Below are 60,948 nucleotides of genomic sequence, written 5' to 3' on the forward strand. Positions count from 1 at the left end.
GCTTTGGGAAGCTTTCTAGTTTGCTGAACAGAGCTTGTTCGACGGCTTCTGGGGAGCCATATAGTTCGTCGAGGCGCCCCCATGCTGAGCACAGTCCAATACTTGGATTCCTGATGTTGACCGTTTTTATTCTTCTTACCTGCTCTGTTGACTCCTTTCCCAGGTGTCTGGTTAGGAGGTCGAGTTCTTCTGCAGCAGACAGGTCTAGATTGGCAATGGCGTTCTGGAATGATGTTTTCCAGGCCCAATAGTTTATTGGCTGGTCGTCATATGCGGTGAGACCTGAAGTCACCAAGTGGTTACGAGCGAGATATTTGATGAGGTCAGTGGTTGTAGAATGGTCGTAATCACCTCCGTAGAGTGTCCCGTGGACGGGCTGATGCGTGGGAAACGTAGAATCTCGTTTGGGGTTCTGCTGTAGGAGTGGAGTTGGAGGGGGGTAGAAGGGTGACTTGGAGCTCTGTCGTGTTGGTGCGTCGCTTGTCCAAGGGCCCTGAAGAGCTTGGTGTGGCGTAATAGCAGCAGGAGCGGCAGCTTGGGTCTGAGCCGCGTTATGCGGGTGAGTGACTGGCTGAGAAGGGGGAAGGTTATTTTCTGTAGCCGATAGACCCTTGGCGCTCAGGCTGGCCTGTTCGGAGACAAAGGCGGCTACGCGCTGGTCTTTGACAGACTGGCGGACCAGGCTGTTAACTTCGCTGCGTACTTCGAGACCCATATCCTGCAGACCAGCTACTAGGGAGTTCGCCTCAGCAACGGCGGCATCCCTTTCTTTTTCATCGATTAGTGCGTTGAGGCTGGCTTGAATACGTGCTTGCTCCACTTTAAGCTCGATTTCCTTCTTTGAATGTGCCGCTCTAGCTTGCGCGGCTTCAGCCTTTGCTTTTGCCATGGCGATGGCTATGCTAATTTTTGAGCCAGACGACGTGCCGGATGAGCGACTGCTCCCTGAGCGCGCACATTCTGACTGGCTGTCTCCAATTCCTTTGTCAGCATTGCTACGTTGTGACATTGCGTGCCGTTGGGTCTCCGGTATCGGGAGATGTGGGCTGCGGCGAAGTTTTCCGAGGCTATATTGGAGGCTGCTTATCTCTCGATAATGAGTAGCTCCGTACAGCGGCGATCCTCGTATCCCTATTAGCTGCGTTGCAGTCTTTTCACTGTAATGGGCTAAGTTTCCATTCAGCTTAAACACTCCCAAGAAAATCTCCAGGACTCAGACGATTGGATTCCAGAAGTTTTTACTGGGCACTTTTTTGTGAAACTGTAAACACAATACAATGAAATATACTGTAAACACAATACAATGAAATATATGAAATGTATTATAGATGCAATAAGCTCAAAGCATCTGGCTAATTATCACAGCTTGACAGCCTAGCCGCATAGCTTATATGAGACACAATAAGCTAACCGAATAACAGACAACGGTTCAAAACGCTTCACCGCTTAATTGTACAAAATGAATTATACTCACAGACTATGCCTTAGCGAAGAGAAAAGGATTAATCCTGTAACGGCGGAGCTGGCGGTTGAATGAGCCCACACGCTAATATCCCGAGTCACACAGTAGATTCACTTCCTGACTCTCAGCGTAAACTGCTCTCGTGTTGTCATGGTTACGAAAATACACACACCGCTCTAAGCTACGATAGCGAGATAAAGAGAACACAAAGAACACATTTCTGGGGGCATAACAAACTTATTTTCTGCACATTCCAGCACATAATTTTTGTGTGTGTGTATGTGTGTTTACACTCACTCTTTCAAATAGATGCAAGTAAAACACAGCAGAAAATAAATAACATCAAAGACTAGCGGTCCTGTTGCTCTATTTTCACCTGTAAAGCAGGAGTGGCGTAGGCGGAGGTTTGCCCTGGTGCAGGTGTGCCGCAGCGGTCAGTGGTAGAATCCGCGAGTTTCTCTGTGAGTTTCCCATTACGTGGTAGCGCACTCCCAGTGCTTGCTTGGAAGTTTAGGGGTTTTTTTCACTTTAAAGAGAAGTTTTCTTCCCACGCACAACGGACGCTAATGTTTTTGTCACTTTTTATGCAATCAAACTCAAAATAAGGTCAGTACTTCCAAGCTTTAAACGCTGCACGCTCATACTCTCTCCCGCACTTGATATATGATCCATTGTTGATCTGCGCACAGCTGTTGTCACGAACGTTGCACTCACTTACGTCATTGTCATGAGACATTCTCGCAAAAAAATCACGGTTTTAGTAACGCAGTAACGCAGCGTTCCTACGGGAAAGTAACGGTAAGCAAACACATTGCATTTTCAGTAATTACTTCACAACAGAGGGGATTTCATGTTTGGGTAGTTAATACCTTGTACAGCCTTCACTAATATGATTCACACTAGAGCTGGGCCATATTATACCGTTCACGGTAATACTGGTACAATGTTAGGCAACGATAAGAAAATTAAATATCGCGATAGAATATGGGTAAAACGCACATGCGCAGTGCCTTTGTTTTCATACGCACATGGCCGAAAAAGCATGGCGGCAACGGAGCATGAGAGGGGAGAAAGTGGATTGTTGAGTGAAACGGATGAACCAGAATTGGTTTGTAAAAATGGTGCAACTTCCGTGATGTGGAACTGGTTTGGTGTTTGTCCATCAGATACCCACCAAAGCACTTTTTTTTTGTAGAACATGCAAGCGGGCTGTCGTTATTACTGTATTTGTCGGACTAAGGTGCTGGTAAATCTGAAAGTAATCTGGGTCCTCAACTCCGTCCCTTTAGGTCCCAAAGTCAAACGAACACTGCAGCATGACTGAGAGTTAAAAACTGTCTAAATTCTTTCACCTTTAATAAAACGATCAGCATTGCTGCTTTACCAGGTGTAACTATGAAGTTTAACATCCAGGCATCCATGAAAACAGAATTTATTACATTTAGTTAGAAGAGTTAGAAGTTAGCAGGAAGTTAGTGGAAGTTAGCTCGCTAGTTTTGTTAGTTACCTAAGCATGATGTAGCATGTTCTGAGAGATTTCTGAAAAAATTCAAACGTACAGCTCTGCTATCACTTCCAACATAAATGAAGATAGAAAACTAAACAGCAGTGACGTTTGTAAGGTTATTGAAGTTGGGCTAGGTGGTATATAATGATGTGCAACATGATCGCTAGCGACACAGCTATGTTAGCATAACATAAACAGGGAAGCTGGAGGATGAACGTTAAGTTTTTTCCACTCGATAAAAGTTAACGTGAGGGTTCCTGATGGTTAGAGACAAATGCAATCGCATAGCAGGATGCTGTAAACGGACCAAACTTCAGTCAGGAGAACAACTGAGATAATCCATCCACAATACGAGGTTAGTCATTTATATACTACAACAACATGGGAATAGAACAGCTGTGATAGAATACAGCATTAATGAATCAATGGTACAGAAGTGGAGGAAGCAAGAAGAATGAGTTGAATAAAGTTTGATTTATCTGACTGCTTTGTTTCGCTTAATGTGCCTTGTAATCTTGTGCACCTTATGGTCCGAAAAATATGTATTGGACTTTTTTTTATTTGGCACACTGCAGTTTAATGTTGCAAAGCACCTCTTTTTAACTTCAGTGGATATTATACATGGTTATGCTCAGGATATGTCAGCCCATTTCTACTGGAAATGTTTTTTGGTTAAACCTTCAGCAAGAAATTTACATTTGCACTGTTAACTTTTTATATAGCTTTAATGCACATAAAAAACAGCTGCTTGTTTAAGTGAAAATAAATGGATGCTCTGGTACTGCTTTGAGAGCAGTGCCAGAGCTTTGGGTTCATCCTCTGGGTTGTTACTGAGTCCTGAATGTTGAATGTTAATTTAATATGACAGAATTAAACATAGAGCATTGGAGGTGAATGGAGCAAGTTGTAGCTGTTCAGAATATTAGTCTTGTTTTTGCATAGATGAGTCCCGCAGTCAAAAATGCAGAGTGCACCAAATCCTCAGTGTGTACGTGTTTTTCACAGAAAAACACACACAAAGCTTCCCAACATCACAAATCAACTTACATTATTTTTTTCTCACATATTGAACATAATATGTTGAAATACAGCTATTATTGTGCACGGATAGATCTGAAGAGTGTCAGATTAAAGTCCAAATCTGGCAATATTGCTATTCAGGTGTTGCTGGATGTAATTTCAGATTTTACAGAAACATAAGTAGTTTTACTGATATCCTATTTGTTGCCTGCAGCTGGCTGTTTATAAATTTTTTCTTCCCTTTGACTTTAATAAATGTGTGGAGAATCACACCACATGCAGGAAAAATTATGTTAAGTGGGTATCTGCACATGTGGCACAGCACTACCAACTTTATTCAACATCAGACCTGGTGTTAATAATATTCCGTGTTCATCTACACATCCAACAGATCATCTGTTAGAAGCAAATTTCAGCCTTATACAGTTTGAAATGAAGCAGCTTTCCTCTGGATAAATTTTGTGCTTCATCTAAGCTCACGATTCATGCAGAAAACAGCTCACCCCTCACTTTCTAGCACAGAATTTGAAGCATATAGATCCTTTTTCTGTTGTCTCTCCTTGGACTGCGTGTCATGTTGTGGTGTAGACCTGTGATTACTCTGTATTATGTTTGTCACATTGCTAGTAACAAGCTGCGCGTAGCTCCCTATTCAGGTCTGCAGTGGCGGTCCTAGCCTGTTTGGCGCCCCGAGCGAACACTCCCTCTGGCGTGTGCCCCCACCCCCACACATATTAAACATATTAAGGATTATACATTACTTAATCACTTAATCACTGTCTCCTGACAGACGGTAAGTGACGGAAGTGACGAGTAAGGTAAGCGACACATGTTGTAGGTGACGACAGACGCCGGAGAATTGGCGGAAAAAAAAGCAAATGGTAGCATAGAGTTTAACAAAGGTTTTTCAAGCTTCAGTATTACCAAATATACTAATCAATTGTCATATAACTAACAACATCTGTTCTATCATCTCTAACACCCTGGAGGACAACGGGGAGAGTTTAGACGCTCTCCAAAATTACATCGACCGCTGTTTTCACGATTTAGTAATGAAGAAGGCCCAGAGTGCATCCTCCCCGGCCAAAATTGAGACGCCGTCATCGAAGAGATGTCGCCCGGCAGACTCCCCCGGTACAACATCGCCTGCCGGCAAAGACATCGCAGACATCCTGGAGTCAATCGACAAGCGATTGTCCAGTTTCGATGCAAGGCTGTCCCTGGTGGAGATTTTACACCGGGAATTTAAATCTCTGAGAGAATCCCTGGAATTCAGCCAGCAGCAGGTGGAAACGCTTGCCGCTGAAAATACCACGCTACGGGTAGGGCTGCTCGATTATGGCAAAAATGATAATCACGATTATTTTCACTGAAATTGAGATCACGATTATTTGACGATATTTATTTAACCCTTTAAGACCTACTATAGAACCAAGTCCACCAGAGCTTATATTATTTTTTTTACATGCTGTAGTGCCATTTGTGGGAGCATTTCAAGTTGCTATACATCAATACAACTGTTATAGCCCATATTTTAATAATATGTATGCATTAAGTCCATAGTAATTACATAAATTGCAAAAAAGTGCAATAAACTACAAAAAAAATTGAAAATCGCTTTTGTTTTGTTTACATATATTTCTACTTGGAGAAATTTAAAAGGTTTGTCCCTCAAAACTTTAAATACAATAAAGTTGCAAAAAATAGTTTCCCACCACAGGAAATTTATTTTGAGTGTCTTCATAGTTTTATTTTGGAGATACAGCAATTTTTATATACTGCAGGAAAAACAAAAAACAATCCTATGATGCAAATTTGCAAAGAAAACAGCATGTGCATCATTTCACTGTGGGAAGTGTTACGAACAGCTGATAGGAACGGCAAAGCGTGTTTCTGGAATATTATGTTTTTGTTCCTGCAAGCGCTTTTTATGCAATTTTTGCAAAGCTATATGTGGAACGAAACCGTGACCGAGGACAAGCTGATGGCATAAGATGTAAGTACAACTCCTCCGGTTTCATATGCAAAACAAATTATTGCGCTAGCTTACGCGGTTCAGGTTCTACAGGGATTTAAAAATAGTTACGCAAAACGGAGCGTGCTGCTCTGACCGGCTTTAAAGGGTTAACAATGACTTTAAAAAAATAATACAAAATGGTGTGCAACACCACTGAAGTTTTTTTTTTTAAACTCTCTTTTCAACCAACGGCAGTCACTCTCCAAATAACTTCTGCTTAGCTTTCCGAGCTTCCCTCGGGTCCTCTTAATCAGCGGTCTCCAACCTTTTTTGCGCCATGGGCATAAAATATTGTTTATGTCCGACAATATTTTCACGGACCGGCCTTTAAGGTGTCGCGGATAAATGAGGGAGGGGCTAATAATCGGCTCAGTCATTTTTAATGATCGTTGAAAGCCCAGATCGTAATCGTGATTAAAATTCGATTCATTGAGCAGCCCTAGCTACGGGAGTCGGTCAAATCTCTCACCGATAACGTGACCCAGCTAAACATTGAAAATAAAAAAATAAAAGAGTCCGTTATCAATCTACAAGCCCGTAGCATGAGAGATAATCTTGTGTTTTCTGGTATTCCAGAATCTGCTGGAGAGGACGCGGAGGCAACGGTGAAAAGCTTCATTAAAATCCACCTGAAGCTGCCGGAGGACACCGTAAAGAACATCGACTTCGATAGAGTGTATCGCTTGGGGGGCGTGAGGTCACGGACCGGGAGACCACGGCCTATTGTGGCCAAATTCGGTCAATTCAAACAGAAGGAACAGGTGAAGAGTCGCGGCAGAGAGCTGAAAGGAACGGACTTCAGCGTGAACGACCAGTTCCCCAAAGAGATCCTGGAACGACGCAAGGTCCTGTTCCCAGTTCGACGTAGCTTCATCCAGAAAGGCTCCCGTGCTGTCATCGCCGTGGACCGGCTCTACGTGGATGGACAGCTCTACCGCGACCCCGGCACCACACCGTGGTTACATTGACTGCACTCCAGATAAGAACCCGCTACACTCTTTTCTTATTCATTCACACTTTCTCCTTTAACATGGGTTTAACCTAGTAATATCAATATGATGTTATAGCAGATATAACACCGTCACCCTCCGTCATTACTTTAATTGGAATGTTTCCGTTTCGTTTCTTTTTTTTTGTTGTTGCTCACAGTTCATGTGGGTTCTTTCTTTCTCTTGTCTTTCACTGCTGTGATCACCTACTTCCCCACTCACCTACAAACAACACCCTCTATTTCTCCATATTTTCACACCACGATCACGCAAACACATCCGCTCAACGGCAGCACATTCACAACAGCCTCACAGCACGCACAGACTTGCAGGACACATAACACAAGCCACGCTTGTTCATATTAGTGAATATTCACACACATAGTCAGACTTATGGAGCCTCTCGCTACACTTTTTTTTTCCTTTCTCTCTCTCTCTTTCTATTTACAAACAAGGGATGTTTCCACATTCTCTCCACCTGTCTAAACGAAACACCCAGCGTACATCATTAGACATACACACACAATTATGGGCATGCTGAGGTTTGTCACATGGAATGTAAATGGAGCTGGCACCAGAGGAAAGAGGTTAAAGATATTTAACCAGCTTAAAAAACTACAGGCAGATGTTGTTTTATTACAAGAAACTCACAAACCTGTCACAGGATTAAACGAACTTAAAACACCTGAGTTTCCTAACGTATTTGCAGCCTGTTATAATTCTAGACAACGGGGAGTAGCAATTTTAATACATAAAAATGTTAATTTTACAGTACTCGATACAGTTATAGATCCAGAGGGTAGATTTCTAATTATTAAACTATCAATATTGAACAAAAAACTATGTATTGTAAGTATATATGGTCCAAATGTTGATGAACCCTCATTCTTCCACGGATTTTTTAGTGCACTCTCTGAACACCTCGATTGCACACTCATTCTTGGCGGTGACCTCAACCTTGGACTAAATGAAGAAATGGATAGGCTCAACACAACAGGAACTCAGCGCAATTGGCAATCCACAAATATAATCAAACAGTATATGAGCGACTTTGGCCTTCGCGATGCATGGCGCTCCCTTCACCCCAACAGTAAAGAATATACTTTTTTCTCACATGTTCATCACTCTTACTCTCGTCTGGATTATTTTCTGGTCAGCAGCTCACTGCTGAGTGACATTTCAGACACTGAGATTCATCCTATAGCCGTCAGCGATCATGCTCCTGTATCTTTAACATTAATACACAAGAATAATACTACGCCAAGTAAAAACTGGAGATTTAATACATCATTGCTTAAAGATAAAGACTTTATTAAATATTTTAAAAAGGAATGGACTTCATATTTAGACTTTAATGACACTCCCGGAATATCTGCTTCTGTTCTATGGGAAGCAGGGAAAGCTGTGATGAGAGGTAAAATAATTTCTTTCTCATCACACAAAAAAAAAGAAGAAAACAAAAATATTCAGGAATTAGAAAAAACCATCAAATCACTAGAAGAAACCTACGCGTGCGACCCAGATCAGGAAACATTGAACAAAATACGCAAGACAAAACTAGAATTAAATGAAACTATTAATAAAAAAACACAATTCCTTATACAAAGACTTCGCTTGCAGAATTTTGAACACAGTAACAAATCAGGTCGATTTCTAGCTAACCAGTTAAAAATAAATAAAGAAAAAACAACTATATGTGCTGCTAAAGATTTATCGGGGAACACAATATATGACCCTGGAAGAATAAACAACATTTTTAGGGATTTCTATGAAACTTTATACTCACCACAAATAAACCCATCTAAAAATGAAATTGATCTGTTTCTTGACAACGTAACTCTTCCAAAATTACTAGACAGTCAAGCAATGGAACTGGATTCGCCACTGACGCCAAGTGAACTCCAGGAAGCCCTGATAAGTATGCCCAATAATAAGGCTCCAGGTCCAGACGGCTTCCCTGCAGAATTCTACAAAGAATTCTGGACAATTCTGGCACCAGTATTCCACGGAATGTTGCAGGAAATCGAGGAAAATGGCAGACTACCACCAAATATGAATTCTGCCAACATTAGTCTCCTGCTAAAACCAGGCAAAGACCCTTTATTTCCCTCAAGCTATCGTCCAATTTCTCTTTTAAATGTAGACCTTAAAATAATCTGCAAAGCTCTCTCAAAGAGATTAGAGAAAATAACCCCCCTCTTAATTCATCCTGACCAAACTGGTTTCATAAAAGGTCGGCACTCCTCAACAAACACTTGTAGATTACTTAATTTAATAGACTACTCATACAATAAAAACATCGAAACCGTAATATTATCTCTAGATGCAGAAAAAGCATTTGACAGAGTTAACTGGAAATTTTTATTCGCAACTTTACACAAATTTGGTTTTGGAAACTCTTTCATAAACTGGATAAGAATATTATACAATTCCCCAACAGCTCGTATCAGAACAAATGACCAGACATCCTCCAGCTTCTGTCTCCTGAGGGGCACCAGACAGGGATGCCCACTCTCCCCTTCACTTTTTGCAATTTTTATCGAACCTCTAGCAGCAGCATTTAGACAGGCTACAACAATTAAGAGCATAAAATGTAAGAACATAGAATATAAAATCAGTCTCTATGCGGATGATGTGTTGCTTTTTCTGCAAAACACACAAACCAACCTCTCTGAGGTAATTACTCTAATAAACTGGTTTTCAAGAGTTTCAGATTATTCAATTAACTGGCCAAAATCTACAGTTCTCCCCATTAACTGCTCCTTCCATAATTCTTCCTCTGCCCCACTGCAATCCGGAAATATTAAATATTTAGGTATTAATGTTTCTCCTAAGCTTTCAGACTTAACTAAATTAAACCACATCCCACTTCTAAAGAAAGTAGAAGGTGGTCTGACTAGATGGAAATCTTTACCCATATCACTCATGGGAAGGGTCGCCACTATAAAAATGATGATCTTGCCAAAAATAAATTACTTATTTTTGATGATCCCTAACAAACCATCACAAGATTGGTTCAGATCTCTGGATTCATATATTTCCAAATTCCTTTGGAAAGGTAAACCCCCGTATCAGCTTAAAAACGCTACAAAGAACCAAGGATAGAGGAGGATTAGATCTGCCTAATTTTCAGCAATACTTCTTAGCCAACAGGCTTCAGTTCATCTCAGAATGGTTAAAACATACCTTCTTAGATGAGCCCTCGCTAGATGTTGAACAGGCACTATGCAAGGATCTAGAGATTTCAGACCTACCATTTATTAGCTCCAACATCAAAAGACATGAATGCTTTAAAAGTATCAACATCAGCTTTTCTCTGACAGCATGGTGGGAGTTTCTAAAAATAACGGAGTCTTCATTAATCCCATGCAAACGTACACCTATCTGGAATAACCCTGACATATTACAAAACAATAATATGATTAATTTCCCAGAATGGAGTTGTAAAGGAATTAAATACTTAGAACATACATTAGAGGGAACAGAATTTATTCCATTTGACAGACTAGTTGCACAATATGGGATCAACAAGAAAAGATTTTTAGAATATCAACAAATTAAATCCATAGTAAAAAAAGAAATTTAACCTCAGTCAAGTTGAATTACAAACACCACCAAGTGCGGCATATTTCCTTACTCTTAAATCCCCCAAATTATTATCTAAAATATACAGAACACTTTCTAAATTAGATGAATCAATATCCCTTCCTATTGCAAAGTGGGAAGCAGATTTATCAGTCAGCTTAGACCAAAACTTCTGGTCTCAGGTATGCTTAAAAACCTTTAAATTGATTAAAAATCCCAGTCTGCAATTAATACAATACAAAATACTACATAGAGTGCACTATACAGGTCATCGGATGTTCAAGATGAGCTTTACATCTTCCAACAACTGCTCACACTGTCAAGGCAATACACCAGACAATTACATTCACGCTCTTTGGTTCTGTCCACCAGTGCAGAAGTTTTGGCGCGAGATATTCCAACATTCCAACTTCCCCCTTAGTGTGTTTGTTGGGCAGCTTAGATAATGTCACTTCAGAAAAGAATATAGCCCATATGGTTTTCACTGCCCTATGCATAGCCAAGAAAACTGTCCTCATGAACTGGAAAAATAAAAACAATCTTAATTCTAACCAATATAAAAATTATCTATTAGATTACATTAGTCTTGATACAGCCTCTGCCACCACATCAGATCAATTGCTCTGGGCTCCTTTGATCAGCTCCATCACTTAGTGGGGGATCATAGTTTGGTCCCGCCTTCACTGTTGTGATTGGTGTGGGGGTAGGGACAGGCTTAGGGCGTCGGGGGGTTCCCCGGAGGCATCTTCCTTGGGGGGCTCAACCCGGGGTAGCGATCATGTCCGGTTGGGGGCTCTTTTGGCTCTCGGGTGACTGTTTCCTCGTGGCTGCGTGCAGCGGGGCTAGTGGAGGGTCTGTGCTGACGGACGTGGGTTACTGACCTGGTAGCCTGTCTGCCCCTGGGTGGGTCCGGGATGGGCGTGAGGTTCTGGGGGCGCTCCCTCTCTGGGCTGGGGCCCTGGCTGGGCCTCAGGGGCCTTGGGTCCTGGTTTGTGCGTTGCCGGGGTTGTGGGCGGGTGGGTGCATGGGGCCCATCCCTGGCGAGGGTGCCGCCAGTGCGTCGAGCCACCTGGGGGGCTCTTCAACTGGTGGTGGAGATTGTCACACCTTGCAGGAGCTTTCCTCTCCACAGGAACTCTCTGCAGGAGGGAGAGATACAGGAGAGATGGAGGAAGATCTCAGCCTGGGCGTTTATTGTCTTATGTAGTCTGGAAGATGAGTGGATGGTGGGGTGGGTGCAGTTTTCTCTGTGGTGGGGTTGAATGGACTGTCCCGGGCTCTGTGGGGCCGGGGGGCGCTGCTGCGCTGGGCCCCGGTCTGGAAGGGTCACCTGCCCCTCCCTTCATTTCCTCCCCATCTCCAGCTGCCTCCCACCACAACCACCCACACATGCAGGGCCTTGGAGTAGGGGTATGTCACCAGGGTGCAGAGGAGGCTACCCCCCCCCCCCCCCTCTGTCCCCTTCTGGCTGCCTCTGCCTCAATTTTATCCCACAACTTAGACATTCACATTACTCACACTCTCATTACACATACATATAGGATCTTGGGGGTGGGCACGATACACGGAGTCCAAATTACCATCAGGGTGTACACCTCACCCCTGGCGTCGTTGCCCACCTCTCAATTTTAAATACACGTAGACACTGAGGGCTAGCAGGAGGGACTATGCGCTTACCTGCTGCTCTCTGGCAGGTAGCTCCATGCCCTCCTGGGTTTTAATTGCACCTTAGAACACACATGCATCAACACTACAATGAGCGGGTGGAGGGAGGTTTGGAGTCTTCTCTCACCCCCATTCTCTGCGGCCTGCTGGAGCGGGGGGGCTAGGAGGAGTTGGCCGTCCGACTGCGGTCCGGAGTGTGGGGCCTCCCTGCTGCTGCGGAGTCGGGGCGGTCTGCCTCTCCCCACCGCAGGGAAAAGGGTAACACCACCGGGGTCTGGGTGCAGTTCTCCCCTCCAGGGGCAAGGGTACCTAGACCCGGTTCGTAGAGTACGCTTGGGGAGTGTGATCGTGTGTACAGCGTCTCTTTATGTCTGTCTCCACGTTGGTTGAGTGTGGAGTAAGTGCATATGAGAGCATGAGGGTGGGAATGGATGTTTGTGTCTGTGTGTGCCTGTATGTCTGTGTCTATATGTCAGGTTGGGTATCAGACGCCACCTCTCTGGGGACATCTCAGGCCCTCCAAGGTTAGGAGGCCTATCTCCACCCACCACCACTTCCCCTGCCAGTGGCGGAATCCCTCAGGTGTCGGTGCGTTGGTGGTTCTTTGTGTCTGGGGGTGGGCGTCCGGGTACACACCGGCTCACTCCTTGGCGGCCGCTTATCGGGGGCCTGGAGCCTGGGGCTCGCTCGGGCCACTTCTGAGGTGGGGTGCCCCCGGCCTCTCGGCCTGGGGCTCGGTCACTCAGGCACAGCTGGCTGCCGGCGGAGCTCACGGGCGCGTCACTGCAACTCCCCCTGGCTTCTGCTCCGTGGCTGCTGAGTGAGCCCTCATCTGGGACTCTCCTCAGCTCTTACTGGGACAGTGGCGCGGCTGCCCCTCTGTTGGTCTTCCTTGGTCTCTTGTGTTCTGGAGGCCTCTGGATGTCTGGAGTTTTGATCTCCTCCATACCTGCTTCATACCCTGGAGGACGGGGCTGTGGCTCCCCACACTCCCTAGCAGATCGTTACATGGAGAAACCTTTGGAATGCAAGCATGCTGATCCACACAGGTATGCACACAGGTGTACACATGGGTATTCACAGACGCGGACTACAGCTTTCTTGGCTGCTGCCTCAAAGCACATTGTGCGCTGTCTATCTTGCGTGCTGCACAATATCGTTTATTATTTAGTATCTACTGATATCTACTGCTAGCTAGTTTATTGTGATGGTGCTGTTTTTTTTATTATGTTGCTCTTTGTTGTTTGCTTTCTCTTCTTTTTTTTTTCTCCATACAGGTGCTTGGCTTGTTAGTAGTACTGAAAGAAAGTATTTAACATTCAATAAAACATATTATTATTAGTAGTAGTAGTATTTAAATGGTATGCCAGTCTCAACTATCCAACAGCTGCCAACTTCAGTTTATTAAATGTAATGTGGCAAAATAAATTGTGAACCCATCTTGTACTTCTCATTGGATGAGGGGAAAATGCCCTCTGATGGGATGGGATGTATTTTTTTTTTTTTGTTAATCCCTACTACCATCTACTTTACTGCTACACAACCACCATCTACACCTATCCCACCACAAGTCTTGTTAATGCAAACCACAGCATAAAAAGGGGTATTTCTGTGTCTCGAGATAATAACAAAGACCAGATCATGATCACAGCAATATGCCTGTCAATCAGACAGTATGGTGTTTGGCCCAGATTGGGTTTATAAAGCCTAAAGACCCCTGTAAGTAATGGGATACGACTCCACACAAGCATCTGTTAAGGATTATCGGGCTTTGGTCCAAGTGTATATTGAGTTAGGGACTTTGTTGGGACACATTTTTGGCAAAAAGATGCATTATATGTCATGGGCCTGGGTCTGTGACCCGGGGATCATGTGTTATTTTTTCAGTTTAATGAATATTATGAGTTTTATTTGTCTTTCTTAATCATTTATGGTTGTGGTGTGATCTGCTCCTCGTTCCTCGTTTCCCTGTGTGTTGTTGTGTCAGTTTTGCTGCCCCACCAGGTCTGGAGAGTCCCTGCCTTGGAGCCAGCCACACCTGTGATAATTACTCACCTGTTGCTGATCTGCCTAATCAAGGGGCTCTACTTAAGAGAGCAGTGGAGCAGCAGTTGGCGTGGGATCGCTAAACTAGAAATACAGTTAGTGCGGAGCTTGTGTTTTCCATACTTTCTTGTTGGAATGGTTAACGTGTTTAGTCGGCCAGTGGATGGGGCAGTACTCATTGTGGCATCTCTTGTTTCCAGGGTGATTATGGAAACGTGTGGAGGGAGCAGTACACAGTTGAACACAGGCAGCGAGGAGGACGAAGCACAACCACGCATCATGGAGAGGATTCACGGCACGGGGAATTGGGAAAGCACACACTGTGGAGTGTTTTTTTTTCTGTGTAAATAAACTCACTTTCTCCATTCTAAAAATCCAGCATTTGGGTTCTCCTTCCGCCAACCCTGATATTATAATTGCCAAAACATCCCTGGTTTGTTGATAAGAGCAATAGAAAAGCAGAGTACAGAACTCTATCTAATCTAATTATTTATCAAGACAAGTATCCATTTGATCACTAGTGATTATAACTAGAGTAGCATGTATAAAAAGTAGGTATTGTTCTTTTTTGTTTTGTTTTTCAACAATAAGATCATTATTACTTAAAATCATAAATCCTAAGCTTATTGCTGATTGCTGCTAGCTCTTACTATCACTATGCATTGTGGTTTGCAGTGGAATGATAAATGCTAAAGACAATTTTATAATGAGATTACAGCAGTCTCAATGCTTGTAAACATGCTGAGGTTCAGGTCCATGAGTCCTTCATGGCTGTTATAATATTACAAAAGTAGTCAGTAGATATACAGTATGGTGGACCACACCCATCTTTGAACTTGGCCTTGATTTTTAACTCAGCTACTACAGGTATTTTAAAAACAATGAGTATTAAGAAGCCGTGTCAACACACATGTATATTCTATTTTTGGGGCTGGTGGAAATACTCCTTTTCATTTAATATTATTTTGGTTTAAGGTTTGGTTTAAGGCTTGCTTAGCTCTAAGCAACAAAATTATTTGAATATGTTTTTTAAAAAAAACAAATGAAAAAGGAAAGGAAAAAATATACCAGTTCTACATCATTAACTACAGCTTAAGAATACCAGTCTAGCAGAAAGTTTAGAGGCACATTTTACCATCTGCAACCTTGTCATATCTTATCAGCAGATCATTAAATTAAACAAATTTAAACTGGCATTTACATTTAATGCCACATTTGGTTAGTAAGTAAAAGTCTGAAACAAACATTCTACAGTCCAATAAGACATGCAGTAGTGTAGGGTTTAAGCATTTTGTTGGAATTATAGTCAGTGGTCTTTAATACTGACAATCAAGTTTTGTGTCCTTATTGTCAGCATAAATGTTTTTTCCTCAGAAAAAAGCTTACTCGGCACATATACATGCTCTATCTCTTTTAGAATTCCCAGGAGCACTACCATCTACAGCACTGCTACACTTCTGCTTCCAGGGAGCCTTCTCACAATGAATTGAACACATGCATATTACATGTAAACACCAAAAAGGCAAAGAAGAGTGAGATAAAAGACATCTGTAGTGCAAATGCACCTCTTTTCTATAACCACATGTTAACCACATTGATAAGAACTCTCTCTTTCCCTTCTGTCATGTAAAATAAATTTACATTTGAAAGCATACTTTCATATTCACCCTATTAATAAAGTGGCAAGACTCCCATCTGTAGATAAAGAGACAGTAGTTTGTTGGCCAACTAGTCATTAAATCACTAAAACTTTGCTGTCAAAAGTCATGCAAGAGCTGCTTCCTTTAGCAACTATACAAGTAAATACGTTGTATAATGTAAAATACTGACAAACCCCAGGTCCAAGTAAAAAAGAAAAAGTCTGCAAGAGGGATGCCAAAAAAATTATGGCAACTCTCTAAAGACATATCTCAATTGTTGTGCTTGCAATTTCATGAGTAAGAAATAATATATTGATAAATTCCACAGGGATTTATAGGCAGGTCTAGACCCTTCTCTCTACAGGACACTGCTATCATTTATCAAAGCTGAATACATACATATATACATATGTATGTATGTATGTATGTATGTATGTATGTATGTATGTATGTATATATATGTATATATATGTGTGTATGTATGTATGTATATATATGTATATATATATATGTGTGTATATATATATATATATATATATATATATATATATATATATATATATATATATATATATATATATATATGTATATACTGACTGGTTAAACCAAGGGATAACAAAGATAAATTATAATCAAGAACTATGAAGAAAAAAATACAAAATAGAAAGTAACGGCTGTAAAACATGGATGAGGCAATGGCACGGTACAGGCATGATCGCAGCAAAAACTTTCTGGCACACCTTCACCTACTTCCAAGGTGCATGGAGAGGATAAGAAACTAACAAACCAGGAAATCCAGCAACACTTAAAAGTAAAGAGGAACAACTTTATTAACTGACCAACGCGTTTAGGCTTCTGACCCTCACCAGGGTCATGTGTTACTATGACCCTGGTGAGAGTCATGTTTTACTATTATACATCACTTCAAAGCAATTTGTGCTTAAATAAAGGACCAGAAATAGAGAAAAAATTCAAATTAACCAATCACATCTTCATAGACAAACCAGCTGACGTAAAACAGGTTGGTATGGGCATGTGCCAGTGAAACTGGGCCACTAATGTATATTTATGATATGACTGTTGACAAAGTATCGGGAAGAATTCACACGTGTACAGAGCTACACGCTCTGCTGAGAATCAGCCAAATGCTGAAAAAGTGTGATTCACAATATAAGTGGACAGTGTGAATAGTGTACACAGACAAAGTTACAAAAACAGAAAAAAAATATGGCCAAAGACAGATGTAACTGTGCAATAGTAGCTATTATACTATTATACTATATTGTACTTTGGTGGAAAAAAGGTGTCCTAGTCCAACTACCTCATTTTGTCATGAGTGTGTAATGTAATTTTTTTTTTTTTTTTTTTTTTTTTTTTTATGCCTGTCCCGTTTGGCTCTTTTGCCATCAGAACTGTTGTCTAAAGGCAAAGAAAGATGCCCAACGGATTTACTTTACCAAATTGACCATCCCAGCCTTGCCGTAATGGTCCATTTGATTCACCTTTTATTGTTTATTTTATTTTCACTTACTGAATACGGGACACACTTGACTGGGGGAAAGAAGGGGAGAAAGAAAGAGGGAAAGAGAAACAGCTGAGAAGAGGGATGGGGGAGAAGGGCAAAAAACAAAAACCAACAGAATGAGCAGAAAAAAAAAAGAAATAAAAAATGCATATATCGATCACCTGGATCACCTGCTGAGAAAGAAAAAAAAGAAAACAAGCAGAAGAGAACAAGAGTAATAGAATAAACAACATCACAATGATATATGGGAATATGACAGTAAATACTAAATATTAAACATTATTGTGCAGCACATAAGATCAACAGAACACAGTGTGCTTTGAGGTAGGAGCCAAAAAGGGTGTAGTTTGTGGGTGTGTTCACCCATGTGTACACCTGTGAGCATGGACGCGCTTGTTTTTTTTTTTTTTAAAGGTTCCTTCATGTAATGATCTGCTAGAGGGTGTGGGGGGGCCACTGCCCCGTCCAGGGTATGAAGCAGGTATGGAGGAGATCAAAATTCCAGACATCCAGAGGCCCCCAGAACACAAGAGACCAAGGAAGACCAACAGAGGGGCAGCCGCGCCACTGTCCCAGAAAGAGCTGAGGAGAGTCCCAGATGAGGGCTCACTCAGCAGCCGCGGAGCAGAAGCCAGGGGGAGTTGCAGTGACGTGCCCGTGAGCTCCGCCGGCAGTCAGCCGTGCCTGAGTGACCGAGCCCCAGGCCGAGAGGCCGGGGGCACCCCACCTCCAAAGTGGCCCGAGCGAGCCCCAGGCTCCAGGCGCCGATAAGCGGCCGCCAAGGAGTGAGCCGGTGTGTACCTGGACGCCCATCCCCGGACACAAAGAACCACCAACGCACCGATGTCTGAGGGAGTCCGCCACTGGCAGGGGAAGTGGTGGTACGGGGAGATAGGCCTCCAAACCTTGGAGGGCCTAAGATGTCCCCAGAGAGGTGGCGCCTGACACCCAACCTGACATATAGACACAGACATACAGGCACACACAGATACAAACATCCATTCCCACCCTCATGCTCTCATATGCACTTACTCCACACTCAACCAACGTGGAGACAGACATAAAGAGACGCTGTACACACGATCACACTCCCCAAGCGTACTCTAAGCCCCGGGTCTAGGTACCCTTGCCCCTGGAGGGGAGAACTGCACCCAGACCCAGGTGGTGTTACCCTTTTCCCTGCAGTGGGGGGAGGTAGACCGCCCCGACTCCGCGGCAGCGGGGAGGCCCCACACTCCAGACCGCAGTCGGACGGCCAACTCCTCCTCCTAGCCCCCCCGCTCCAGCAGGCCGCAGAGAATGGGGGTGAGAGAAGACTCCAAACCTCCCTCCACCCGCTCATTGTAGTGTTGATGCATGTGTGTTCTAAGGTGCAATTAAAACCCAGGAGGGCATGGAGCTACCTGCCAGAGAGCAGCAGGTAAGCGCATGGTCCCTCCTGCTAGCCCTCAGCGTCTACGTGTATTTAAAATTGAGAGGTGGACAACGACGCCAGGGGTGAGGTGTACACCCTGATGGTAATTTGGACTCCGTGTATCGTGCCCACCCCCAAGATCCTATATGTATGTGTAATGAGAGTGTGAGTAATGTGAATGTCTAAGTTGTGGGATAAAATTGAGGCAGAGGCAGCCAGAAGGGGATGGGGGGGTAGCCTCCTCTGCACCCGGGTGACATACCCCTACTCCAAGGTCCTGCATGTGTGGGTGGTTGTGGTGGAGCGGGAAGAGGGAGGCAGCTGGAGATGGGGAGGGAAGGAAGGGAGGGGCAAGTGACCCCTCCCTGGGGCCAGCTTCCCCGCTGACCCCAGTAGGCACCCCCATACTCCGCGACCCACCATGGAAAGGGGGCCCAGGCCCATCCAGACCGGGGCCCAGTGCAGCAGCGCCTCCCGGCCCCACAGAGCCCGGGACAGTCCACCCAACCCCACCACAGAGAAAACTGCACCCACCCCACCATCCACTCATCTTCCAGACTACATAAGACAATAAACACCCAGGCTGAGATCTTCCTCCACCTCTCCTGTATCTCCCCCTCCTGCAGAGAGAGCTCCCGAGGAGAGGAAAGCTCCTGCAAGATGTGACAATCTCCCCCACCAGTTGAAGAGCCCCCCAGGTGGCTCGATGCACCGGCGGCACCCTGCTCCAGGGCTGGGCCCCCATGCACCCACCCGCCCACAACCCCGGCAACACACCAACCAGGACCCAAGCCCCTGAGGCCCGGCCCGGGCCCCAGCCCAGAGACGGAGCGCCCCCAGAACCTCACGCCCATCACGGACTCACCCAGGGGCAGCCAGGCTACCAGGTCAGTAACCCACGTCCGTCAGCACAGACCCTCCCCTAGCCCCGCTGCACGCAGCCGCGAGGAAACAGTCACCTGAGAGCCAACAGAGCCCCTAACCGGACATGACCGCTACCCCGGGTATTAAGATGCAACCCTAGTTTAGCCCGTTTCAGAGGCTCGCAGCCTGTGAAGTGTCTAACAAAATAAATCCCACAGCACGTCTTTCAAGGAAGACATATAAACATATTCCAAATGGAGAAAGTGGATTGCTGATGATTGCCTGATGGGATGTTAACATCAGGTAGACAAGCAATTTATTGCGCCATGGAGATTTCATTGTGGACTTCACAAGACAGGAGATATACTGTTTGTTATTGCTTTAAGCTACAAAGCAAAGCTGCCAATGTCATTTTCTGCAACTGTACTTTGGAAAGACACAATGAATCAGTCATCGCTGTCCCTTAGCTCAATCCAAGCTGTCACAGTCTATGAAAGAGTAAATGAGTTATGGGAACATAAGTAAGAGGAAGTATTGTGAAAGCAATCATTACTGGCCAAAGAATCATCTCTTGAAAAGAGCTTTAAAAGGCAGAACTGTGACGTGTTGCTTTGTTGTCTCAAATTTATAGAGATTAAAAATAAAGATTATATAACGCCCAAACACTTTCTAGTTCAATTCATCTGCAAAATCTTATGGGAGTGAACAGGAAGGAGAGAGAGTTGTGGGGTTTTGCAGTGTTATTTAAATGGATAGAAAATGATTCCACAAAACAACTTAATCAGCCGTGAGCTCCTGCAACGTCATAAATGTCATATAAAATAAATAAATACATTTATGCAATTGTTTGTAAGCTTACCAAGCTGATCATAATGAACATGTACGACATTTGGAAATTCGCAGATTTGCTGTGCACTGTATTCAACACTCTTGGTGGTTCTGTATGTAAGGTGCTGATACGAAACCTCAAGCACTTGTATCCTAACCTGCTAATCACAGGAATCGTGGTTAAAGAGAAGAATGGGCAATGAGCCGCAGGGAAAATTCCTCACCCCCTGGCAGTGCCTCATGGAAACGCCGCAAATGCTGTACGGATTCAAACGTATCAGGGATTATTAAGAGACCTGAGAACAAGGTCAAAGACTTGCAGAAGAACACAGAGCAAGTTAAACTTAACTTCCACTTCATCCCTGAGGCTCTGAAAATACTTAGGAGATAGTTGAGGCAGGCTCTGTTGAAAGCTCCCCCGCCGGCACGCAAAGCTTTACTTTTGATGTTAATTCCTTGAAAGCTGTTTCTTTAGCTGGGGATTAGTGCATGAAGAGCCAGGCTTACCATGCTCTGGCTAATAAAGATGAAACATCTAACACAGGTACTCGTACATACACTCGCTTGGGAACAGTGCCTATAAAGTTGCCTTAATTATAGAGAACTCACTTCGCTTCAGTAACTGTAAGAATAGGACGACATTTGTAGTTTGAAAATACTGTGGTATTAAATGCTGAAAAGCCGATGTATTCTTTGGACACAAGTCTTGAAGTAAAATAATGAGTATATAGGCACATCGCTTTCTCAGCTCATACGATCAAAGCTGCCTTCGTAGTATGCGCTCAGTCTCCCCAGATTAGGTCTCGTTACCAAAAGACTGACAATTATGAAGTGTGTCCATTACCGCTGCTGATTAGCCTCCGTGTCTGTTCGGGCTTGAGCGAATGTTGTAGCTAATGATTCTGTGGCAGCGTGCATAGAAAAGCGACACCACAATTCATCTGCCTGGCCAAAATCTCCATGATTAATAGATGTTTCACAAGAACATTCACCCCTTTGAATATTTGAAATGGTTCTCCCCATCACCGAGTCCTCTGCTTTGACAGTTTAAGAAGTAAATTAATCAGTCCCATCACTGCATCTATCCTGCTTTCAAGCACAATGAATGGGTTTTCTTTCATCGTTTACTTGGCTATTTTCCAATAATTAATACCAGGATGATTAATTCCAGTGGCCTTTATTTAGTAAATTGATAAGTATTATTTAACACCAGTGTCTACATATTAACAAAAGGACAATATAAGCTAATTACCTCAGTAAGTCACTAATACAAAACCGATGGTAACCTTAAATCAAATCCTATTATCATAGCTCAGCTTAGTGGAATTTCATTAGACCACATTGTTTTCCGACAGTCTAACTATATTTGCATTTTCTTCTTTTTTCTCATTCTCTGGTCATGGTCATCTCTGACATTTTTGTAATATTAAAAAAACCTTGTACAAGGTGTATTTTGATTATGGATGAATCTGTGACCCAGTTTGCTCAATGCATTAATATACTGTGGTCACGCTTGTCAGCTTGCATACAGTTATATCATACAGCAGGAAGGCACAATTATGTTAAAGCCAAAGAGGGCTGTAAGCGGGTGGTAAATCTTATCTATTTCATCTATAATGATATGACTGGAAAACATATTTGCCCCACTTATAATTTGCATAGCTAAAAAAAAATGAAAACATCTGCATAAAATAATCCACGAAAAAATGCTCTCTGAAATTCCTTCCAAGTTGTAAAGCCATTAATAAAATAATGCATTTTTTTTTGTTTCATGATACCTAATTGCCCATCTGGCAAACATTTACTTAGAGTTTGAGTTGTATTACTGGTTGTTACCTATATCCTTCTTGCATATTGACCTGAACTTTGTCTCTAAGAGAAACAAATCCTTTACAAGAATAATGAAGCACAGTAAGGAAAGGGTGATTCACATAAATAAATTACATTACAGTCTATTTTCTGAGGACTCTAAAGAAAACATAAATCATTACCCTTCTGTCACCATAAGCGGTTTCTGCAGTGCAGTTCCACAGTGGAAGTCAGGTGCATTTTGCTGATTCCCATAATGCCCTGAATGAAATTTAATACTCAGCAACAGTTCATTTTGTGGCATCCTGCCTTTATGAGTAAAAACAAATAATTGTCTTAAAGCCTTACATTATATATGTGTTGCACCAAATATACTGTAGAAGGAGTAGGTTTATTGGAGAAGGGGATAAAAAAAAAAGTCAAATTGTTAATGTAAGTGTGTATTTTTACCTATAGCACCTAAAGGGTGACATTTTGTCTGACATCTCAGAGCTTAGACCCAAATGTCATGCACTTGGGTATCAAGTACATATAAATACAAAAACTGAAACAGGAAAAGGGGCAAAAAGCTGTAGATTAAGTTCATAAGGAGGTTAAGGCAGTGTTTGGATACTGGATACTTTAAAATATTGCAAGTTATGTGGTGTGTGACTGGGTAAATTAAAACGTCTTTCTATTTCAGTTTACCCTAAGGTCTGTCAAGGGCCTCAATTTTTCCAGCTTCTCTCACATTCCAAGTAATATATTTGTGTGTTATTCTTACATTGAGACCCAGAATACAGTATTTTTAAATGCTTTGGTTCTTTTTCTTACAGAAGTAGTTTACAGCTGATATAATTTTGGGGATTTTGTAATCATTTTATTTTTCAATAGTTTAAAAGTCATTGCTATGAATTGCATCACATGAGAATTCAGTTGTTACACTCAAACAAAAAAAAGGAGAGAATTGCATTACCCAGTGATGTCATCAGATAGGTTGGCAGAGAGAGGCGCTATTCAAAGAGGTGGAATGAGCGTAGCTTGTGTTACTGAGACATGTCATCAGCACACAGGTAGCATGGATTCTCCGTTTTTTTTTATCTTATGTCCAGTAAAATGTGCATCTATAAAAAGTTAAGCAAACTGTACCCCAGTACAGTGCTCTGTTTAATCTAAAATAAATAGGTAAAATAAATACAAATAAAGACAGGTTCTTGTAAGTGGTTACTTGATTCAACTGACTGCTGAAATGTAAACAAACAATTTCAATGAAACAAAATATGAACATTTTAATATCAACAATTTTGTAGCTACAATTTTATCCCACCTGCTTCCCAAGCAAGTGTAATAAACTAGATTAAAGAAAAATAGCTTCACAGATATTAATTGCTGAAATTTTTTGAGCGGTAAGATTGCTAAAGTGTTAGCAGTGTTATCAGCATGTTTACTGATGCAGTTTATGAACATAAACTATGTACAGTTTTGTTCTTTTTCAAATCGTTTTTAATAATTCTTACCAAAATGATTATGTGTGTGTTCAATATGTGGTTTAAAGAGACAGGAGAGTAAGTTAATTTAGCTGGCTTAATTGGAATGGAATTACTGTAATAGACTTAAATAACATTATTGGACAAAATGAACTGCATCCGTTAACAGTGCTCGTTGATTGTACTGGAGCCCAGTGTCGTACCATGCATACATTAGCTTTTATAAGGGCAGCTCCCACTCGCCAAAAGTGTGGAGCTGTTTGAGGGCACAGTTCAAAGCCTCAGGAGAAATCAATCAACTGGTCTTTCAGACTCCCATAACATGTAAGGACCTGAGACGGACTTGTACCTGGCTATGAGAAACTACTATATCTATATGATTAATAATAAATATAACCTTTCAGTTTCCAAACCATGATAAGAGCCGTCTCTCACTCTTTCATGAACAACAATCCCACTTTTTAAATATACCTTACAAGCTGCATCACATAGATTATGAAGTTTAATGGTGGATACTTGATGATTTCCTCCTCATGTAAAATTTGTAATGTGTTTTATTGTGTTATGGCTGCTGAAAAGTTATGATTGTATGATTGTATTTTATAATGCTATACAAAGATTGCCTTCTTATTGTTGTGCAGCTTGCCTTCTTGTAGTAAGCTGTTGTCCTACTGATGATAAGTTGCATTTAACAAATGGATATTTCATATGAGAAAGATCTGAGTGATAGTGTAAACTGTACTGTAACATTTCTTTATATGTGCTCTGCGTTGTATTACAAAATAACTATCCTGCAACATAACAATGATATGTGGTTGATGTATTAATAATAGATGTTTACATCAATGTGAGTTATCACTCTTTGTTTGAAAAGGAGACAACAGAAAGGCAGGGAGTAAAAGTGAGCTAACCCCCCTTACCGGCTTTAACACCGATGTCTCTGTCGTAGTGTCCAATCAGGGTAAGTGCTTTATATTGATTCAGCAGTCTGTTTCAGCCCTTGCTTTTGATTTCCCTTATTAGGTCAACAAAGACGGTGAGCCTATTGTCAGCATGCTTCTTCTTGATAACTACCATTGGTTTCTTCTTTGGTTTTGCTGCAGGTTGCTCTTAGAATGGACCATTGTGCGTGTTTGCAAGAAAAAGAAGCAGCGATTGCCTCTGCCTCTCCAAATGTGACATTTAGATCTGCACTTGATGTACGAAAGTATGCTTTTTACTAATTCATCGTTGATATTTAGTTTAAAGTCCCCAAGTGCTGAAAACAGGATGAAATAAGAGTGAGTAATGTGGAATGAGAACTGCTGCGGAGAAGTTGAATTATAATCTCATCAAGAGCCTGTAGATAATCCTCTATACGTCAGTTCATGAAAAATCGAACGCTCTGGGTTTCTATTTTCTGTCACATCACAGAAACTTTTTTTTTCTTTTTCACAACTTAAGATGTATAATAGTTCCAGCATATAGCCATGACATATGAAGTGGTATTTTATAAACAACACATTCATTATGCACCAGTATGAATAACAGCAGATGCCACCATCAAACAAGTCTGTAAATGGGCATACAGCCAGTAAATGCCATATAGTGCTTCAGTAAACCTGGATAAGCAAATATTGCAAATATAAATCTACATATAAATACAATAATGGGCATTATTGTTTCCAGAAAACATATTTATGCCCAGTACATCTACAAAAAATACTTGCTTATGCTTGGGTGGTATTTGGGCGGTATATGCAAGCAAAAACATGTATGTGTGCTTCTGTTTTTATTAACTACACAGAGATTTACTGTATTAATATAATGTGGAATCCAATGATACATCATTTGAGCTGGCCAAAACAAGCAATGCTACATAGCTTTCATCTGCTACAAGATGTTTACTGTTATTTAAATCAAATATGGCATGCAAAATACTGCGAACCTGCACTTAAACAACAGCATTTCACATATTAATTTAACATTCATATAGCACATATAATTCTGCCTCTTATAGTCTAGTTTATTATACATTTATACATTACAGCTATTGATCTTTTCAAGTACATTTCCTATTCGATTTAGCAAAGCATAGGCTGGTGTCTCTAGAATATAGTCTACTGCCAGGTGCATGTCCATGAAGTCTGTAGTGCACATGTTAGTGTTATGTACTTTTCTTTTCAACTGTGACAGAACAAAACCAAGCAGGCTTTGCTCAGTTCATTGCAAGATCTACATGGTGGCTGCTCAACTAACTCCTACAGTGTGCAGGGAAGTCACAGATTCTCACCTAGAACTTTTGCTCTAACAGCTCACAAATTCAGACTGTAACTGTTTGGCTCTCAGGGCATATACAGCCAGCAAATTCTTATGCCAAGTCAAAGAATGCATTCAAAATAATTATGGATGAATAAATGTGCTATTCTGTGAACAGTATTTATGATAACCTGCTAATAAGAAAATGACAGTAGCTACGCAAAACCTGAAAATCAAAGACTGCATATTTTAATATTTGTCACACTTCAATGTTTGAAACAAATTTCACTATTAAACAAAGATAACCGAGTAAATAGAAAATGCAGTTCTTAAATGATGCATGATCATTTCATTTGTTATCCAAAAAGTAATTCACCCCTTGTTTGGGCGATCATGGCTCAAGAGTTGGGAGTTCGCCTTGTAATCGGAAGGTTGCCGGTTCGAGCCCCGGCTTGGACAGTCTCGGTCGTTGTGTCCTTGGGCAAGACACTTCACCCATTGCCTACTGGTGGTGGTCAGAGGGCCCGGTGGCGCCAGTGTCCGGCAGCCTCGCCTCTGTCAGTGCACCCCAGGGCGGCTGTGGCTACAATGTAGCTTGCCATCATCAGTGTGTGAATGTGTGTGTGTGTGTGTGAATGGGTGGATGACTGGATATGTAAAGCGCTTTGGGGTCCTTAGGGACTAGTAAAGCGCTATATAAATACAGGCCATTTACCATTAACATGAAATAACAGTAATTAACCACATGTTTTTGGAAAACCTGGTTCATTTTCATTAGACACACCCAGACCTGACTACTCCCAGACCTGTTGAATCAAGAAATCACTTAAACATAATATGTCTGGCAAAGTGAAGTAGGCAAAAGGATCTGAAAAGACATCATGCCACAATCTAAGTGAGTCTGTAAAAAGCTACAAACCCATTGCTAAGGCCTTGGTACTCCAGTGAGCCACGGTGAGAGCTATTATCCACAAATGGAGAAAACTTTAAAGAGTGGCGACCCTTCCCAGGAGTGGCTAGGCAACCCAGATTAATCTAATAACACATTAATGACTCATTCAGGTGGTCACAAACGAACCCAGAAAAATGTCTAAAAAACTGCAGGCCTCACTTGTCACAGTTAAGGTCAGAGTCCATAATTTAACAATAAAAACAGGCTGGGCAAAAATGGCATCCATGCGAGAGTTCCAAGAAGAAAACCCTGCTGACCAAAAAGAACACAAAGATTCTCACACATACTAAAGAACATTTTGATGATCTCCAAGACTTTTGAAATTATTCTGAGGACTGACAAGAGAAAAGATGATGCATTGCTGCTTCATAACCTGGACTATTTGCCATGTTTCATGGAACCATGAATTCTGCTCTCTACCAGAAAATCTAGAGACCGTCTGGCCATCATTTCATGACCTTAAGCTTAAGTGTCCATTTAAAACCTTTAATCAAAAAGTTTAACCTTTAATTAATCTTGAATATGTGGAATGGAATTCAAACTTCCTTTTCAGTAAGCCTTAAAATGCAAAACATACAGATCCAACTGGGATGCTGAAAAAAATAGTGTATTACTGTTTTGTTGTTGTTGTTGTTGTTTGTTTTTTAAAGTGAAATTAAGCAATGCATTAGGAACTATGTAAAGCCTTTTCTATGGCCAAAGCATTCTGCGAGTTATGCTACAAGACACACAGACCTCATGGGTCTTTAAAATGGGATCATTTCCTTCTGTAGTAAATATTTCATTTGCCTTTGTCACAGCTAAAGGTCAGCTAAAGGTTCAATATCCCAAAAAGTTGATTCTGTTCATCTGGATGTTGCATTTTCAGTGGTAGCAATGTTTCATCACTCATCCAAGTGACTTCTTCAGTCTCAGCTGACAGCAGGTTCCTCCACTCTCATAAACAGTACATTTGCACAATGAGTGACACCACTGACTACCAATGGGCCGTGAGGTCAGTTTCATGATCATTAATATGCTAATTGTCATAACAGTGGCCATGAGTACTATTTACAGAGGTTTATTCAGTATATTCAGTTTTGAATATGATGAAACCGTGATTACATTTCTTCATCAGTAGTACAACACTGAAATATGTGACTAGTATTAGTTTGGACAACATATGCATTATAGTGCTCTGTATTTTCTACTCGGGAATGCTTCTTCCCTGCTGGCTTATTCATAATTCCACTTCACAAAGCTACATCATATTATTACTAATCTAAGACACAAGATGACACCAGAGCCTCTGCAACATCAGTTTTCATTCAATATATTCAGATGCACTCTGAAAAAACAAAAACAAAAAATGGCCATATAGCAGCCTTGCCTGCTTTGTAAGAAACCTCATAAAATACATTACTGTTAATATTAACATAGTATACACACTAGATAGTGATCTAATTTTCTACACTTGAAAGGTGCCTTACCTCAAGAATCACCACGTTACCTTTATTAATTTTGCTTGCTTATGCAATTATTATTGCCTTGGTAATTCTATGCTTTTACTTTAATATTACACCACTATTTCCAGATTTTTTTTGCAGGATTTAGACACTCACTGTCTTTCTGTACTCCAAGGAAAATCCCATGACAGTGCACGATTCTGCTTTTCATTTGAATAAACAATTTTTCCTCACCAACATGGGACCAATCAGACACCTCCAGTATTGATGACAATATTGAGGAATTCTACAAATTACAGAACAATGAAAGAACAGGAATGTTACACATTAATGTATATTTGGGTCATTACATTTGGGGGTATAAATGGTAAATGGCCTGCATTTGTATAGCGCTTTTCTAGTCCATAGGACCCCAAAGCGCTTTACACTACATTCAGTCATCCACCCATTCACACACACATTCACACACTGGCGATAGCAAGCTACATTGTAGCCACAGCTGCCCTGGGGCGCACTGACAGAGGCGAGGCTGCCGGACACAGGCGCCACCGGGCCCTCTGACCACCACCAGTAGGCAAACACGGGGTTAGTATCTTGCCCAAGGATATTTGGCATGCAGCCAGGATGCAGCCTGGGATCGAACCACCGACCTTCTGATTAGTGGCTGACCTGCTCTGCCACCTGAGCTACAGCCACCCCGTGTATAATCAAGCATAGATTTGAATTGTGTACTTCTGTTTTTCTATCTTTTTCTGCCAAGAGTCCCACAAGATTAACTCTAACTGAATATGATATACACCTTCCCAAAGAGGAATACCTATTACCATTTTTATTTCATCCATTCCACTTAGAACAGACTATTTTTAAACAGAAAATGTTATAATCCCAGGCTAATTCCATGACAATGCAGGACTCTGCTCTTCGTGTGAATAAACAGTTTTTCATCACCAACATGGGACCAATCAGACACCTGTATGACATTACTGAGGAATGATGAGAATCGCAGAACAATGAAAGATCAGAACATCAGAAGATTGTGTATTTGCCAAACAAAAAGATTTCCACTACTTTTTGGATGTAATTAAGGTTATTTTTTAATTGTATAGTTCTATTTTTTCTCTCATAGTCTGCCATGAGTACCACAAGATGAACTAGCTGACCACAGGGGAATACCACATACCATACATTCCAAACAGATTATTTTGGAACAGAAAAAATGCTGGTCATTTCATGCTCTGAATTACTTTCATTGTTCATTTTATTTACAGTGCTTCAGTGTAGTAGCCAGCAAGCTCTATTCAAGCAGAAGCTTTTAGATGCTATAACAGGCAGCACCACTGCTATACATGTCATAGCATCAAATTCTATTTCTAAAATGAATTTAATTCATGATATAATGTTAGGATGGAATAGAAGTGTAAAAAGATCAACAAAGCCTTTGCCCGTCTTATTTGCCTGTAGCATTATTGCCTTAGAAATGTTCAATGAAAAACAATTCTGCTACTATCGTTTAAGCCTGCACCAAAATCTGAGCAGCTTTCCATTAAAAAAAGAAAGGCATATTTTTCTTTGTGACAAATAATGAGGATAAACATATCAGAACATATCCTGTCTTCGGATAAAGATCGGCAATCAAGACTGTCCTGATATCCTCTGCAGTCTGCCATAGCTCCATTTCTTCTTGCTCTAGGGGAAAAGCTGCAGTGTGTCATCCAGCTGAGAGGGTCATTGCTTGCCAGTTGCTCTCCACTGAGCAGTCGCCTAATGCCAGAGCAAAGAGGAGGGCAGGGAGGATTGCCTCCGACACTGCCCACCCAGGCAATCAACTGTTGGAGGATTTGTGGGAGGTGGAATTAGTCCATCTCCACTGACTCTGCCTGCCACTTCTACAGGCTCTTCCCAATACCTGTCCGCCTACTCAGCTAGCCTTCCAACCTGAACTACATCTCTCATCTGACTGCCTCCATGCAAACCCTACATTGTAAATGATCTTTTGCTGTTTATCCACCTAAAGCAGTCACCCTAGCACAATTGCCTCATATGATTGTCACCTTTTGAGACGTTTTCTCTGCTGAATGTTTAGGGATCAAATTCAACATGCTCCGTTTCAAATGTGTGCAGTATTACATATTAAACTTTTTTTTTTGCATTTTTGTGGCCCTGTGGGTGTTTTTATCATCTTGTCTGATATACTCCCACCCACAGCTCTGTCAGATGAGCTCGAGTATCCCTTCAGTGACACCACCTGTCAAGTTCCAGTGTGTTCATTTGATTTGGTTTTAAATTGTGTGCTGGAGTATTTAGAGAGTGACATTACAAGAGTGACATTACAAGAGTGACATTACAAGAGTGACGTTAGTGATATTATGCTGACTTTACACAGAATATGGTCCTTTATAATATAGTCCTTGAGATGATGCAGTAGTCAAAAGTGATATTACATTCCAGATGCAATCCTGATGACAGTTTTGCTCCGTGACATTTCCAATTAAGTGTACACATGAAATAGATTATTAGGCTATGTATCTATGAGGGATGTTCTTATTAATGTGAGTAGAGTAGAAAATGTAATGTTCATCAAGGCTACAATGCAAAAAAACATACTAGCCTGACATTCAGAAAGGGGTTGTGCCAAGTGTGCTGTGCAAATTAAATAGCAAAGTGGTGTAATTGAGTTATAGATTACAGGCTACACCTTAGGCAGTCACCATCTATAAATTTAGATATTAATCTATTCTACCATATTTTGACACTGAGTAATTTCAGTTTATCAAATTTTCTTAGAAGAAACAGAAGAGGAAATAGAAATGTTTGAGTGAGTGAAGTTATATTTGAAATGTGATAAGAATTTATGACACTGTGTCTCTCAAAAGTAAAAACCACTGATTTAAGTTTGACCTCTATTAAGGTATAAGGTAATCTCTTAGGACATTTACCCCTACTTGTGATCCTATTACCCCGAGATGGCTCCCTGAACATCCTGTTTTCAACAGCTCCCTTGTACTGTTGCCCAACATGGAATTCAAGTTTAAGGGTCAACATTTTGACAAAGTGGGTGAAATGTAGAATTTCTTACAAATACTGTATATGCCTGCAAGTGGTAAGAACAGGACTACCAAGGAATGATCCAAATGAGTGGCGAGTGAGTGGTGAAAACCTGCCAAGGAGACTAACTTGAAGCGTGCAATCTTTTGTTTTTTACAGGTGTGATCCCACTTGCATTTTGATTACATCCCATAGATATACTTTGTACATATACTGTGTTTCACACTGTGTTTTAAATAGGTAAATGGCACACATAATTATGGTTAATTAAAGAATTTTATACTGACAAATGTCTGTTGCCAGAGGGCTTTTATTTTTTTTGCCTTGTAACTTTCAGGCTTTTCACTCTGCTGAGAAATGACAAATAGAATGGCATGAGCACTAACAGGAACTGATACAATTAATTATTATTTGTCTTGAAATAAAAATGTGTTCGGCTTGTTTGAGAATTGTGATCGTCTGTTCAACAGTTGTCTAAATTGCCTATATTAAACGAGTCATCTTATGCCAATTAAAAAAAGAGAATTTAAATAGTTGCATGTCAACTATATTATTTTGCGCCAAATAAACAGTTCATTTTCATAAACAATTACTCAAAACAAGATTGCTGAATTATAAGTCCATCTGTTTGACAAGATGTATCAAATGATTATTTCCTGAAATGATTACTATGCATCAAATTCAGCTGGGAAAATAGTCTAGTGTTACAGCTTACTTATTTATTTTTACCAGATAGGTTTTAACGTATATTGCAAGCAGAAAAGTATACACTTGCTTTTGAATTTAAAGACACAAGGAGAAGGAAATTGTTTGTTTAAATTTTTTTTTCTCTAAAACTATTATTATGACTAGACCACATCCGACTGTTATTGTGGTCAAAAGTACTGGTTTAGAATTTTAAGGAAAAGGCTGTTAAAACTGAACACAATATCCATATTCCATGGGAAAAAGATTAGACAGATGCTGACCTCTACAGGTGTGTTGCTGCCTTGCATTGTTGATGGATATCGCTTCATATTGTGAGACTCATAATGTTGCTTTCATCAAAACAAACTAGGATGCACTGACATTGCTTGCAACGCACAAAGCTCCTGTTACTAAGCAAAGTTTATAGGCATACATGGTTGTATGCTCTGTATAGTTGTAGAAAGGGTAACAAAAGCTCATTAAAGGGAACAAAATGATGAGCATGAGGTACTTTAAGAAATGTGGTCTTGCTGAGGCACTGATAGATAATGAAATGTCTCACTGGAGACAAAATGTAGTGGCAGAGCAACAGGGAGGCAGACAGCTAAACCAAATAACTGGGCAATCAGCCTCTACTGACAAACAGCCACAAGCCTGACTGAACTGGGAAAAATAGAGCAGTGGAGAAGACATGGCGGCAATGGAGCACAAAGTGGAGATGACAGCCTTTAGGACACAAGTGACAGCAATTGAGGGTAGACTGAGTACAACTGAGTGTCAGGCAGAAGGAAAAGCCATGCTGGTGCAACAAGCATTAATGGTGACTGGCACATGGTTTAAAGACAGACACAGGGGTCTCATTCAGAAGGTTCGCTTAGGCTGTAACTTGCTGCTTACCGGTCATCTGGTCAGCTGTTTATAATGATGTTTTACACCACTGACCTTTAAGTCTTATTTAGAATGGTAAAGTTAGCAGAGTTTCTTTGTACTGTTGCCAGTCCTCCACAGTGAGGAGAAGCCAAGTAAAGGAAATCATATGTGATTGCAAGAGTAGCACTCACCAGTTTTAATTTTAGAGACTAACATGTGACATTCTACAAGATCTAAATCAAATGGGGATTCTTCTGAGCAGAAAAGGCAATCAATCGAAGCTTGATTGCCTTTATATGTATCCATATAAATGGGTGGGCCATTTATATGGATACACCGTAATAACATGGGAATTGTTGGTGATATTAAAGTCCTGTTTGTGGCACATTAGTATATGTGAGGGGGCAAACTCCTCAAGATGGGTGGTGGCCATTTAGAAGTCGGCCATCTTGGATACAACTTTTGTTTTTTCAATAGGAAGAGGGCCATGTGACACATCAAACTTATTGGTAATGTCACAAGAAAAACAATGGTGTGCTTGGTTTCAACGTAACTTTATTCTTTCATGAGTTATTTACAAGTTTCTCTTTGTTCACAGCCATTGACATGTCGAAGAGGTTAATACGTGAGCAGCGGATCGAAATTGTGTTGATATCTAGTGAACGCAGTAACCGGGTCATTGCAGCAGATTTCAATGCAAGACACCCTACGAGACCACCCATCTCCTATGCTACAGTTAGCAAACTGCTTGCTAAGTTTTGTGAAACTGGTTCAGTGTTGGATTTGCCAAAATGTGGACTCAAGAAAACTGTCACTAATGAAGAATCATCAGTGGCTGTCCTAGCTTCATTCAGCAAGAGCCCACAGCGTAGCACTCGCCGCATGTCACTGGAGAGTGGCATTAGTCATACATCCCTTTGGCGGATATTAGCTACTCACAAATGGCACCCTTACAAACTCCAGCTACTGCAGCATCTCAACGAGGATGACCCAGATCGGCGCACAGAATTTGCAGAATGGGCAAAACAAAAATTGGACGATAGTGGGTCCATTCTTCATCAATGGAAACCTCAAGGCCACTGGATATTTGAAATTGCTACATGATGATGTGTTTCCCTCTTTATGCACTGAAGCAGACACGTTCCCTGAGTTTTTCCAGCAAGATGGTGCACCACCACATTACGGGTACCAGGTCCGAGCATTCCTAGATTAACAGTTTCCTGGAAAGTGGATTGGTCATCGTGGGCCAGTTGAATGGCCCCCAAGGTCTCCCGATCTGACCCCCTTAGACTTTTATCTTTGGGGTCATCTGAAGGCAAATGTCCATGGTGTGAAGATACGAGATGTGCAGCACCTGAAACTACGGATACTGGATGCCTGTGCTGGCATTTCTCCTGCGGTGTTGCTATCAGTGTGTGAAGAGTGGGAGAAGAGGGTTGCATTGACAATCCAACACAATGGGCAGTACATTGAACACATTTTATAAGTGGTCAGACACTTGTAAATAACTCATGAAAGAATAAAGTTACGTTGAAACCAATCACACCATTGTTTTTCTTGTGACATTACCAATAAGTTTGATGTGTCACGTGGCCCTCTTCCTATTGAAAAAACAAAAGTTGTATCCAAGATGGCCGACTTCTAAATGGCCACCATGGTCACCACCCATCTTGAGGAGTTTGCCCCCTCTCATATACTAATGTGCCACAAACAGGACTTTAATATCACCAACCATTCCCATGTTATTACGGTGTATCCATATAAATGGCCCACCCTGTAGTACTGCATAACCTCTACATGTGACAATTTAGAATTTTTTAATACATCTCATCAACTATCATCAAGCTTTTTATTTTTTTTATTCTGTATGTTGGTGTTTTGATGGGACCTAACTGCTTTCCCAAACAACACCTTTTGTTTTTCACCCCACAAGTTTGTTAAAATTACTTTTGTTGTATTATCCACATGCCTGTCTGCCTCCTGGGGCCTCCACTACAGTACAAAGCAAGTTCAAATTACCCAATATTGTTCCCTTATCTGGCTTCACTTACACCAACATTGGAAATCCTGCTAAGCAGTCACAGACATAGACAGTCCTACTAACAGCAGAGCAGAGCACTATATTTTAAAAATAAAGATCAAAATATTGGCTAAAGAAAAATAGAAGCTGAAAGCAACAGTACTGATAAAAGAAAAAGAGAAAAGCTTTGACAGGATTGTAGTATGATTATAGCTATACACTTAAATGTCCATAGAGAGATTTTCCTTTTGTTACATTGTTCATAAATTGCTTTCATAGGTCTGAAAACCTAAGGTTAAGGTTACCTCACTAAGCCCCTAATCCTGCGTCATAGGACAAACCTCTGGTGTCTGCACTCTGGCTCGGTTTTGAAATAATAATGACAGCTCTTCCAGCATATCAGCAGCCTTTCTTACCAAATTCCCACACAACATCTCACTTTCCCAAATTGTAATGTAAAAGCTACTATCTATTTGAACCAGTTCATTAGTTAATGGGGACCATTTGGTATTTGATCATACTGATTTTGCTTACTTGAGTGTTTTTACATTTTTTTATACATTTTATTTTGAAACCAAAGAAAGGAACAGAAGGCGATATCGGGACAAAATAGTAACAAAATAATAATTTGGTATAAACATTAAAATGAGTGTGTGTGTGTGTGTGTGTGTGTGTGTGTGTGTGTGTGTGTGTGTGTGTGTGTGTGTGTGTGTGTGTGTGTGTGTGCGCATCATTCCTAAGCACAACTCTGTTCAGTCTAAGAGGAACAAAGAGTAAGAAAAAAGCTAATGAAAAAATAGAAATAAAGCTAGATAAATAGTTAAGCATGGTTGTGTACTTACAAAAATATAAGGAGATGTATTGGGAGTACTGGAGAAGGCACTGGCAAATTATCGATCAATCATGAGCTATGGACACGGGGGTGACTCAGGATGAAGTCCTCATCGAGACCTGCTTTGGCGGTTCAATAGGACAGTGTCTGCCAGCTTTTTATGATGTTCAATACAGTGTACTTTTATCTGTTATTAAATTATGCAGTTTTAAATTGCCCCCAGACCCAACAGAAGGGAGCCTACTAAACGCTTTTCTCTTCTTCAAAGAAAAAAAGAGTAAAAAAAAAAAGCATGTTTACTTTTGTTATGAATTGTATTTAAATTGTGCCACTTTGCAGCTGTGGTTTGCTACAAATGTGAACTTGAACTGTTCTTCTTGTAATGCTTTAAGATATGGTTTATCAGCTTGTTTTTTCCTGTGGTATGAATATAGTATTTTTTTTTTTTTATCAGAGCTAGAGTGTCTCACAGAACGCAATTTTCTTCAAAGCTTACAGATGTTTGCCCCTCTTATCATAAGTGCTAACTGGATCATTGATGAAATCAAGTGTCAAAACCACATTGTTTTGCTGATTGTCTGAGGTTGGCTGCCCAAGGCCTTGTTTAACATAAAAACACAAACAGAATACAACAGATGATTTTTGGCTCTTTCTTTATTCCATAGAGTTTAGCAAGACAGAGGAGAGTGCTTACAGCACAGGGTATAGAAGCAACATTACACTGGCAAATGCTATCAACCTGCTGTGTTAAGACATGTTCAAAAATGATACTGAATGAACATGTGCAGCTTTAGCTATCTGGAAACAAAAGCATGCCATTAGTCTGAGATCTTTATTAAAAATACGTCTTCTGATCACTTTTGTAGCGATGATTCTAATCATATAAAGTTCATTTCAGTTATACCAGTTATATTGCATAAGAATTAAGGCTTTATTGTAAATCTGTGTGTATTTTTGTTTGAGCAGTCCAAGCTGCAACCCTGTATTGACTGTGAGCATGCTTATGTACTTTGAAGCACTGTCATGAATGAGCATAAGTGGTAAATCATATTCAGAGACATGAAAGATTTATTGCCAGAGAAATGATAACACTCAGCAACACCAAAAGTAAGCGACGGAGAGAAAGAATTTAAAATAGGCATGCTCGGTAATTGTCAGATATATATAGATTATCTGCCATGAGAGGTGTGCATATTGCAGAGGGATAGCATAATAGGTTTGAGTTGATAAGAGGATGACAGAGAAGTGATGTCAGTGAAACACACACAGTTGAAAATCAGCTAAATCAATATTTATGTGTGGTGTGCAAGCTATACTGGTACACCAAAATGGTGCATTTCCACTCAGGAATTAAATTAAATATATATTTTTTAAAAATTACTCATTTTTTTTTGACTAAAGAGCACTCTTCACTCAAGACTACTGTGATGAAACTAAACTTTAAAAAAAATCATATTGTAATGTAGAATGAAAAGCATAATTTTCCATTTCCATTTTCATTTATTTTCCTAAAAATAAATAATGGGGGCAGCATGGACCATCTCTGCGTAATATCTTAATAGCCTTCCACTCATTAGTGTGCTTGGATTACAGCTGCTCTGGAGGGTCAGCAGCACAAAATAGGTCATGCATGTGTGAAGCATTATGGCTTACATTTCATTATGTTTTCAGAAAAAGAAATATTCACATGTGGCAACTCGGGTACAGAATCTCAGTACATGTTTGAATAAAATTCGCTGATATGCATGTGTAGGCCCATTACTGCGACTCGAGACGCAGACCGTGGAGAGGCAGGAGAGGAGTTAACCGGGGTGCCTGACCCGGTTTATCATAGATGAAATGTTAGCTTCTCTGGTTTTATCTCTAAAGTCGGATGCTTTTCCTCATTTTCTCTGTCCCCCTCGGGTCCTCAGGTGCTGCTGCATTTCAATGCCATAAATTTTGGTGTGAAGTTTGTGTTACAAAAAAAAAAACAAATTTTAGAATCCAATTCTAAGTGAGTGTCTGGTTCTAATTCAGTGTATTTTCAACAAAACTTAATTTCAGCAACTTAGTCACCTGAGTGAACACCTTAACTGCAGTCCACTCAACATAAGGTCCAAAACATGACAAAATCCAGAGACTTTTAAACAGTGATTTCACACAGTGTGACATTACTCAATCCAACAGCAATTACTACCCAGCTAAACTATTTTTCTGATAAAGGTTTTGAAATGCAGATCATGCTGTGGGGCTAGAAGTACTTAGCACTGTCAACTCACAGCAAGAAGGTCCTGAGTTTTAATCCTCCAGTTTGGAATTGTTATGTTCTACCTGTTCTGCCCGGATACTCGAGCTGCCCAGCACAGTCCTAAGGCATGCTTGTTAGGTTGACTGGTGATTCTAGATTCCAGTGAATGTGAGTGTACATATTTGTCTGACTCTATGTGTTGGCCCTGCAATAAACTGTGGGCCTGTCCTGGGTGAACCCCACTTCTTGCCCTATGACAACTGGTATAGCCTCCAGCCAATCTAAGATCCTGAATTGGATAACCAATTATGAAATATGGCTTGATGGGTGGATGGATCATGCTGCAGTCCTGACACCACCTCACAGATGTACATTAGAACTACAGATCAGAGGTTTGTCAGCATGCAGCTATTCTTCACTTGCTTTGAAATACGACTGTGTGTCAAGTCTACGGCTGAGCATTACTTACTAAACATTAGTATGAAAATAGGAAACATCAGGGCTAGGTTAAAGAGATTCAAACAGTAAAATTGTTTTTCTAAGCCAAGAGGGACTTTCTGAACATCAAAACATGGCTAAAGGTCTCTTTGTTTTTTCCACGTCATTTCACTGGTAAATAATTCAGAAGCATTATATTTAAATTGATCTGACTAATTTGTTTACAGCAAGTTCCTGTTCTGTGGCACATGAAAGGCAGACCACAGGACAAAATAAAACAAAACAGAGAGAGGAGGAATGGAGAAGTATGCTGCAGCAGGATAATGAGCCCCAAAACACCTCAAAGTTTTGCAAGAACTACTAGAAGACCAAAGAGTACTGACAGATATGGATATTTCTCTACATGATCTAACCTCCACCCCTCTCAATATTCATGAATTGAGAGAGCAAAGCATTCTTGAAGTCACAAGACATTTTTTTAAAACTCTCGGATCGTGCTGACAGAAGGTTTCGCACAAACTTGTTCATGCGGCTCAAGTGCGTGCTGCTTGGCCCAATGCCACAATTGCCACAATTCCAGTGAGTAAATAACTAGTGAGAAAAGTTTTGTATACCATGACAGTGAAACAGTGAGCAAACAGGCATAGTTCCTGAAAGCAGCTTAATGGTATTCATTCATTTAATAATGAATAAAAATTTTACAATTTTAAAAAATCCCAGGAAAATTAAAAAGTATCTTTTCATCAAGCTTGAACACAACCATGTGGCAGCCTCTGGGACTTAAAAAATGAAGTCAGTGCCAATGACGAGTTGAAGCTGGCTTCAAAAGTCAGTCACTCCCCACAGACCCCTGCTAAAATTCCCAACTTGCCACATAATTGAGATGTTTACTTTGTGTTAATTTTTGGCCAAATCTCTTACAAAATCATTGATGCCTAAATCCAATGTTTACAGGTTACTGCAATAACACCATGTGACTCAAGCTCTGGGTTTTAAGAACAAAAATCGGTTTTACCTGCCATATTATTTACAACCAGCAGTGTGAGTTTACTTCTTTGAGCAAGCCAGTGAATTGGCATGTAATTGCAGCAGGTGTGTTTTGCTAAAAAAAAAAAAAAAAAAAAAAAAAAGTTAAAATGGCAACTGAAAATGAAAATGAAAATTACTAAACCCCAAGCAGAAATACATAGACATACTGATTACTGAATAGACATGTCCAGTGTGAGGAAATGCCACTTTAGCTGGTTGGTATGATTGCAAATATGCTCGGTCCAGATTGTTGGTTGAACAAAACAAACAGGGAACAAAGATCTTGCGGCTTTTGCAACACATCCAAAGACACAATTAATATTTCACTCAGTGGCTTTGAAGACAGTGTCATATGCCTATTATATATCATCAGTAATACAAAAAATTTCAGTCATCAGCTATGAGACCCTCATTTTCACCAAAGTGTCTTTTTTCACACATCCTGTTTCAAATTATTATAGTGACAAAATAAGAATGCCATTGACAACATTTTCAACAACCTACAGATACCAAGCTATCGTGATAAATTAACAATGCAGGTCAAAGACGTTGAAGAAAAGTCCCAACTCCTGTCTCCAGTCTGATTCTTCATCCCTGCTAGTTATGAATACAGCAAGAAAGGAGAAACGTGTGTGAATTATTTGAATCTAACTGGAATTGCAGATCTGTATCCATTTTTTGCACCTTGCCATGTTTTTACTCTTATTTGGTTTTAAGAGATATAGAAATAAGATGCTGAAAGAATACTAATTACTATAATATTACACTCAATCCGTATATTGCCAAACAGTCCAATTCAGAGGTCCTTCTAGTAGAGCTGGATTTATATCCACTAATTGGCTCATATGTTGACTTCTGACTTCTCATTTTTTCCAATGAAGGGTGATATTAGTACAAGATTTCTTTTTGACTTGTTTTGTTTTGTGTTTTTTAGTTCGGGGAAATGCAAAATAAAGATAAAGCAAGACATAATGTTATCACGTAAAAAAGAATTCTGCTTTATTGGTCCAGGGAGGAAAGGGTTTTATGTAAAACCTTGAGGAGACTTTAGACAGCACTGGCACAATGTGATTTTACTGCTGTGTTATGTTAAAAAGTACCTGTCATTGTGCTAGTTTTATGATGAATAGTATGCCGATTCTTGCTGCACAGCAATTTCTGTAAAAATCGAATGAAGACAAAGGCCTTAACATCTAATTTCCTCTCCATTCTTTCATTAACTGATTTTTTTGTTACTCTGTGGGGTAAAGAACAACAGTTTTGCAGTGCAACAAAGACTTTAATAAAAAACACAATCAAACGCACGCATGAGGTAATATCCAAATGGATCTTTTCAAGACTGTTCAATTACTTTTAATGAAAATCTGTGTTTACAGATGGATTACACAAATTGAAGTAAACCCTCTTTTTTCTCCTCTTTTACTGGGTGCATTTGATGAACTCAAATCACCACTTACTTTCTTATCTACCCTATATGAATGTATGCACACTAGACTGGCATATTATTAGCAACCTTTTCCTGTTTACCAGACTGTGGAAATTTATGCTGTTCATAGCAATTTACAAACCATCCAATGTTTGTGTTTAGCACCTCTTCCCCATTCGGTGACTGTCCATGAAATAACAGGAACACAAGAGGGGGATCTAAACACTTTGTGGCAAGAAAAACAGGATAGGTAGCTATGAATGTTCCTTGGAACCATGACAGTCGATCATGTGAAAAGACATTGTTGTCAGTTGGCTGTCGGCGTTTCATGCCAGTTGATGCGTAACATCTGCAATAGTTTTTTAAAGGGTTAAATGGAATTCAAAATGATTAGTTGCACTCAGAGCATGTTACATGATGAGCAGACCATTTAAGCAGAATGCAAAACACTGTTTCCAACGTTTTTCTGGGGTTTTTTTAAGGCAAAAGTAGGCTAACCTTTTCTAATCCTGCAGTTTTAAAGCTGAAAAGTGGTTAAAGACAAAGGGATTGATAGTCTACTTTAGCCCTTTAGTGAGGTGTGTGCGTGTGTGTGTGTGTGTGTGAGAGAGAGAGAGAGAGAGAGAGAGAGAGAGAGAGAGAGAGAGAGAGAGAGAGAGAAAGAGAAAGAGTCGGGGGTGACAGTAAGATAATCTCTTTTGTGTTTTTGATCCCTAAATGTGGTGGTTGTGTCCCCTTATGCCAGCTACTTAGTTTCTGCTATGCGTAAGTGATGCCATGTACTTAGGCTATGAAAAGCAGGTCAGTATGACCACTGAGAGAAAACCACATGTGCATCGCATGGATAGCCGTGGGATTATTCCTCACAAAATGTCTTAATTCCACTGTTCACTAATGATCCAGGGAAAATGCCCTCTAATCTCCATTCCATTAATTAAAAAGAGCATGAGCCAGTAGAAAACCTCACCATCTGCTGCAGTTTCATTCCTGCGGACAGATTGTGTTTTCAGTTTTAAACAGGGGAATGGGGATTTTTTTTCTTTTTTTCTGAGCAAATGGGTGAAGTAAGCATTGAGGTGGGTAGTAAACATAATGCAACTGCTCTATTTAAGTACTAATACACTGAAATATGTTCGGAAAAAGATGTTTTAAACAGTAACAGTGCCTGCCAGGGTACTTTGATGGGGTTTGCGCTTATTCATAACATTTTTACAGCTTACAGACTTCGCAGTCAGAATGACATTAACCTTTCGAAACTTCATTGATGTTTTGCCATAAATGAATATATACTGATTGTTTTTCCCTTTTATTTTCCTCTAACCTGACAAAGATTAAAACGAGATTCTTACACCGATGTTATTCTAATAAATCGTTATCACAGTTCCATTTTTTTTTTATAAGATAACAAGTTTGAGTTTCTACACGTGTTATTAATTTCTCAGTCATTTGTAGCAGGATCATTTTTGTTCTCTTTTTATTTCCTTATTTTGATATAGTAAAGGCATTTTTTGAAAATCTGAAAGTAGTTTGATTACATTGCACAATTATAACTTTTTGCCAGTTTTGTGGGTTAGCGTGACTACACTGCAGTAAGGTGTGCTTATGTCCGATTTCATTTCACTTTTATGCTCTGTTATAAGAAATTGAATGTTGTACTTTTGACCTGCAGTCAAAGTCTAGAGACTGTGACATAAATTTGATCAGGCTAGTAGGCGAAAGATTATCCCACCAGATGTCGTTTCTCCTCTATTGGAACAGTGGGGCCAATAATAAACACACACACTCACAGACACAGTAATCTGAGGCAGGCGAGTAGCCCTTGCGCGTCCCTTTCTCTCTTCTCTTCTCTTTTCTCTCGGGCAGGCAGTGGCTGTTCCAGTCCAGCCAGTGTCAAGTTTTATCCCGGCTGTATGTTGGACAGTTCAGATTCAATCATCTTTTATGAGTACACTACAGACATAGTCCTTGTGAGTTGCCGAATTGCTTCTGCCTACAGATGGACATACAGGGCGCGATGAAAAGACTGAGTGGGAAATGGCATGTAGTCTACTATTTGGCATTGTTCATGTATTTATTGGATGCAGTCTGGGGACAGATACGTTACTCGATCCCAGAGGAACTAGAGCATGGAGCTTTTGTTGGCAATATTGCAGAAGACCTGGGTTTGGATTTGGATAAGCTCTCCGCGCGCAGATTCCGGATAGTCTCTGGCACTAAGAAGCAGTATGTGGAGGTAAATCTGGAAAATGGAGTTTTGTTCGTCAATGAAAGAATTGATCGCGAAGAACTGTGCGAGCAGAGTTTGTCCTGCTCTTTTCACTTGCAAGTGGTTATAGAAAACCCACTGGAACTCTATAGGGTAGAGATGGAAATTTTGGACGTGAATGACAACTCCCCTAATTTCCCGTGGACCGAATTTAATCTGGACATATCAGAGTCATCTGCGCCAGGTTCCCGTTTCCCACTTGAGAGCGCACAAGACTTAGACGTGGGATCCAACTCCCTCCGCACCTACTTGTTAAGTGTAAACGAACACTTCTTCTTGGATATACAGACGCGCAGTGACGGCAGTAAATTTGCAGAGCTAGTTCTGCAAAACCCGCTGGACAGAGAGCAGCAGAGTGCGCATCAGATGGTGCTCACGGCCGTGGATGGAGGCGCACCGGAGAGATCAGGCACTGTGCAAATTGACATCACCGTTCTGGACGCAAACGATAACGCGCCTGTGTTTGATCAGTCGTTTTACAGAGTGAGGCTGGCCGAAAACGCGCCCAAAGGTACAGTTGTTATAAAACTTAACGCTTCCGATCTTGACGAGGGTTCCAACGCTGATATCAGCTATTCATTCAGTGGCCACGCTCCCATCAAGGTGCGCCAGCTTTTCAGCGTGGATTCAGAAACGGGGGAGATCAAAGTCAAAGGAGTGATAGATTATGAAAAGACCAGGATGCATGAAATTTATGTCCAGGCTAAAGATAAAGGCCCATCTGCCGTAGCAGTTCACTGTAAAGTGCTGGTCAGCGTTTTGGATAAAAATGACAACCTCCCAGAGGTGATCTTAACATCTGTATCCACACCTGTGCAGGAGGACGCTCCTCCCGGGACGGTAATAGCCGTCATAAGCGTGATGGACAAAGACTCAGGTGAAAACGGGAATGTGGACTGCGAGATTCCTCATCACGTCCCATTTCAGCTCCACTCGTCATTTAAGAATTACTACACTTTGGTTACCTGCGATTTTTTGGATAGGGAGGCAGTCGCGGAGTACAACATCACTCTCACTGCCCGAGATATGGGTTCCCCTCCTTTATTCACCAGGAAAACAATTTTAGTGCAAGTGTCTGATGTGAACGACAACACGCCGAACTTTAAACAGCCTTCGTACACTGTGTATCTGACAGAGAATAACGCGCCGGGGGCGTCTATTTGTGCGCTGACTGCACTGGATCCCGATTCTGGTCAAAATGCGTACTTGTCATATTCAGTCCTAGAAGGTGACATACACGGAATGCCCGTGTCCACGTATGTGTCCGTAAACTCAGACAACGGTAACATTTACGCGCTGCGATCCTTTGATCACGAGCAACTCAAAAACTTTCAGATCACGGTTCAAGCTCAAGACGCGGGATTCCCGCCTCTGAGCAGCAACGTTACAGTGAACATCTTCATTTTGGACCAAAACGACAATGCACCTGTTATAGTTTCACATGTTCCGCAAAACGGCACTGCGCCCAGCGAAACTGTGTCCAGATCAGTTGACGCCGGCTATCTCGTTACCAAAATCAGCGCGGAGGACGCAGATGCGGGTCAGAACTCGAGGCTTTTCTATGAGATGCTCCAAGCAACAGACCCGAGTTTGTTCAGCATTGCTCTTTACACGGGCGAAATCAGGACGATACGCCAGTTAGTGGAGAAAGACCCCACGAGGCATAGACTGGTCATTCTGGTGAAGGACAATGGTCAGCCACCCCTCTCGGCCACAGTTTCCATCATTCTGTCAGTGGTTGACAGCCTGCCAGATTCCCCGCCCGATCTGGGTGACCTGTCACTAAGCCCACATCACAGCACCAACTTTACACTGTACTTAATCGTGTCTCTGGGCGCAGTGTCCTTCACATTTCTAGTGGCTATTATCGTCCTCGTTGCGGTGAGGAGACTGAAAGGCAGACCTTCCAACAAAGAGTCCAAGTTCCCCTCCATCAGCTGCTGCTGCTGCTGCTCTCGTTCAGAAATATCCACTACCACAGAGGTGTTCAAAAAGTCCAACTTAAATGTCCGCATGTCCACGGGCGCGTCAGAGGTAAACAGCAATGGCGCACTCCCCCAGGTCTATTGCTACAAAATGTGCCTGACACCGGAATCATCCAAAAGCGACTTCATGTTCCTAAAACCGTGCAGCCCGGTAATGTCAGTTCAGCAGAATAATGCCAAGAGCACAGACTACCTGACTTCTGGATGGAGCGCGCTGGACCACAATGAGCTGTCCAACAAAAGAGCAGCAACCCCAAACGAGGTAATGTGCTGAAATGAAGTGAATGAATACACTAAGACAGTGCTTTTCCTTCTCTGTCTTACTATCCACTTTAAGGCATCACAAACTATATCCACTCTGTCATGTCTCATCCCAGCCCTCTTCCTGCCATGCTGCATTTTGTAGGCCTTCTACAGGCATAACTGCCATAAAACATCTAATATGCTGGGAGAAGATGGAGCAAAATCATTTACTTTACTTTACTGATGGTTTCCAAACACATGTATGCTAATCTGTAAAATCCCAAAGTCAGATTAGATGCTATTATGTATGCTGTGTACACGCATACACACACACACACACACACACACACATATAGATACATTTACATATAAAGATACATACATACATATATTATATACTTTACTACTTTATTTTATTCATCCCTTTTTTTTGGAATAAAACAAATGAGGTTGACTCTACACCTAGTAACTAATGAAATAGAAAATACAGCCTCAACCCTGTACCTTGTAGCAGTAAGCTACCCTGCTGTTTGGAAGATCACAGTGTGACAAGGTGTGTAACACGGGCATAAAAGGTGCTGCAGGGATAAAAGAGATACACGTTTTTATCACCAACTTGAAGCTATCTTTTGATGTTAACACAACTCCTGGCGCATTTGTGCTCTAGTCAGCAGCATTAGTGTCTGCACCTCACATTAGCCACATATTCTCAGATTAAGCAGTAACTCCTTTATCACTTTTCAAAGCCTTACTTTTATGTTTGACAGTCGCAAAAGATATGTAAGACAGAAAAAAAATGTGTCACAAGTTTAAAGCTTTAAACTGACTTTCTGTTGGCTTTCTCTTAACTTCAAACCTATCCACCGCTGACAGCCAACAAGACTACACCTACACAGCAGTGTTCTCCCTGAAGTTCTCACTGATATTCAAAGTTTCTTTATGTTTTAAACTGGCAGCTCAAGTATTCAAACAAGGACTGGACGTGGACCAATAACCAGCGCAACTCGGCATACAAGAGGTGAGTACATAGCTGATTCAGTTGGGCAAACACTCACACACACACTTGAATTTACACTTCTGTTATTTCTCTTATCTTTCCAGGTATAGCTCAGCAAATATGGAGGGCACGCTTTCACGCCAACCAAAATTTGACTCTGATGGGTTTTCCTGCTCTGTGGCACCACAGTACTGGACTTGGGGGAACCACATGAATGGTGGGTGGTAGATGTGCAATTTTGGCACATCATGTAAACGAGGGTGGCGGTGTGGCTGGGATTTCTGTGCCTGAGGATTTACTGCGACATTAAAAACCAAAAGGGAGATAATACCAGGCCCCTAAACCGGGGGAATTTTAATGCATCAACATGAGGATTATAAGTCCCTGAAAGAAGTGTTATTTGCACAAAAAAAATTAAGAAAATGCCTTTAAAACCGCCTTATTCAAATCAAAAAGACTGTATTTAAATATGAAGAAATAATCTCCAAAAGCAAATTTTAATGCATGCATATTTTTACAGACTGCAAGATGCCTCTTCAAGAGGGAGCAGCTCCAAACTATTCATGGACTAACAAGTCCACACAGCCTCATCCTGAAACACCGGACTACCAGCACAACGTGTACATTCCGGGCACCACAACTGGCTACAGCACTCTGAAGCTGGCACCAAGAGGAGAACTGGACGTATACAACACCTTCTCCACTTTTGGAAAGAAAAAGAAATTCATCTCAAACTATGAACAATCTTTTGACAAAGATGGCAGTCATATAAGTAATTCTATATTTAAGTAATCCAAAACGTCAGCGACGACATGCCAAACACTTGTTGTCAATGTACTGGTCATGTTTCCGTAGCTTCTCTGTGTGTCAAAGCTGTGAATAAACTACTGTAACTGTGCTAGCAGTACCTTTCATAGGTTGCTATTAATAGCCAGCATTTAACAAATGTACTTTTAAGGTGTGATTTATTTTCTAAAATATAAAACTACAACTGTTTTACTACGACAATAAAAGGTTTGTGCGACTAGTATCCTGCATGTCTTTATCCATTTACTGTCCATAATGCACAGGCAATGCAAAACAGTATGGAAATGTACCGAAAGAGAAGTCGAGAAAAGCAATGTAACATCTTTTTTTTTTTAATTAAAGCAATTAATCTGTCAAATATAAATAAAAAAGAGGATTAAGTTGAAGAGTGTAAGCACTGAAGCTGTACATCTTACACTGAGGGATTTTGTTACAGGGAATAACATCACAGCTATAATATATTTCCTCTGTCTCGTGCAGTCGACCATCACACTAACACGTCACAGTGAATTGTTGGTGACATTTTGAAGGGCAATAACGCCAGTGAAGTGATGCAGATCCTGTAAGGTTATGGCAAAAGACTTACAGCTCCTGGACAGTAAGTGGAAAGCATAAGAGCACATAATTCACTTATGGGTTGCATGTATTCATGATGCATTCATTATTAGTGGTTGGGCTTGTATATTAATGAGTGTTTACATAATTATTCTTAGTAGGAATTATTACTCTGTATATATGCTATGTACAGAATAAATGAATAAACTTGAGACCAGCTCAAAAAACTTCATTTGTTTTTGTTATGGTTTTTTTTTTTTCTTTTTTTCGGGGGGGGGGGCTCTTTCGACAAAGCTGCTACATTTTTATGGCTATGTGAAGAACCAAAGTTAACTTTGGAAGTTAATGTGACTCAAAAGTGATGGTCACTTTCACCATGAATAACTATGCACATGGGGTAGCTCAGGTAGTAGAGCAGGTCAACTAGTAATCTGAAGGTTGGTGGTTTGAACCACGTCTGCTCCAGTGTGCATCCTGAATGTCTTTGGGGAAGATACTAACCCCAAGTTGCTCTCCAGTGCCCCAGTGGGGGTACGAATGTGTGTAAATGTTAGCGTGAATGAGGTAAACCGCTTAGAGTGTTCAGATAGAGTACAAAAGTCTTATATAAGATCCCATCCATTTACATCAGTGCACTATGGTGTAAGAGTGAAACAAATAGATGTTCTTTTTGCTACCTATTAAAAGACACCACTTCAATGTGGTCTTCCATTAAAACGCTTTTAGAAAACGATGAGTAAAAATCTAATCTTCACATTAAATCAGTTGTTCTTTGCCAGCTGCTGACACTAATGCTGGGCTCCACTGGTTCCAGAGGTGAAGCATCCAGTCATATTTTAAAGATAAAACTATGATGTGTTTGGGCATATGGCTTTGAATGCCTTTTAACCTTCTTCATGAAGCTTTCCTTAGTAAAGACACGGCTTTTAAACTGCACTGTGGGAATTATCCACAGGATCCATTGTCTTTAACTGAGCTATTACAGGCTAGTGGGTTAATCATGGGCTAGGGCCTGACTGCCTCAGTGAACTGCTTCAAGCTGAGTGCCAAGGGCCATTTTGGACTCTGAAAATCAAGTCATGAGGATAAAACCTGGAAAAAAAAAGAAAATTTTACTCTGTTATACAGAGACTATTAGGAATTTAGAAAACAAGTCCAATTATGCCCGTAACAACATCCTGCCAGAAATTACAGATAACGAAGCCAACATTTATCTTTGACTGTATCATAACCAAAAACAGCCGAGCTTAGCAGTCCCATGTGCTCTAAGCAGGGACAGACAGCATATGCCCAGCTTCTGCTCTGTGTAAAATCTATTCACAGCCAAATCTGTGCTGCTTTATTTTCCTTTATCTCCAGTGACTATTCCCCCCACCAATCCATAGCTCCCACATCTCCAGCCAAGTGCAGGGATTTCATCTAATCTCCACCAGAGGGCGCGTTTACTTCATACATCTCTGGTGTGTTTTGGTGTGTCTTAAATGCGTTAATAATAATAAATATTAAATAAACATTAAATACGTTCCTGTTTCTTTTAATCGGTAAGTTAGTTGTTATGTTTAATTTGTGGTTTGATATATATATATACACACATTCAAAGCTCTTTTTTGGACGTGGGTAGTCTCTTGTTCTGTCCTCTGTCAAGGTGATTTCACACTGTTTGAGATTACTGAAAATTAACCTGTTGCCAATCAGATGTCTCAGATAGTCAGATAGTATTTGCACAGCAGGTCATTATTTGATGGTTCTTTTCTCCCTTCATATTTTGTCAGTTTTCACAAGTTCTGCAAGACCACTGAATGAAACACATCATCAAAGCATGACAGAACCTCTGTCATGGTTTACAGATGGCTACTGTTGTACCTGGCCTCCTTACATATTGATGAGTGAGTACATACATACATAATTACATACTGTACATACATACATATATACATACATACATACATAATTACATACATACATACATACATACATACATACATATAAATAAATTTAATTTTTAAGCTTGCCACTTGCAAGAAATGTGAACAAATTGGTTCTTTGCTTGTTGTCTGTTATATGTAGACACAACACTGGTTAATCGGTTGAGGAGGATGCTTTTGTTATGTTTGAATGATTCATAGATAGTGTTTAACAAACAAACAAAGAGTGCTTAGGTACAAGGACTGCTGAAAACGCAAAATGAAATGAAAAAAGTATCCAGTTATCATGGATATATACATAATTAAATAATACATTTAATGTGGATGGGAGGATGGGGTGTGAGGGGGGGCACTTTTCAAATTAGGGTTGGTTCAAGACTTTTGCACAGTCCTGTAGTTGTAATCTTTCTAGCAAATGATTAAACAAGCTGAAACAAACTGGTTCAGTAAATCTCTGTTCCTAATTAAGGCTCAGATGGCGTATGTGGTGCTTCTTGTTACGCTTGGTGAGGAGCTTGATCTCTTCCTCCTCTTGAGTAAAAGGTTAAAATGAGTTAACGTGTCATAATTAATTAAAATTAATTAAAACGCAAAAACAGTGGGCTATGTGAAGCTGCTGCCCTGGCAATCGCGGTTATAAGTTGAGGAAAACAGCCAACAACAGAAGGTATGTAATGAACTATATTTTACTTTCTGCACAGACTCAAAGTCAACTCATGGAAAGATTGAAAGAATTCATGATAGTAATAAAAGCATAACAGTGTTTACATATATGGCACAGGAGCAAAGTGTTTGAGCAATTCTTTCAAATGCATTAAAGACAACATGGTGTGTGCTTTGCATGTACAGTGTTTTCTGTAATTTTCTGTGTTGTCACTGGATGGAGCCAAAGGAAAAGAGAGAGATTAAGCATCACCCTCATCTTGTCATCTGCCATGTCAACACAAAATGGTTTAAGCTTGCAGAAAAAGCTGACAAGTAAAAATATGACAGCTAGGAGAAATAATGAGAAGCACTGTATGCTGCATAGGCTGTATTAAAGGGGGAGACTGAAGCTTCTTTGCAGTAGCTTAGCTCAAAAGGAAAAGGAAACTTTGCATCACAGGATTAGTAGAAGAGACTCAGGCTGCATGAAGACATGGAGGTAAAAAAAAAAAGAAAGAAGCTAAACCAAAGGGTGACGGGTTGTCTTCACTGACATCTCATCAGTAAAGTTAGTAAAAAAGAAGAAGAAGAAAAAAGACTGCATCTCCAGTTTAAAATAACACTTTTAGATGGTTTTAAAATATACATGAAACAAAATGTGACCATTTAAAATGATTAAAGCTTTTATATATATATTTTTTATATGCCTGGATTTTCAAGTTGGACTCTTTGTCCTTATTGCAAACAATCTTCTGTTTTTCCCCTTGCTTTTGGAACTTTAACCTTTGACTGAATCATTACCTCCATTTAGCATATTTTTTAAGAGCTTGACTCTTTTTGGCCATTAATAACAGAATAACCCTTTAAAAGTCTTTCTTGTTGCAAATGCAAGTTGCATTTTTCAGTTGCTCAAGCAAACTGAAAAAGTTTGCATGGGCCTCTAGGGAGCAGTTTCACTGGAAATGCATGCATTAAGTGGTCAGAAGGATACTCTGTCATGTTTGAATGTTTCGTGGATCCAAATGATTTATTAAGTGATTAGCTTTTTTCACTCCAAGTGGCAGCCAAAAACAAAGTCCACAAAACCTTGGGGCGACAGCCTGGAAAAGAATGCAAAGGGACAATGAACTAAAGCAAACTGAAAACAGACACAGGAGGAGAGGATATGCGAAACACCAGGGTAATGAGATACTGCTGAAACTAATCCAAGAAGACAAGAAACCAAGCTGGGAACAAACACAAGCGACTGAAGCTGCCCAAATAAAACAGGATGTAACAAAATGAGGGCACACCTAACACCGAAACTGAGATTAAACCACAGACACATAGAACACAATAGGGCAGGAAAAGTGAAACAGTAACTATATTTAATGATTAAAAAAGTAATCATATCTAAAACTAAGAAAACCTGAAAATAGAATCAAAAGCAGAACACGAACAATGCACATGATGCACACTGATCCGAAGATCGTTTGTCCCTTACACATACATTGGAAAAAGAACTCTTGTAAGATGATGGATACTTTTTTTTCAGAGCATCCGAAATTATTGTTTGTTTGTTTTTTTCAAGCTGTTTAATTCATTTAATTTGGCTCTGGAGAGTCTGTAACAGCTGCATGATTATCTTATCAGAGGCCTTTCATGTGTGCTGGGAGCCAACAGAAAGTCAATCAGTTCAGCAAATGAGGGTCTTGGTTGCACATGTCCTAAATGAGAACTAATGTGCATGCTCACGGGCCTAAAATGTGGAAGCAGATGTAAGTACCTCATGGAGGACCTTTGGTATATGCACTGATAAGCAACTTTCATTCAAATGAATGAGGCGCTGTCCTGAACTGCAGTATCCACTTTTCCTCAGCTCACCCCAATTGAAGCCCCATTCTTCATTCAAAGTCACTTTATTGTGTTTTCTTGTTGTTGTTTGGGTACTTACAAAAAACATTACATTTCATACATACTCTATCCATTTGGGCACTTTGGTACATTTTTCTTCTTCGTGTGGGTGCCTTAGGTTGCACTGTATCATGTTTACCGCTGAGCACCTTTGAGGGTCATAAAAAGCATCTCCTTCATTTCTTTGTCAAGTAACAGTGAGAGCTACAGCAGATAAATTTGGCAACACCTCCATGGCGTCCGTTTCTGACATCCATTCCTTTTCTTCTGCTTCTCCACTTCAGAGGGGGCCTGGAGTCTATTCCAGCTGTCATAGGGTGAAAGATGGAGTACACCGGGGTACACCGATATACTGGACAGGTCACCAGTCTGACACAGGGCAAACACAGAGAAAGAGAGCAACAACATTCACACTCACATTGATGCCAAATTTTAGAATCACCAGTTAACCTAACCCCAGTAACTGCCAGTCCCTGACAGAACCCACGCAAACATGGGGACAACATGCTACCTCCACACAGAAAGGCATCACAGAGCGACGACGGTGATGAAATGAACATGATTTTAAAAATGAGACATAAAGGGATATGATTCTGTTAACTCTTCTGACTCAATTGATTATATTGTTTGACTTTCATAACAGGCAGCACGGTGTCACGGTGGTTAGCACTGTTGCTGCACAGCAAGAAGGTCCTGAGTTCAATTCCTGAGTGTGAATGGTTGTCTGTCTTTGTGTGTTAGCCCTGTGACAGACTGGTGTACCCCGCCTCTTGCCCTATCACAGCTGGAATAGGCTCCTGCGACCCTGAAAAGTGGAAGTGACTGAATGAATGGACTTTCATAACATCAGAGGACCAGAGATGAGCAAACACATGCTCACCAAATTTATGATTTTTCTAAAGCCTATGATATGCTCTTAATCAAAGACGCTGCTATTATGCAAAGAATGAGTTAATTATCAAATATTAATTTTAAAAAATACATTAACCGGAACTAGTTATTATTGCTGTTGTTGCTGTTTTTTCTTTGTTTTTTTTGTTTTTTAATCCAGTCAGCCATCTGTCAGCCAGCCATCCATTTCTTTTCTTTTTTTTTAATTTTTAATCAATCAATTATTTATTTTTTTTGCTCTATGCTCTATTAGACAACACACGATGCAAGCTGTTGCACAAAATGCCAAAAATATTCTTTAAAAAACACAAAGAAAGAAAGAAGGGTTCCATATGGGCACCCTTTAATTTCACTGAGGAGACCTCGCCAGTCTGCTCAAGCCCTGCTCAGACGTTGCATACGCCCCTGCAGAGCAGAGCTGTGAGAGCCCCCCCTCTCCTCCTCCAGCGGCACTGTGCTGTAAATGGCCTGCTGCAGCTACAGCTACAAGTCGTGGAGGCAAGAATGACACCGGCGCTCCCCTACATCAAGACAACTTGAGCGTAAGAACGGATTTGTTTCATTAATTCCTTTAAAATAATAATAAGATATATACCAAAACACGATGGCGCTTATCCCTGCATCTTTACGGACACGGTTAGTGGTGGGTGTTTTTTCGTTCTTTGCAATGTGGGGATTTGCGCTCTCCATCACTCGGTACTCTATTCCGGAGGAAATGGAAGAGGGTTCCTTTGTTGCTAATCTGGCCACAGATTTGGGTCTGGATATTCGCAGTTTGGAGGAGCGCAAAGCAAAACTCGATGTCATTCACAGTAAAAATTACCTCGACATCAACAAAGATACGGGGGAGCTGGTTATCCGCGAGAAGATAGACCGGGAAAGCATATGCATGACTAAAACAACCTCGTGTTTTCTGAAAATGGATGTCATACTTTCAAGCCCGGTTCGCATTTTTAACATCGAGCTGGAAATTATGGACATAAATGACAACGCGCCGGTGTTTCGCAGAAAGACAATGCACTTAGACATTTCGGAGGCAACCCTTCCCGGTGAGAGATTCTCACTGACAAACGCCGTGGATGCGGATGTGGGGGCGAATTCAATCAAGACCTACTATCTCAGTGAAAGCAAATACTTCAACATCGACATCCAGACCGGCAGCGATGGCTCCAAATATGTCGATTTAGTGCTTAGTGGTAATTTGGACCGTGAGGAGCATGCTGTTCACGATTTAATTCTAACCGCTGTGGATGGAGGTGTGCCTCCTCGCTCCGGCACAGCCAGCATCATTATTAACGTCCTGGATATCAACGACAACGCCCCCATATTCAGTCAGCCGGTATATGCAGTCAATGTCTCGGAGAACTCGGCAGCAGGAACGGTGGTCATGACCTTAAATGCAACAGACTTAGACGAAGGCACAAACGCCCAGTTGGTATACTCACACACACTGTACACATCGGAGAAGACACAAGAGCTATTCTCACTTGATCCAAATTCAGGTGAGATCAAGGTGAAGGGGGTGATCGATTATGAAGAGAGTCAGAGTTTTGAGATGCACATACAGGCACAGGACAGAGGGACGAACCCTCTGTCCGGACACTGTAAAGTCACAGTGTTTGTGACAGATCTCAATGATAATTACCCTGAAGTGACTATCAAGTCTCTGAAAAGTTCGCTGACTGAGGATGTCTCTGTAGGGACGCTGATTGCAGTGGTCAGTGTGAGCGACAGGGACTCTGGAGCCAACGGAGAAGTGGAGCTCTCTCTAAATAGGCAAGAAACGTTACCGTTTCTCTTAAGCAAGTCCTCTGAGGGTTACTTTGAAATGCTAGTGTCAAAACCACTGGACAGAGAGGTAATAAGCAAATATGACATCATACTGAGAGTGACAGACAAAGGTGTGCCACCCTTATCGGAAAATGAAACCATCACTTTGGAGATACTGGATATCAATGACAATGCACCTACATTCTCCCAGTCGTTCTACACAATCCATGTCATGGAGAACAATCCACCGGGGGCATTATTGACATCTCTGAGCGCATTTGACCCAGATCTGAATGAGAACCAGTACTTGGTTTATTTCATAATGGAGAAAGAAATCGTTAACACTTCTATGTCGATGTTGTTTTCCATCAATCCTGAGAATGGTGATCTTTATGCCCTGAAGACCTTTGATTATGAGAGAGAAAGGGACTTTCTTTTCCACATTGAGGCAAGAGACTCTGGTGTTCCCCCGCTGAGCACCAATTGTACCGTGCATATTATTATTCTGGATCAAAATGACAACACCCCTCTCATAGTGTCACCTTGGCGCGCACAGGGCTCTGTTGTAGAGGAGGTGATACCGAGGTCGACTGATAAGGGACATTTGGTGGCCAAAGTGATCGCCATTGATGCAGACTCTGAGCAGAACGCCAGAGTCACATATCAGCTACTTCAGATCAGCGATTCAACCCTCTTTAGCCTGGATCAGTACAACGGTGAGATCCGGACAACAAGGATGTTTAGTTACAGAGATCCAAGACAACAGAGGCTGGTAATTGTTGCTAAAGACAATGGTCAACCTTCTCTTTCTGCTACTGTCACCATCAAGATATCAACAGTGGAACATGCAATGGCCTTTTCAGAGACTACAGAGCTTCCACTAGACTATGACATGTTCACTGACCTAAACCTCTATTTAGTGATCGGTTTAGGAGCCGTGTCCTTTCTGCTACTGATAACCATCTTAGTTATTATTGTGCTCAAGTGTCAAAAACCAAAGCCAAAGGCCATCAAGATCCCTCCAGCCAATAGAAATAGCGTGATCAGCAGGAACAGCGTGATCAGCCAGAGAAGCTCCACTATCGCAGATTCCACGCTGATCTCCAGCGATGCCTACTGGTACAGCTTGTTCCTCGCAGAGACCAGGAAGGGCAAAGTGGTCGTGAGACAGCCCATAATTCCCAAAGGAGCTGGGTATTTTGTTTCCAGCATACCCAGGAGCATAGGGCCAAGTGAGACCACAGATTCCAGAGCATCAACACTGGAGGTATGTAGAAATATCGGATGGGTTTGGTAAAAAGCTTAAAAACGTTGAAATTGCCCATATGGAAAAGATATATATAAATCTTATAAAGTTTGTATCTGTCTTGTGTGAAACTTGTATGAAAAGCATACAAGCGTGAAAACACTTGAGTTGAAGTTTCCTTCAACCTGCATTCAAGTATAAATCAGAAATACTGTACTTATACTCGACAACATTTCAGAAGTAAATATTGCAAGTTTGAGGTTAATCCTGAAGTGAAGATTTTACCAAGTCTCGGGATCCCCTGAAGGAGGCCAACCTCTGGCTTAGTTTAAACTATTGAACTGTATATAAATCAAATGACGTACTGTAATATGTAATAATGTGTCATTTTTCAGTGTGTTTAATAATAATATTTATGAAGGATTTTGAATGTTAATTCAGGCTGTTTAAAAGTGTAGGACTGGTACTTTTACTTGGGCAAAGGATCTTAGTACTTCTTCCACTGCAGTGACTCCTCGCTTGTACTTTGAAATGCATTCAGGATGACACGACTGACTGAAAAATCAAAGCGCTTTCTATTATTTACCTTGGGTCTGTGTCATGGGTCTGATGGGCTAGTTTTCTCTGCAGTCTGAAATCTGATATGAGTTGAAAATAAAAGTGGGGCTAAAGTTTTTAGAATGGATGAATTTGATAATGACTATAAGTAATTTCATTGACATTAATCAAGTGAAATGTATATTGTAATGAATAATAATGCACCTATTTTCAAAATTATTGGAAATAAGTTACAAGTAAGAGGACAGCTCAATTTATTTAGTTTAGTTTAGTTTTTTCATCAAGCATGTGTTTCTAGAGCAAATCATCAGTGCTGCTATTGCATAATTAGGCCAAACAAGTCCACCCCACAAAAAATTGTCACTTTTTGATGTCTTATGTAGCATGTAGGTCATGTACTGCAGATGCATAGCACAGAATAATAGCATAACTGGTAGGTGCAAGAGCGGGAGTACTACAAAGAAGATCAGACGTGGGAGGGTTGTCTTCAAGGACAAGCGAGATGCCTCTTGAGTCTCTAGCAGTGTTCTGGCACACTGTAGACTATCAACAATGCATGGATGCTAAAAAAATGATCCAGATGTTGTTTCTGTTTGTACAGCTGGACCTGCAGAGTAAACTGAATCGAGTGATCCGCTGAATGATCAGCATAAATATGCATGTTGTACGGGGGCATATGGAGGGAAAGAGACAAACACCCATGTATGATGTGGATGTATTGTGAGCGTGAGTTCGAGTGTCTGCATTACCACTGAATTTGTCTCTTTTTTTCTATTCTTAAGTACTCAAAATGAAAGGAAGTCCATTCTACAACTGGAGGTATGCTGGTTGCTAACTACATCTGTAGAGCCACTATAATTGTGTAGACATTTTCTATCTCTTTCTATTTGGTGTTCGTTCTTCGTTTGGCTCTAAAAATTTGGATTTTATACAATTTTTTTTTCTGATTCTTCTTTTTTTTTTGCTGAAATCATTTCCCAAGATATTTTCCTGATTAAATAGAACAGGTTACACTAGCCCACAAAAAAACAACACTCCCCTCTAATTCACTGCTACTGTGAGCATTAAAATCTAAATTGGCTGGTCTCTGAAGTGAGAAAACCATGTATCAGCTTATAACAAGAGCTGAGATTAGAATAAAATTGGCTGCTTGTCAGATCTGTGTTGCGCACATCTGGCTAGCTTGGTAGAGATTCAGGGCAAAAGTGATGGCACAGACATAAAAAAAGGATTAAAGAATGAATTGCCCTGAGTGGATTCTCAGCATACCTGAGAGCAGTGACTATATAAACTCAGATCTCCACATATAAACTCTGTTAGGTGACGTTTTAAATGTCGCAAATGAATTATGCCCTATTCTTTTCCCCCCACGTCAAAAAAACATTAGACAGTTTAATATTGGCATACCAAAATACCAAATAGCACATTGTGATGCTTGCTTGTGCATGCTTTAGTCACACCTTCTGCTTCCCTTATTTCAGTTAATGACTTTGATATTTTATTTTAGTCATGTATGTTAGTCAAACAAATTTTTTTGTATTTTTAAATTTGTAGATTGATTTTTTTTAAAAAAAAAACAAATTTAAAAAACAATCCTGATTATGATTGATTTAGTGACTTATCTTTCAATTTAAAAGTCCCTAACGTCTATTGACATGTCAATGATGGTGGCAGTAACCAGTCACGATCCACTGTTGCATGAGTGAGGACTTTCTGTAAGTTTATATTAAGACTTACTTCCTGTGTTGGCTAATTCTATGTTCTTTCTCTCAGCAGGGGCCCAGAAGAGAACTGCCATGATATAATCATCTCTTCATGGGAGTCTTTGGCTAAAAAATCTTCCCTGTGACTCACAAAGAAGATGTAAAAAAAAAAAAAAAAACCAGAAACAAAAAAAACATCTGCTAGTCCCTCTGCTCCAGCTGTTCTTTCTCTCTGCTTCCTCCATTGGCCACTAACCACCTCAGCCTTCCAGCTTTGTTAATCTTTTAAGCATGAATCTGCATGATTCTACAACTAAGTATTCAGACAACAATTTGAAATAGTTTCTGGCAGGATATGTGGACATTACTGAGCAGACCTCATGTCATAAATCATTCCCTTCATGATGTTCTGAAACTTTTAAATAGACAATTTTGCCTTTTTTCTCCAGAGTTTAAGCTGAGTGTTGTAGTTGTAGAAACCTTCAGTACTTTGCAATATTCTTAAGTTCAAGTCAGGCAGCATTTCATATAAGCAAGAGTTCAAAATATGCCTAAACCTAAATATACAAGTGAATCAGGGTGAATATACTTCTTCCATAATACTGATATAACATAACTGCAGCTGGTTATGTCACTGATTCAGCCTTTTTGTCTTGTTTCTTTTTCGGTTTTTAATAAAACGTTTCTACTCTATTATGGGTCTTGCTGGTTAGTAAGATTCATATGCTTTTAGTTGAGCTGTTTTCACACATGTGCTCCAGAAAATATTGAGAGAATTACTGAAGGACATTGTCTACAATTGCCCTTTTCACATGTAGCACACAAAAGGGGAATAGTCGGTGTCAGATGCTTTCTCATTACCAGATAGACGAGAGTGCTGCCTTGGCGGAGTGTGCAGAAAGCACACTTGCTGTGAATTCACTGGGCAATTACCTGCTCTAGTCTCAAATGGGTGCATTCAGATGTTACATGGTGTTTTTACTAAAGAGCTGTCAGGGTAAAGACTGTTAAATGTCCAAAATGACATTTGCTTTCTCACGTAGAGCTCTGCTGGTTAATGCTGAGGAAAGTTTAGGCCCACAGTGCAAGTGTGAAAACAGCTGTAGTAAGTTTCTAAGAAAAAGAGCAAAAAAAAGATTTTATTCAATTTTAAATTTTTTAAACAGTATTTGTTGTACTAGAGAAGTTATGAATGTGTCAAAGTGATGAAAAAGAATGAAAGATAAGAAAACTAAAAAAAAAACAATCACATTATAGGTGATACATTGTTTCTCTTTTCATTTGATTGTAGATAGATTAGTCGTATAGGGACGATAACAAGATTACAAAAGTTAACTAACAACAGATTTACGTTTTTTATCTGACGTGTATGAGCTACACAAAAATATTGAACTACACAAATATTGAACAATTTTCATTTTCACACTGTAGTTTGAGCTTGTCTCATTACGTTGTACTAAGCAAGGGGTCTGGAGGAGGGGTGCGCTTACACCTCTTTTTTTTTTTTTTTTTAACTGAGGTAATCACAGAGTGGGGTGAGGCCAGAGTGGGGGACATGTACAACTCTCAGACACAATGAACCGTATTTTGAAAAAACACAATCAAATATCAAATGTCAGTTTAACTGTCTGTGAGAAGATTTGCTTATTACAAGCTATCATCTCTTCGGGCTCATTTCCTTAAAAGTTCACAGTTCAAATAATAACTGTGTTCACTCATTGCACAAAGTGCAAATTGATTAATTTAATATGAAAACAAAGGAATAATATAGAGCAAGTATATCCAAATGTATTTATCTTTGCCAGGGTACAAAGGGATATCAGGTACAGGCATGGCAATTTAGGAATATTATTGTTTTTATATATTTTTTGGTAGTAACTTTTAATGCTGCTTTTGTGAGCTTATTTGAGGGCATTTTTTGTTGCATATTTGTAGTTTAGTGTACGTAATGTTGTTTTGATGGTGTACATATTAATATATAAATAATAAAACTAGAATACTTCTCTTGACCTCAAAAGTAGCGCTGTTGCACTACGAATAAGCCCAGGACTTTCATGACTCAGAAACAAGGAGCTTATTAATACCACTTATTAGGGTGCTAATTGATCAAATGTAACTGTATGTGGTAAAAGTATTGGATTATGAGAAGAAGAGCGCAGTGTTAATTATGCTCACAGCATTAAAGTGCAGACTCTGCAAGTTCAGAAATCTGCTGAACCCATACGTGGAGCGTGAAAAGCATTAAGCAGATGCCAGCACTTTGAATCTGAATCTAAATGTGATCGGAGCACTCCCTTCAGTAATGCAGTGAAGGTAGAAGATTTCAGGAAGTATCAGTCTTCACATTTAGAGTCAGTGAAATTGAACCTCTCTTCCTCTCTTTTGCACCAGGCTTCCCAGACATAAACACATCTT

The 60,948-nt window shown here is 40.6% G+C and overlaps 2 protein-coding genes across 4 annotated transcripts; both read left to right on the top strand.

Moving 5' to 3' along the window:
• The first annotated feature begins 42,847 nt into the window (after positions 1-42,847).
• LOC113031164 (protocadherin beta-15-like) lies at positions 42,848-47,570 on the top strand. The gene is made up of 4 exons (XM_026183102.1): positions 42,848-45,562; positions 46,500-46,561; positions 46,645-46,757; positions 47,061-47,570. Exons 1-4 carry the CDS (start codon positions 43,046-43,048, stop codon positions 47,330-47,332), a joined length of 2,964 nt encoding a protein of 987 aa, XP_026038887.1. The 5' UTR covers positions 42,848-43,045; the 3' UTR covers positions 47,333-47,570.
• A 6,118-nt stretch (positions 47,571-53,688) lies between these two features.
• LOC113031073 (protocadherin alpha-C2-like) lies at positions 53,689-60,038 on the top strand. 3 transcript variants are annotated; one of them, XM_026182953.1, is made up of 3 exons: positions 53,689-56,293; positions 57,613-57,649; positions 58,604-60,038. In XM_026182953.1, the coding sequence occupies exons 1-2, from the start codon at positions 53,861-53,863 to the stop codon at positions 57,622-57,624; spliced, it is 2,445 nt and encodes an 814-aa protein (XP_026038738.1). In that variant the 5' UTR covers positions 53,689-53,860; the 3' UTR covers positions 57,625-57,649; positions 58,604-60,038. The 3 variants fall into 3 exon arrangements, with proteins under 3 accessions (XP_026038738.1, XP_026038739.1, XP_026038737.1); XM_026182954.1 differs by having other exon boundaries at positions 58,607-60,038; XM_026182952.1 differs by lacking the exon at positions 57,613-57,649.
• Positions 60,039-60,948: the final 910 nt, after the last annotated feature.

Source organism: Astatotilapia calliptera, chromosome 10, assembly GCF_900246225.1.
Source record: "Astatotilapia calliptera chromosome 10, fAstCal1.2, whole genome shotgun sequence".
NCBI classification, from domain to species: domain Eukaryota; kingdom Metazoa; phylum Chordata; class Actinopteri; order Cichliformes; family Cichlidae; genus Astatotilapia; species Astatotilapia calliptera.

Coding starts and splice junctions, on each gene's coding strand:
- LOC113031164 (XM_026183102.1), top strand. CDS start 43,046: ATGGACATACAGGGCGCGATGAAAAGACTGAGTGGGAAATGGCATGTA. Junction 45,563..46,499: donor GAGCAGCAACCCCAAACGAG/GTAATGTGCTGA, acceptor TTAAACTGGCAG/CTCAAGTATTCAAACAAGGA. Junction 46,562..46,644: donor CGCAACTCGGCATACAAGAG/GTGAGTACATAG, acceptor TTATCTTTCCAG/GTATAGCTCAGCAAATATGG.
- LOC113031073 (XM_026182952.1), top strand. CDS start 53,861: ATGGCGCTTATCCCTGCATCTTTACGGACACGGTTAGTGGTGGGTGTT. Junction 56,294..58,603: donor CCAGAGCATCAACACTGGAG/GTATGTAGAAAT, acceptor TCTTTCTCTCAG/CAGGGGCCCAGAAGAGAACT.